The following is a 72,089-nucleotide window of genomic DNA, read 5'->3' on the forward strand; positions in this document are numbered from 1 at the left end:
GCATTGCTATTGGTGGGATATACTGAGTACGATGATGATGATGATGATGATGATGATGATGAATTGTTTGAAAGGCACTTTACATAGGTTAAGTTGTTTATATCCTATTTAGATCAAATTTAACACTTGGAAATAAGCCATAATGATTTAATGAGAAAATCGAAGTTTAAAAGGTTAAAAACAAACTTTGAAAATTAGATTGGCCTGGGTTTTGTCAAATACTAGCCAACATAATTTGATCTATCCAAAAGTGAACTGGTATGACCGCCGTTTGGATGACTGGTCCGATTATGAAAACATTGTTTCAAATAACTCACCATACAAAATTTAAAACAATTATGCAGGTTACCTTGCTCGGGTTAGAGCCACATTGGCTCTTCGACGCATACCAAGAAAACCAATCGATCCATTCCCGACACCAGTCACAGTTGATATGATTATCACGTCTTCTTCACAACCTTGGAATCCATCAACGGTTCCAACCTTCACTGAAAAATTACCTCCTCCAGCTCTAGTTTGATAAGTGTCCCCAAGTCTTTCTTGTATTGTGGTAACTTGAGCTTTGTATGGTGTAATACAACCGACACTAATCTTTTGTTTTTTGTTGATGGATTCTGTATATGTTGTTGCAGACAATATGTTTGTCGAGTTTATCGTAATATTGTCATTTTTAATCTTATAAATAGTTGATCAATAATAAAAACGCGGTACCTTTATGAAGTTTTGCAACCATCTCAGCAACCACAACTACTTCCACCATGTTTCGTTTACTATTCGTTTGGTCAGACTCAACTTTCCCATGGGCTATATGAATAAAAGAGTATGATCCAAACATGTCTCCATCAAGAAACTGTTTTTTGTAACTTTTTTCTTGTACATTTGGACCGTTAAGTAGCTTGTTTCCGTAGAACTTTTTGTTTGGAAACAAGCTTATATCGGGATGCATTCTGTACTGGACATTTAGCAAGTGTGTTGCGTGTTTTATCGACACTAATCTCTCAAATAAACTTCTTCCAAACTCCGCCTTCTCACATATCTACAAAGTCCAGGTTATGATGAAATATTCACAAAATTTTCTAAAAATTGTTTGCGTGTCAATCGAATCTTACTCGTTTCAACCCATAAAAATAATTCATTGTACATAAAAATGTTTTGAACTGCTACCCAACTCGGACCTTGCTTGTAACCGTAGCAGGGAGTTGTTTTTCATCTCCAATGAGTATAACCTCAGAAAGACCAGAGAGTTGCAAAGGGATAATAGATTCACATTCTTTAAGTTGACCTGCTTCATCAACTACCAATAATTCAATATTAGTCTCAAGGGTGCGCAGCCTACTCGAGCTCGAGGCAGTGCAGAAGACCAGGCATGCATTTCTCAAGCAAAAATTTCCAGCTTCTTGATCATCTGTGAATCTAGGGAAAGAAACGGTTTCATGAAGGACTTCCTCGATTGTTTGAAGAAACTCCTTCGTGACCAGAAACTCGGTGAAAGTGAATGTTTTCACCGTTTCTTTAGAAATGCCAAGCAGTTGGATAACTTGAATACCTACTGATTGAACCAAGCTGATAACTCTCATTATTTTCTTTGCCAGTTGTAAACTAACAAAAGAAGTTGGCATGTGTGTGTACAAGTTTCTAAGCATAGTTATAAGTTTTTCTGCAAGAACTTTGAATCTTTTTGTGATAAACTCTCTAATAGATAACTTATTATAATTGGTTTTCATGTTTTCCGCCAGCGTTTCATTCAAAAATATGTTTCTTCCGTACGTGTCAAGCTTCAGATCATCATTTTCTTCATCGTCATCCACCTTTCTTTCACCGCCTACGTGCAAACTGTATTCACTATTTGGGAATTTTAGCAAACGTATCATTGATTCCGCCTTGCTTGTCCAACCGAAAGTAGGGGACAAACATGTAGCAAGAAAAGAGATGCGGTTTTCAAGAAACACTTGACCAAGTTCTTGAAAATCATCAATTTTCATTCTCTTACCATTCCCGAACACGACTATGTCTCCAAAACCGTACTTATCATACTCAAGTGAACCTGTTACAAGACTCAAAAAACGATTTGCAACTTCTAACACAGCGTTGTTTGTAGGAGCACAAGTTAGTGTGCAACATTTCATTTTCCATAGAACGAATAAAAGCCAACCGACTGTCTTTGTTTTTCCGGTCCCTGGAGGACCCCATATCAGGTTTATAGTCTCTTGGTGATCGCATTCTCTAGCGGTAATGCAACTCCATATTGTGGTTTCTTGGGATGAATTCAAATTAAAAGTGTGCATGGCTTTTTGCAAATTCGGTGAAATAGATTTCTTAGTATCTTTAATCGAACATACTGAACATCTTTTGTTACTCTGAAAATTGAAATAAACACTCCATGATATTAGTCTTGTGAAGTCATAATTCAAGTCTCATATGAAATCAAGTATGTGAAAATGGATTCTTTGTTAGGGGAATTTTCTAAAACGAGTATATATCTTGGATTTCTGAGATTCGTGATCACACTTTCAAATCAAAACTAGTTGCGGTTCACAAATGAATTGATCAAATAAAACTCAGAAATTGAGAGCAAGATTCAAATATGATTTTTGGTGAGAATAATGAACCAGAGAACAATTTCGTATGATCAAGATGAATGATATTAGGGTTGGGTCAAACATGCATGTTTTGAATTTCAAAACAACAAATTTCAGAACAACAAATGACGCTCCTGTTGATTTCATTAAAATTAAAACAAATTCAAGTAAATTAAATTTTTGATACGGTTTTAATGAAGCAACATATGTCCAAAATATAACATTTCCAAGCTCGACTCCCGCCAGGGGCTCTGTCCCCTGGAGCCTACTACCAGGGGCGTTTCCCCCCTTGGAACCCCCATGACTTAGGGGTTTTGCTCCTAAGTACCAACAAGATTATAAATTATAATAAGATCAAATAAGTGTGCACCCACACCCGACTTATTTAGATTCATATTACAGTTAACTTGATCAACAAGTTAATCCTCAATTACACTAAAATCACTAGCATTCTTACCATTGGGTCACTTTGAAGCACTTTATTGATCATTTTCATGTTCTTCCCATCCAAACTAGGGTGCAAAGCTTGCCAGATACGTGTATTCGTAGTCAAGTTCATAAGATGAACCGCAAACAACATGGATTCCCTTTCTTGTAATTTCCCGGAAAACGGTATGGGCTTTGTTGATATAACTTGGATTGTGCCATGATCTTCATTCTTGACCCTTTGGACCGAGGCAATGACATACGGGTTAAGATTATTAACGCATCTTGGCTTTACATTTGTCAACACAATGAGATCTCCAACCTCAGGCTCATAGTTATCACTTCTAGTCTTCTTTTCCAACGATACGCTATACGAGTGGTTATTAGGGAACTTAATATCTTTTGTTTCCATTCTAACCCGAATCCCACGAGTAGATGCTCGAGAGATTATGTTCATACCGGACATTAACTGAGCACGGGTTTCTTCGAGTAGTGGTAAACGAGCTGGTGTAATCAGTTGAGGATGAGAATTTTTGTGGGATTTTTGTCACCTGTTAGATAGACTAAATTTTAGATTTACATTTAGACCAAAACTATTACTTCTTGTTTGTTAAACCAAAGTATATATATTTTGATGCATATAAAACAACTAACCTTGTTCCTGTTAAGATCTTTGTTGAGTACATCATTAACCGACCACGTAAACACCACATCGATCAACTCCTGATTCTTCATTTCCAATAACAGATCAAGTTTAGTTTTTGGTATTTAAATAGGCACCAGACTAAGCCTTGTATCTACAAAAGCTCCAAAGAGTAATTAATCATTAAAAGGTACAAAATAAAGTAAGATGAGGCTGCTAAGGAAAGAAGATACCAAGTTGACTCCTAGTCAATAAGAGAAATATAAAGTAATCTAATTTCCAAAAGAACAGGTTCTTCCAAATCAACAGTCTCGTTTATTATTTAAATGTAAACTTACCCGAAACTTCCGCATGTTTGCCACCCACGTAATATGATATCGAGCAAATTTGTTTGATCAAAATTTATGCCGTGCGATCTTAAAGTGAAACTTAAATTTGGTACAAAACATCTGCTAAAAACTTTAGTATAAATCTTTACATTTGTTATCATGCTTTAATTTGAAAATCTAGAACTTATCCTTGATGTTTGTCTTTGATTATTCAATTACAGTTGGAGAAACGACATAGAAACTTGGCTCGGCTTATGTTGAAGTCACTTGGATTAAGCATTAACACTTTAAAATTAGATATATCCACATAAAATATAACACATTAGGTACATCACCGTTGAGTCGTTGGCCATATAAATACAAACATACCAACTTATAATAAGCTCGGTTTAAGTGTTTAACATAATTCTTACAAGTCATGTAATATTTTCATACAAATTTAATTATTATACCATTACCCTTGAAAAGAATAATCACCATTTCTGGTTTTTTTTGGGCCAAGCCTCGATGACGATGAAGAAGAATATCCTACTTCTTTTGTCAAACTCATGATAGTAGCAATTTGAGATATCGACCTTCACATATCATAATTTCGTATTCTTTGAAAAAGAAAATTGTCTTATCTGGTAATTTGGTAATTGATTTCGTGCAAAGTTAACTTTTATCTGAAAGTGATCACACGATTCAGAAAGATATCCACGTCATATATAAAATCTACAATTTCTATGTACGTTAAGCTGTAATCTACGAATTTTATGCCCTTCCTTAATTCGTGAATTTTGTAAATGGAGTCCAGTGATTGGACCAAAGTGAAATCAATCCTTCACCAGCAAGCTATGTGTGTCTTTGGTTTCTTCACCCATCTTTCATTGTTAGGTAGCTAGCGTACGAAACTAACCATGCAAACAAGAAAATAAATATAAATATAAATATAAATATTTGTTCATACTTGAATTTGAACGCATCATAAAATCAAGGATATTCTAAGCTGATTTTATGACGTTTGTAACGATTGCATTCATCCCACCTGAGTAGTAACAACATGCATATTATAAACATGAAAATTTATTCATTTTTGTTTTCTGTGAAAATGGCTACCCATCTATAAGTTCTCTGGACCTAAAGCGTTCACATGTTTGTAAAATTACATCAAAATGAATTCAATGTGTATTGTACAATTGATGTGCGTTTTTATTGGAGCACAACCTTGTAACAATGCATTAAAAGAGTAACATGTAGAGTTGTAGACAATGGTTGTATTTTCTATCTTAGGGGGTGTTTGGGATTCCTTATTTTCATCAACTTATAACTTATAAACTTTTTGAAAAGTTAATAAGGTGTATAAGGTGTTTGGCAAACCATAAGGCCTTATGGATTTTAACTTATGGAGAAGGCAAAATAAAGGGGTTTTGAAAAGTTAGGAATATGTAACTTATTAACTTAATGGGTTTGATTTACCCATTATACCCCTTTAACCCTCAAACCCATTACACTCCTTTTAAAAAAGAGTGTCCTTTATAGTTATTTTGGTTTCCCCCAACATATAAATTAATCCAAACACTTTTTTAAAAACTTCTTTTAAAAAATTCATAACTTTATAAGTCCTTTAAACAAAAAGTCATTTTTCACTAAAATAAGCAATCCCAAACACACCTTTAGCATGTTCAGGTGGCTTGCTCGTTTGTTCTAAAAAAAAACAAAATCAAACATTTTGTACTGTTTACCAAATTTTAGACATGAGCATCTCATTACAACCTTACAGTCAAACCTTCATAAAATCTTTACAATATTATACACAAACTTTGATAATAAACATACAAACACAAACGATGCACATTGAAAAAACAAACTCAAAACACCTTAGATTTTTCAAAGCAGAAAATAAAATTGAAAGGAAGTAAGGAACCCAAGGAGACACACACACTAGCCAATGATATATTTACAATCACAAATTTAATGTTAAAAGCAATCCAATTTTACAAACAGAATATATATAAGAACCATGATAACAACCATTTATACAAATTCCAAGTAAACATCATTATTTACACTTATGAATCCTGAATACACAATTTAAAGTGCCCTCATAGCAAGCTTGCTTGTTGCATGGACTCCTTTTGCAGCAACACGTAACACTGCTCGACTTTGGTACAACCTGTTTAAACAAACACATATTTAAACTGAAAACAGTTCATAATCGTTGGAAAAAACAAAAAAAAAAAACTCACCCTGCTAAAGCAAGTCCCCAAGTAGCCATCAAATAGAAAATCTGGCCACAATGCCATATTTCTAATAACTTCTCAAACTTGCTCATGCCACCTAAGGCCTTAGTCAGCTCTGCAAATTCATAAACTTAAAACTTTAATAAAAAAATATACACCATTTCATGTATTAAACACAAATTCACAAACTTACTTTTTTTGCATCTCCTCTGGTGTCAAATTCTGCATTTCAAGAAAAGATAAACAATCTGAGATCTATGAAAACTTATCATTAAGTAAAACTATAAGCACGAACAAATGTTTGGATGTTTTTTATACCTTAGCTTTTGGGTTTAAAAGAATGCATCTTGCCATAAAATTGGCAATGCCATCCACCACTTGTTCTTGGTTGATAACTATATAATTCTCATTATCAATCCCACTTTTCTCTTCAGTATTACCATGCACCATCTCATCCGAGACCCATATCCACAAGCTTGGTTCTTCAATACCAACATTGATCAAGATTTCATCCACTTGAAGATCAATTCCTAACAGCAGAAGAGTCCACTTAAGAAAACTGAAAGAAGAGTTAAACCACACAAGAAGATGAATTACCAGGTATTCCATCGACTGAATCTTTATGGAGTGTCTTAAGTTGACTCAAGAACTTTGGAGATTCAATAGTATCTATAATACGAGTATGCAGCTGCAATAAAAACTACTGTCAAATTACTTACAAAACCACCAAATTTGCCTAAATGACAAAGCATCGATATCAGTTTGAAATTCAACCAGCACAATTTTGAGCTAAAATGGTAATACAAAGGTTTGGAGATAATCAAGAAATACTAGTTATCACTTTAACAACAATTCCATCTAAACTCGATTATAAGTATGCGCGATTCCAACATAACCCACAAACAAATATCAAAAAATTCAACAGTTCATGTGCAATTGTGTATCTATATGTCAGTAGAGGACTAGAGGTGCAAATACTGGTTACCCGGTTTTTGGAATATTGGTTACTAACTGTAACTGTTATTGGTCAAAACCAGTTATTGCCTATAACCAGCTCCCTAACCTGCGTGACCAATTCGTTTAGTTATTAACCAGCTAACTGATAACAACCTATTGAAATTAACCTTATTAACACTTTAACACATATTTTGGTTAACTGGTTCCTAACCAGTTTCTATGTGAAAATCCCTAGCCAGTTCCTAACCATCTGTTAGTTATCGGTTCAATTATCACAGTTTGACCAAAGACGGTAATACAAAGGTTTTGGAGATAATCAAGTGATACAAGTTATCACTTTAATCACAATTCCATCTAAATTCCATTATAAGCATGCGATTTTAAACAGTTGATGTGCAATTGTGTATCTATATCTAAATAAAGATGCAAATACCGGTTTTTGGGATATCGGTTACTAACCGTGCCTGGTTATTGATCAAAAAGTCAAACCAGTTATTTCCAATAACCAGTTACGATTCCTAAACGGTTAACAGATAATAACCTATTAAAAATAACCTTATTAACACTAACCTAATGAACCTATTTCGGTCAACCAATTTTCTCATACTTGTAATTAACTGTTTACCAACAAGTTCATTCCCTTAACAAATAAACACAAACAAGAAATTTCGTCCAATTAGCTATTAGTAAACCATTTGCTTGTCCAACAAAAACTTAACACAAGACCTTATTCAGTTCGGTTCGTTTACAACCCTATATATAATGATAAATCATCAATACCAAATTAACAATTTTAAAACTTAACCAGCACAATTTGACCTAAACCAGTAATACTAATCATCACTTTAATCATAATTTCATAGATATCAGGTATATATTAAGCAGTTCATGTTCAATTGTGCATCCATAAATAAGCAGATAATAATAATAATAACATACATCAGGAGGACAATCCTCCAATAAGCAAGGCGACTCCGATATGTTCTGAAGAAGTTTTTTTAAATTCTGTTCCAGTAGATCTCGAAGCCGTTGATTCGTCCCATGGGTATGAGTTTGATAACACAATTATTATTGAAGGCTAATTTGGTTGGTTGAATTTGCAGGAAGGAACAACTAGGAACACAATTTGGGGGAATTTGGATAACACGATTGCTTTTCACAAACGGAATATACAATTTTTGTAACTAACCCCTTGGTTTCTTGTAAAGTTGACGTATTCTGTTCAAACTATTTATATTTTACATTATTATGGTTTTGAAATTTTTATATCTTTAGGTAAATAATTGTCATCAATGTTTTAAAAACTGGTATTTTATTCGTACCGGATTATACTAAAAAATGACACAATCGGATTGCATCGGGAGGTTCAACCGGGTTGTCTAGTTTACCCTATAATTTTATATGAATGCAATTTTAACTAAAAAATAAAATTAAAAATATATGATTCCATATAAAAAATACCATCCAAAAATTAATCCATACTCAATAAACAATACAAAAGCATCGACTTTTAAACAAAGTTTTATTAAAATAAAGGCGCACAATAGATTCATGCCATCGGAGTGTTGACTACATCGAGTTCACGATCGCTTAGAAGATGAAATCCACTCTCATCGCCATCCTCGTCAACAAGAGTACAAGCACTTTCATTTTCTGTAATAATAAATAAGAAGTTTTAGTTAAATATAATCATAATATAAAAAATTACATGAAAAACGTAACATATATAAAAGTTACCTTGTGTTTGAGAAACTAGTTCATTCTTTTCCTCACCAAACATGGTATCAATATCATCATTATTAAGTTCTCTTTCCGGCTCTTCTTCAACCACACAAAATTCCGTATGATTAATACTTTCATAATCAACAGGATCATAGGATCTCTTGGCATATTTAAGTCTAGAAAAACATTTACCCACATGTTAACACTTAAAAACTAAATTACGATTTACTAAAAAGAAATTTTAAAAAAATTCAAGATATCGTACCTATTTTCTAAACGCAAGTTGTAATGAAAGGTCATTTAGTCTTTCATGTTCCAGTCTATTTCTTCTTTTCGTATGAATCCTTTCAAAGACACTCCAATTACATTCACAACCCGAGGAAGATGTCGTTTGACTTAATATTCGAACGACAAAAGTTTGCATTTTAGGATAATCTCCACCAAATAACCTCCACCATTTGACTACAAAACAATAAGGTTATCAAAATAATATAAGAGCAAACTAATATGGTAGATAATAACATGAATATATATATCTACTGAGTTGAGTAGCATTACGAAAAGCTACAACACTACTCCTACCAAAACAGTCTTTAGCATCTCGAAACTTGCATAAAGCCATTGTAACATCTAAAACATCATCACCCGAAAAAGCCTCCTCAACCATATTACGAACACCCCTAAAGACTTCGTTACTTTTACAAAAAATTTCTTTATCATACTGAAAAGCTTTAACCAATATGCAGCACAATGAATATCCGAACACAACATCTTTTTCCATCAAGCATCGATTATATCCGTATATAGCTTATACAAATGTTCCTTTTCTTGAAATAATGCCTTAATTCCCTTATTTTCCCGATTCATCCCCTCAAAAACGTATGGCAAAGAAGGTTTTTCATTCGTATCACACAAACACAAAACCCTCAACAAGGGAGTCATCACGGTCATAGTAATCAAATAATTTCTCTAAAAAACTTCATTCATCAAAATTTCTCTACATTCAATAGCATTTTCCTATTTCAACATCTTTTTAAATTCATTAGATATAAAAAAAGCTTGCAAGTCATTTTTTATGATTGACTGTAACATTACGAAAAATATCGAATCAAAATGCCAAGTTTCATAGTACAAGGACTAAAATCGAAAATCTGATTTCTGTCCGATCGCGTATCGCGATCTCCCAAGACCCAACGTCATCGCGTATCACGATGACGTGGTCTGACAACAGACATGTGCCCCGCCACGTGTCCCCATGTGGCACTGCGTAGCTAGCCACGTGGCACACGTGGCAAAGCTATATGGCGATTCATCAAGCCTAGTCGCGATACGCGACGGCTTTCCTTTGGCCCATCTTGTATCGCTACCTATTCAAATAATATTAAATGACCCGTTAACCCATCGCGATACGCGATGGATCCTAAATCAAGACCCCTCGCGTATCGCGACGGGGTCTGCTGATCAGCCCCTATAAATAGGGCATCAGCCCTCATTTCACACTCACACCTTTCATCATCACTTTCTCTCACTAGAATACTCTCTCTACCTCATTTTGCGTGCCACCGACCCTCCTTGTGATTCACGCCCAAAACCGATATTACCTCGAAATCCGTGCCACATACCGACCATGTTGTCAGTACATACCATCAAGAGACGACCCGACGCCCGCCTTGAAGTGCGTGCCAACGAAGCCCGACGACCGACGTGCATTGGTTTGCGTGCCAAAGAGGTGTTGATCAAAAGATTCTCGAGAAACGTGCAAGCGTCGAAGTGCTGCCCAATTGCCTAGAAAATTATAAGCCAAGCAAGGTATGGGTAATGCCCGACTAAAATATTAATATAATATTAAAGGGTTAAACCCTAGTCGAGGGTATACTCGATACCTCAAGAATAAAGAAAAGAAAAAAAAAAGAAAAATAAATAAGAAATATGAATGTTAAATAGTTCCTTGTTAATAATATTATTATTATTTAAGTTGTTATTTTAATAATATGTAAAGAAAATAAAGGATACGTTTCTTCTAGAAGAAGAAACGTAGTGCTAGAAAATATAACCATTAAAACTAAAGGTTTAAACTTCTAAAACAAAGAAAGTATATTTTAAACTAAAGGTTTAAAAAGAAACTATAATCGAGGTAAATATTATACAAAAGAGACTAAAGGTCTTAAGCCAGAATAAAGACCTGATAATAATAATAAAAGGTTATACTCGTACTATAGGTCCGAGATAGCAAAAGAAAGACAAATCGATCAGTGAAGTGAAGCTGACCCTTTCAAAGGTGAATACGCCCAACTTTTATAACTTGTATTACCGAGTCAAATAAATGAATTACATGAGATTACGTATCTCTAATACATTATGAACAAAAGTAATCGCTGGCCCTCAGGCTGTCGTGTGCGTTTGTTTGGATCCTTACATATGTGGTAAAATGGTGGGCACACCGCACCACACCTGGTTATATGCCTCCGCCACGATGGGCCGGACCTAAGTTACGTTCGAGAGAGGGTAATCATGTGTATACTGATGGTAGCTAAGTAATCTAGAACACTGTGGTGTTTGCTGAGCGTTTTCGAGTAGAGCTTAAGTTTGTAATTGTGTTTTATGTTTTTAACTTGATTATTCCTAAGACACGATGGGCCGAGACCTAAGTTATGTCTCGAGGGGTGATTAAATAAATAAAATATTATGCGTCAACTTATTCACCGGCATGTGTTGTTGACGTATTTTCAAACTGTTTTAAAGGTAATGAAGGATAGCCACTTGAAGAATTGAAGTTGACATCTAGGCGATCTGATGGCTCAGATCATTTTTGTTAAATATTAAACTTAAATGGTGGTTTGTTTAAAACAAGTAATATTCTGTAAACATTAACTTAGAACTTTTAAATCCCGTGTTTTGATGATATGTAAATATTATTATTTTTATCCACGCAAATATTTCCGCATTAAACCCGTAACTCTGATAAATTTACAAAAAGGGTACCAACTGTTGGTCGCACGCCCAGACCTGAGATGGGGGTGTGACATCGACCAAACTTTTTAGTGCAATGAAAGTCGTACCAAAACGAGTAGAACCTGGATGAATTCTCTTTTCCTTAACCAATTCAAGGGCATCTTGCGATTATAAATAAAACAGTTACTTTAGATGCAAGTTTGACCAACTTTGCCACATTCTCTAACTCTGAAACATCCTTTAATGCAATATTTAGACAATGAGCTGCACAAGGTTACCAAGTAATTGAACGATATTTCTTACATAACATTTAACCGGCACACTTATAATTAGCAGCATTGTCGGTAACTATTTGAACTACGTTCTTAACCCCAACCATTTCAGCAACCTTAACAAACAAGTTACACAAATTCACAGAATTGCTCTCAATATCAAATGCATCTACAGATTTAAGAAATGAAATCCCTTTTTCATAGTAAACTAAGAAATTAATCAAATGGTGGATTCCTAGTATCCCTCCACCCATCTGCCATAATCGTGCAACCACTTTCAACCCAATCACTTCTATAAGAATCTATTAATAACCCAATTGATGTTTTTGCATCTTTCAATAAATTGATCCTTATAGCATGATAGTTAGGTGCTTTGTAACCATAACCTATAGATGCTATTTTATCTACCACAAGTTGATAATAAGGAGAAATACAAGCATTCATAGGTATACATGCATCATAGAACCACATAGCAAGAGTCAAGTCAACATCGTGTACCTTTTCTTTGCTTTGCATAGCTTTTTTAATAGTATGTTGAGAAGGATCATTTGTAGCTTTTGCAAAGAACGGATGAACATTCAGTGTAGCTTTCCTCTTTCGCTTTTGTGTTTGGTGAATTTGTTCATTTACTTCCTCAACTTCTTCATCGTCATCTAAGATGTCAATAGACTTACCTCTCGCTTTAACTTCAGTTTTTTTCAAAAGTCCTTTCATAGTAAAGCGAAGATATGCCGATACTTTTTTACAAGGTTCTACATCACCCTTAACTCCCGCAAGGTATTTCTTCATCCTAGTTATACCGCCACCACGCACATTTTTTAGCCAAAAATCACACACACAGACACAAACACACACACACACACACACATATATATATACCGATTTACCTTTCTCATCTTTTTGACATGTTACATAATCCCATGCTTTATCTAATTTTGCTCTAAAACTTGATTGAACAGGTGACTCAGTCTGATCATCATACATGTTCTACAAAACAATAAACTTTTTTTAGGAGACATCACCATGTGTAATCAATTAACTACTATATTAAGATAATAAAACCATATATAATCAACTGAGAATCTCAATAGATGCAAGATAATAACCAGTTTTAAAATATTAATAAACATCATACATGCAAAATTATTAAACAAGAAGTTATTTTTAGTTTGGAATTTGGATACTATATCACTCAATAACACAATATGCTTTTGAAAATAAGAACCGGCCTTAGTAGCATATATAGCATATTAGCAGTTTAAATGGTGATGGATGAGTGAAAGGGTGAAGTAGCCCGGTAGGTTATTTTTTAACTTAATTGTGAAAGGGTGATGGACGCTAGGTTAATGTTTAACATAATTGTAATGTAAAACAAAATGGGTCTCACAAAAAAAAATCTGGTGGGCTTTAAACCGGTTTACCGGTATGAAACGGTTTTCTATGAAAACCGGCCGGTTCGATGTCCCGCAAAACCGTTCAAATAACACGAGTATAATATACCGAGGTTGTCCCTGAAATCCGATCAACCGATTGAACCGGCTGGTTCAAACAAGTTTTTAAAACATTGGTTGCCATATCATAACTTCATTAGCATAGCGCATGAGACATTTGGCGCCCCCCATCTTCACCTCCGCTTAATGGTGTTTAGCACCCCTACTTGATGATGTGGTTGGGGGACGTTACTCCACTGGTCCAAGATAAATGGTTTGTATATTCCAAAATTTATTTGGAGGTTATAAAATGCTACTTAAATATTATGCGGAACATTATCTTAGTTACAATGCCAATAATGGGGTGAGGAGTGGCCGACCTGAACGAGAATTGACAAGAACATGCTTTGTTTGTGCATCCTGAAAAAGGTTTTTGATATTCATCCTGATAAAATAAAATAATAGTAATAATAATAACATCGACGATGACGATGACGATGATGGTGATGACGATGATGATAATATTTTTCTTGAACCGCCAACAAAAGAAAATTTATTAAATTTAAAACAAGTACAAAACATTCAGACTACTAGTCAACATAACATCCAAACAACAATTACACTTTAAATTTACGTCAATTCTTCCATGATAAAAGAGGTCTTCCAGATTTATTTTTAACCCAAAGGTAACTTAGTACTTTAATGTCACTCACAACACCACTCATTAATCACCTCTGAACCATTGAACACCATGACATTACGAAACTTTCATAAACACCATAACGAAACAAGACAAACCGCATGGAAATTCTTTGGTTTTTTCTTGAGAATAATAATACGTGCATCTCATATAACAGTGTATGTTAATCGGCGTGTTTATGCCATGAACTAAACTAATGTATGTACTCATTAACAACAAATTAATTTAACAACAATTATACTATATATTAAAGCACAATTAAATGCTATAGTACAATTTTAACTTTTGCATCTTTCATCCCTTTAGATTTGAGCAATGCACTTTTTTTCCTTTTCAAAGCATAGAAAGAGGAATGATTAGTAGAAGTTCAATATTTACACATTAGGTCCTTGCATTTTTAAATAGTTTTTTTTCTTTGCTTTACGATATGTTTGCATTGATATGTTCTATCCAAAACAGTTTTGGGTAGAACATATTTTTTCCCTTTGCTATTAATACTTACTATTTTATTAGTTATAAAATTGAGTTGTGTAATAATCATTAGTACAAACATGGTCTATTTGAGCGGTTCATTAAAGTATTTTGGGCGGTCCACTAAACTTTTGGGCGGTCCTTATATTAAACCGCTTAAAAGATATATGGATTATTTTCTAATACTCACCAAACCGCCTAAAACAAACAATGACCGCTTAAAAATTAGTCTTCCAACTACTTTTACATTTTGGGCGGTGCTTTGAAACACTCCTTTCCTGTTTTTTCTATTTTTTTGTTTATTATTTGCTTCATAATTAACTAATATCCTAAAAGTATGTTACGTCCCTTTAAAAAGTATTATTATAAATACAAAAGAAACCTCATCTTCTTCTTCTAGTGGATGGATGCACTTCAACTGATTCATAATAAGATTTCAAGTAGGTATGTAATATATATAGAGACTTTGATTTTATTTATTGTTCATAATTCGACAAAATATTGTTTAATTTTGTTTATGTATTGATTGATTATGTTTTTGTTATTTGTAGATGAATATTGAATAGCTCTGGTGTTTTCCTATCTCTGTTAAATCTTATCTCTGTTAAATCTTTGTTCTATCTCAAGACGTTAAAGGTGCGTATAATTTTAGTTTATTTCCTTTATTGTTAATATATATATGTGTGTGTGTGTGAACGTATGATATGTGTGTATAAAAGATTGCTTTTTAGAGTACACCCATCCAAAATTTATCTAATAGAGATAAATTTTGGATTGTCCCTGTTGGCACTGTTTTTTGAATATTCTATCTCATTAGGACGTGTATACATTTTAACTTGTTGACTATTTTAGAAAAAAATCGACAATTGATTCTTCTACTCCTTCGAGTGTGTGGCTTATCCGCATACTTGGGGAGTTAAGGGGAAACGCTGCCGGTTTTTTTCTTAAATAGTTAACAAGTTAAAATATATGCATATGAGATAGAATATTCAAAATTTAGGTTAGGACCCACCGCCTTATGTACCTATTAATGACCCGTGCATAAATTGCATATAACTTATTTGATTATTTTTTTCAGATGGAATGTAGAGAATATTGGATGTACAAAAGTGGACGCCCTTCTGAAATATATATGAAAGGCGTTTATACTTTTCTTAAGGCTACTGAATCTAATAAGAAGATTGTTGGCTCTAAAATGATTTGGTGTCCTTGTGTGATTTGTAAAACTTTGCAGAGATTTGAAAGTATTAATGATATAGAGCATCATTTGCTTATGAATGGTTTTATGCCTAATTACACTTGTTGGTATAAGCATGGGGAATCACGAATTGACGGTGCCACAACATCAGTTAATTTAAACGATGACGAATATGAAAATAATTTAAATGATGACAATTTAAACGATGACAATTTACATAATAAAAATTTAGATGACATGTTTAAGGATTTAGAGAATGATATTGGCGATGATGATAAAGTAAAATTACAACATCTTTTTGAAGATGCAGAAAAACCATTATTTAATGGTTCTGATAATTCAAAACTTGAAGATGTTATGAAGTTGTTTAACATGAAAGCGAAAAATAGAGGGAGTAATACAAGTTTCACAGAGTTATTAGTTTCTTTGCATGACATGCTTCCGAAAGGTAACGAGTTATTGATTTCGTTTTACCAAGCAAAAAAAATGATGAATCCGATGGGATTGAAAGCTGAAAGAATACATGCATGCGAGAATGATTGCATGTTGTATAGAAATGAGTATGAGAACAGCCATGAATGTGTTCACTGTGGTAAATCGAGGTACAAGAGAGAAAGTAAAACCGGTGAATATGATAATAATGTTAAGAAAAATGGACCACTGACTAAATTATTATGATATTTTCCTATTATACCGAGATTAAAAGGATTATTTTCAAACGAGAAAAAAGCAAAATTATTATGCTAGCATTCACATGAGCGTATAAATTATGGAAAATTAAAGACATGTGGCAGATTCACCTCAATGGAGAAATATTAATATCAAATATCCAGAATTTGGTAATGAAGTTAGAAACATAAGGTTTGGGCTATGTTATGATGGAATCAATCCTTTTGGACATGGTAATAGTCAACATAGTACGTGGCCAGCTCTTCTTTGTATCTACAATCTTCCACCATGGTTATGCATGAAACGAAAATAAACAATGATATTGTTGTTGATTCAGGGTCCGGCACAACCTGGTAATAACATTGATATTTATTTGTCCCCTTTAATTGATGATTTAAAAACTCTATGGACTTCTGGTAGAGGTGTTCAAAAAAACCGGTTATAGAACCGGTTTGGTCGGTTTAACCGAAAACCGGTTAATAGAAAAACCGGTTATTAAAAAACCGGTTAGACCGGTTATTGAACCGCCGGTTAGTACTTCGGTTACTCATTCGTGGACAAAAACCGGTTATTGAACCGGTTAGTAAAAAAACCGGTTAAATTTAAAAACCGGTTATTAAAAAACCGGTTAACCTAAAAACCGGTTAACCGGTTAACGGTCAAAAACCGGTTAACCTTAACCGGTTTTTGACCGTTATAAAACGGCCATATGACCGTTTGGGTCCTTTTTTGCCCGTTTTTTCTTGATTTCTAGCCGTTTTTTTTTAACATTTTACCCCCACAAACAACTATATATAGTTTAGGTTGGGTAGGTTAGCTCACACTCGATTATACAACTCTACTAGCTCTAAACGTTTATTTCATACGCGATTATTTTGTTATCTCACACTCAATTATACCACATTACCACTCCATACGCTCTTATTTCGTAGTCGTTTATTTCATACTCGATTATACGCTCTTATTATCATGGCCTCCCAAAGTGCTGCTTCATCCGTCAACATGGGTGCCTCGAACACAGACATAACGGTCGTTCGGATCATCCCCACGAAACGAAACCAAGATGTGTGGCAACATTTCGACCTATGCGAACTGTCTAACGGTCGCCAAAAAGCTCGATGCAAGCACTGTTTGAAGTTCTATGCCAAAGATGCAAACTCCACTTTAAAAGCGCATATACAACAGCGCTTTTGCAAGGCCTTGAAGGACGAAGCGGGAAGTAGTTCGCAGCCGGAGATGACGAATCAAAGGAGGGGTGTTTACGTACGACGTTGAAGCGGTACGTCAACAGTTTTCAAACTTTGTGATTCAACGAACACTTCCTTTCAACCACTTCGACAACCCTCAATTCACGGAGATGATGCAAAACTATGTTCAACCACGCTACCAACACGTAAGTCGTTCGACCCTTAGAAGATATTGTCTTAAAGCATGGAAAAACGCTAAATCCGAACTAATTTCATACTTTTCAAACTTACAAACTGGTGTAAACTTAACAACGGATGTTTGGTCGGTACCTCATGGTTCGCCCGACTCATACATTTGTGTGACGGCTCATTGGGTTGACCCCGAGTCGTGGCAAATGATGAAACGAACCGTTGCGTTTCAATTGTTTGATTACCCGCACACGGGTAGAAATATTTTTCAAATCTTGGATAAAGTCATTCGACAATACAAAATTGAAGATAAAATCTTTTCAATTTCGTTTGATAACGCGTCCAACAATACGGCCGCGGTTGGCCATTTAAAATTAAAGTATAAACCTATTTGTGATGGAGCGTTTTTTCATAGCCGATGCATTGCACATATTATCAACTTGGCCGTGCAAGATGGGTTAAACGTGATCGAAACGCAAAGAAACAGTTTTAAAAGAATGTTACGAGATGTTTTTAGCAACAATAAAACATTTTCAAGATACAAAAAATTTTGTGTAGAAGCTAATTGTCAATGGTTGGGGCCAAATTGGGATTGTCCAACAAGATGGAACTCGACTTGTAATATGTTTGAGAAAGCCATCCAACAAAAAGAATCATTAATTGTGTTTCATCAAATTTTGTCAGGTAGGGGTAAATGTGCACCATATGATCCTAGAAACTGGTTATTGATTGAGATCGTTACGGAGGTCCTTCAAATTTTTAAATCTTGCACAACTAGTTTATCCGGGGTTTACTATCCAACAAGCCCCATTGCTTTACCAAAAATTGCTGTCATGTGCACAAAGTTGAGTGAACTTGATTGTAGGGGTGCACCTTATTTTGATATGGGTGTAAAAATGAAAGAAAAATTTAGAAAATATTTTCAACAACTACCCGCTGTTTTGACATGTGCTGCTGCGTTAAACCCTTGCATCAATGTTGGTGGTGTTGAAGCTTTAATAGAAAAAATTTGTGATGAGCTTGGGTTAAACGACGATCAAAACCCCTATTATAGCCAAACTTTAAAGAATGCTTTCAACACCACCTTGTCAAACATGTATGATGTCTACCTTACAAAATACGGGTCGTCTTCCCAAATTCATGACTCGTTAAGAGCTGTTGCCCAATCCCAATCCCAAACCGACCTTGAAATGGGGATGTACTACATGATTTGGGAAGACGCCGGTAAACGTCAAAGGGTAAACACCCCAAGCAGTGAACTTGGAAGGTATGGTGGTACCAACTTTGTGAAACACATGACTCCGGATGAATTTAGAAGTCTTGATTTGCTGGCTTGGTGGAGAGGTAAGGAGGATGAGTTTCCGATCCTCGCCGCCATGGCCAAAGATTTACTAACGGTCCAAGCTTCCACGGTAGCTTCGGAGTCTGCTTTTTCTGTTTCTGGCAGGGTTATATCGATTAGGAGGACTCGACTCACTGCACCAGCTATAGAGATGTCGATTTGCTACAAGGATTACTTGGACTCTTTAGATAGGGCACAACATCAACGCTCACTCGAGGGGGAAATGGAGTATGAAGCGGGCTTGTATGAAGACGAGGTCAATGAAGGACACACTCAACCAATGACCGATGAAGAAGCCGCGTACGACAATTACCTAAGAAATAGCTCGGGATCGGGTAGCGAAGAAAATTAGTTAAAGAAACAGCAAACATGGAGGCAAATCATGAGTAAGAAATAGCAAGTTGTTCATGTAATCGTGTCTAAGCATTGTTTTTCCTAATATGTGCTCTTATTTACTTGTTGATTTGGATTTTTCTAATTTAGTTAAAGAAACAGCAAACATGGAGGCAAATCATGAACAAACTGCGATTGGGAACAACAGGAGCATCTGCTAGTTCACGATTTAATGTTTGTATTTTTGAGTTAAATCATGAACAACAGTTTTTGGCAGAGATTTCTTCAGTGTTAATGATTTAATGTTTGTATTTTTGAGTTACGAATATGCGATAACGATTTAATGTTTGTATTTTTAATGTAAAAACTATAAATGAAAGTTATGTGTTTTAATCTTTGGTTTGTTGAAAACACATTCACCAACACACACTCATACTCATCTTCCAAGCAAAGAACCCTAACAACGAAAGCAAAGAATGGCTTCGGTCAGTCCGTTTTGCCTTGTAGTTACCGGTTTGCCTTGTAGTTACCGGTTTGTTTATACTGTGAAAAAATAATGGTCTTCATTAAGTACAAAATATAAAAAACAAATATTCGTATTTGAAACCGCGAAATTTAAAAAAAAAAAAAACCGGTTAATAAAAAAAACCGGTTAATAAAAAAACCGGTTCTAACCGGTTTCTAAACTGGTCCTAACCGGTTAGACCGGTTAGGGTTTTGACAGAAAAAAACCGGTTATTAACCGGTCCGGTTATTAACCGAACCGATTTTTTTCCGGGCCAAAAAAAACCGGTCCGGTTGATAACCGAACCGGTTTTTTTAAAAAAACCGGTTTGTGCACCTCTAACTTCTGGTGTAAATGTGTATGATGCTTATAAGAGGGAATATTTTGAATTACGTGCCATGATTTTTTGCACTATAAATGTGTAACATCCCAAAATTTTAAATAATAATATTTTATATATTATTTCTTATGATGGACAAGTTTACTTGAGTTGATAAATAAATAATAAAGTAACAAAGATGGAAAGGTAGTAGGCTAATTAGATAAGAATTAATCATGGACTTAAAATGAAAGATGGCCTTAGGTCCATGGGTAAAGGGTGGCAGACCCTAATAATATCTGTGAAGGAGGGTGGCAGACCCTAATAATATCTGTGAGGTTATAGGGCGAGAAGCTCTTTAAAACGTATAAGTATGTATATAAAGAAAGATAAAATATGAAAGAAAGTATGAAAGTAAGAATGATAGTATATATACTTACGTATGTATGAAAGAAAGTAAAGAAGGACAAGTATGTAAAATAAGAACGTATTGTATGTTACTTGTATTAACTAGAACTCACTCAGCGTAGCTGACTTTTAGTATGCACGCATGTGAATTGATTGAGACAGTTAGCTTGAGAGGGACACATGACAGGATTGGACGAAGCTAGCATATGAAGACTTGTCGTGTTGTTTTGAGACTATAATCTAAGTTATGTTTTAAAAGACAAGATTTTGGATGATTGTAACGAATGGTTTAAGTTTTATTATTTCCGTGAAATGTTTTAATTAACTCTGATATAAAGAACTGCGTTTATGAGTAAATCCAACGTCCAAATGTGAGGCACCGGTAACGGGGCCTTACAAGTTGGTATCAGAGCAAAGTCCGAGAGATTTAAGCATCCTACATGCTTAGACTCGAACAGAGAATGAGATTTAAGTAAGAAAATGTCAGTTCAAGAATTCCATGGGTCACTCAAGCAAGCTCAATAAAGGTAAAGTGTATGGTTAAATAATAAATGTTAATGTTAGCTTAATTTCTAGAGGAAGAATACATTAATAATACGGATAGGATTTCTTGATTCTTGATTGATTTACTGTTTAAAATCAGAATCAGCACAAATAGACTCATAAGAAGAAGTGTATAGGACACGGAGAGTAACGTGATCAGCTAATCACAGCCGGCCACTGTTATTACCTGTTAGCCTTACTATCCTTGTACTAAACAGTTCCTTGAGTGACGACGTTTGTGTTTTTCTTTAGAATACAATGGCTGGAGCCGGAGGTAACGTGGCAGATGGAGGAATCGTGAGAGCTGGAGGTCGCACTAGACGTCGTGGCAAGCCTCGTCGTGTCCAACAACCGTCGGTAGAAACAGCTTCCAACACCAGAGATGAAGGAAGCGTAGCTGGAAGAAACCCGAACAACAATGAAGGGGTTCAACGAGATCCCTTAATCCAAGCAACTATTATTCAAGCTATAGCCACTGCTGTGAAGAACTTGATTCCTGAAAGGGCTGGTGGAGAGGGTAGGAAAGATGATGAAAGAGAGAGGGAGGCTTCAAGTGTAGTTAGGTCCGTGAAGGTTGATGATAGGAGAAGGGGTCGTGGTGGGTGAAACTATAATTCCTTCAAGGGATGTGACCCGCCAAACCTGATAGGTTTGGGTGACGCAATCGCTACTCTCCAATGGAAACCACTATGGACAAGATTATCCGCATTAGCGAGTGTCGTCCCGACCAAGCTATCGGTTATGCCACCCAATCGTTTGGTGAGGAGGCAATGTATTAGCGGGAATCGATTGAACAAAGGAAGAGTCCAGAGGAAATTAAGGCAATGAAGTGGGAGGTTCTGAAGGAATTGGTCATGAAGAGGTTTTGTGCTAAAGCAGAGGTTGAGAGGGTTGAAATGAAATTTTTGGGTCTGAAGGCGGGTAAGATGACACACCGTGAGTACACTACTGAATTCAACCGACTGTCTAGGCTGGTGCCAGACATGGTGAATACTGAGGCCAAACGAATCAAGTATTATGTAAGAGGGCTACCGCAGAACGTCCGCACATTGGTCAAGACTAGTAAACCTGCTACTTTTGACTCTGCTGTCGAACTCGCAGAGATGGTTTAAGATGATCCGGTCGTGGACGATGTGGTGGTAGAAGAAAAGAAAGAGAAGAAGTGGGTTGTTCCTGCTAAACGACCTGGTACTCAAATGTGGAACTCCAAGGATAAGAAACAGAAGGTGTGGGAAAGGAAGTCGTGTAAGACTTGTGGTAAGATGTACGGTGGTGAGTGCAAGTGGGGTACTGGTTCGGATGTGTGCCATAAGTGTGGGAAACCTCATGGTGGAGAATGCAGGCTAGGGTCAAATGCCTGTTACAAATGTGGGAAGGTGGGGTATTACGCTCATGAATGCAACGCCGAACCCACATGCTAAAAATGCGGGAAGAAGGGTCATATGGCCAGAGAATGTACTGAAGCTGGGGGCGGTGGAAAGAAAGAATTTACCGCCAGCAAGATGAGTTAATGGAAAACACTCATGGTGTTAAGACTAGGTTTGACCGCATGTGGATCCCACGCCATGGTGATCTTAGAGGTCGAATCTTAGATGAAGCTCATAAGTCTAGATACTCGATTCATTCTAGAGCTACAAAGATGTATCAAGATTTGAAGATGGACTACTGGTGGCCAGGAATGAAAATGATGTGGTGGATTATGTTAGTAAGTGCTTGACTTGTTTACAAGTCAAGGCCAAACATCAAAAACCTTATGGAATGATGCAAGCGCTTGAGATACCTGAATGGTAATGAGAACACATCACTATGGATTTCATAATTAAGCTACTCCGTACAGCTAAGCATCATGATACCATGTGGGTGATTGTGGACCGTTTGACCAAGGGTGCTCACTTTCTGCCTATACGAGAGGCTATCTCGTCAGAAACGTTAGCAAGCTTGTTCATTAAAGAGGTTGTATCTAAGCATGGAGTGCCGCTATCGATCGTGTCTGATAGAGATACTCGATTCACTTCGAGATTCTGGAAGAAGTTCCATGAAGCTATGGGAACGAGATTGAACATTAGTACTGCGTATCATCCTCAAACCGATGGACAGTCTAAAGGACGATCTAAACCCTTGAGGATATGCTACGTGCTTGTGTTTTAGACTTTGGAGGAAGTTGGGATGATCATCTGCATTTAGCAAAGTTCTCCTATAACAACAGCTATCACTCAAGTATTAGTATGCTACCGTTTGAGATGCTTTACAGAAGACGATGTAGAACCCCGGTATGTTGGGGAGAGATTGGTCAGAAGGAGATGGGATGTTTAGAAGTTATGCAAGAAACGACTTCAAAGTTCGATCAGATTAAAGCAAGAATGAAAGCTGCTCAAGACAGACAGAAGTCCTATGCTGATAAGCGACGACGACCGATTGAGTTTAACGTTGGTGACAGTGTGATGCTCAAGGTCTCGCCTTGGAAAGGAATCATTCGTTTTAGAAAGAGGGGAAAGTTGAGTCCGAGGTACATTTGACCATTTAAGATTTCGAATCGTGTGGGTGAAGTAGCTTATAAGCTGGATTTGCCCGAGGAGTTATAAGGAATCCAATCAACCTTCCATGTTTCCCATCTGAGAAAATGTTTAGCTGATGACACGTCTCATGTGCCATTGATAGATATTGAGGTTGATGAACAGTTGAACTATATCGAGCAACCTGTAGAAATCGTTGACCGCAAGGGAAAGCAACTTCATCATAAGGTTATACCCTTAGTAAAGGTGATATGGAAGCACTGCAAGGGATCGGATGCTACTTGGGAAGCCGAGGATGAGATGCACAAGTTTTACCCTAGCCTGTTTAGGTAGGAGATAGGTTTCAGGGACGAAACCTTTTTAAGGAGGGAAGACTTGTAACATCCCAAAATTTCAAATAATAATATTTTATATATTATTTCTTATGATGGACAAGTTTACTTGAGTTGATAAATAAATAATAAAGTAATAAAGATGGAAAGGTAGTAGGCTAATTAGATGGGAATTAATCTTGGACTAAAAAGGAAAGATACCCTTAGGTCCATGGGCATAAGGGGTATAAATACCCCCCTTAAACCCTAACACTTTCCATTTTCATCCATCTTATCCATAATATTCCCCTACACACCTTAAAACACACACTTAAGCCAAATACACCTCCCTAGCCGTCGGCCTTCATCTGAACTCAAAACCAAGCGTATAATATAGAATCTTCGATCGTACAAGCGAGCTAACGAGTCCAAGATCACGTATCAAGCTAGCCGTGACCTGACAAACGTCTAAAGGTATGTTCTTACGTTTAAAGGTTACGTTTTTATGAACGGTTTATCATGAAACTTAACCCTAGAATAGATCGGGTCTAGATGTTTCATAAAAATGCAAACCTGATGATTAAAATGGACAAAATGGACTCATGGGTATATACGGTTCATAAAGGAAACCCTAGATCTAGCCTAGAACGTTTTAAAACTATAAAGGTCTAAGCTTTATGCCTAAATCGTGTTAGATCTAGATGATGTAATAATAACGGGTGCAAGACAGTTAAAGATTAGTAGGTAAGGTTGTTAAAATTAGCAAAATGGGTACTTGAGCTAAGTTATGTCAAACATGGGTTTTCAGTCAGCCTGAGTTTTTGGTTGAGTTCTCGGTCAAATACGGGTTCTCGGTCAACCCATGTTCTCGATCAAATATGGGTTCTCGGTCACATGTGGGATTTCGGTCAAAAGGGGTTCTATGCCTGGAGTTCTCGGCCACCCAGTTTGGATTAGGCCTGAACCCAGTTGGGCCCAGATACTTTAATGGACAGTTGGGCCTGAATTAACTAAGTCCACAAGCTTAAGCCCATTTAGAACAAACTAGCCCATTATTTTAAGTTAAATAACAAGCCCAACTTAGAAATACATTAGTTAACTAAAATACCGACTAGACTAATTATACGGTTAATTAACGAATATATATGTAACAGTTAGTCGTTCACAATTAAGGAAGGGGATAACGACTAACGGTGAACGCAACAGGATCCATGTGAGTTTCTAGCCCCATTTCTTTGTTTTGTTTTCGGGGCTGTGTGCATACTCAATGTGTTTAGTTAATACACTTACCTTAAGTGGTAAGTGTATGCCTATTATGATATATATATGAAGTTAACGAATGCCTGGAGGTACATGAACGATCTTCGGATATTGCACATACTGTCAGGGAATAGTGTGGAGAGGTGATTGTTCATGTACGTGTATGTATGATGTATGTATGTTATATATTAGGAGTATGTAAGGAAGTATATATATAAATGTACAAAGAAAAGAAAAGTATGCAACGAAGGAATTGACGGTAAAGGGTGGCAGACCCTAATAATATCTGTGAAGGAGGGTGGCAGACCCTAATAATATCTGTGAAGGAGGGTGGCAGACCCTAATAATATCTGTGAGGTTATAGGGCGAAAGGCTTTTTAAAACGTACAAGTATGTATATAAAGAAAGATAAAATATGAAAGAAAGTATGAAAGTAAGAATGATAGTATATATACTTACGTTTGTATGAAAGAAAGTAAAGAAGGACAAGTATGTAAAATAAGAACGTATTGTATGTTACTTGTATTAACTAGAACTCAATCAGCGTAGTTGACTTTCAGTATGCACGCAGGTGAATAGATTGAGACAGTTAGCTTGAGAGGGACACATGGCAGGATTGGACGAAGCAGGCATCTGAAGACTTGTCGTGTTGTTTTGATACTATAATCTAAGTTATGTTTTACAAGACAAGATTTTGGATTATTGTAACGAATGGTTTAAGTTTTATTATTTCCGCGAAATGTTTTAATTAACTCTGATATAAAGAACTGTGTTTATGAGTAAATCCAACGTTCAAATGTGAGACACCGGTAACGGGGCCTTACAAAATGATTTTCCAGCTTACGGTAATTTTTCTGGATACACTACGAAAGGTAAGAAAGCTTGTCCTGCTTGTGAAGATAAGACAAGTTCAATGTATTTAAAACATTCTCAAAAAACGGTATACATGGGACACCAAAGATTCCTTCCAACTGATCACAGTTATCGCAATAACAAGAAAGACTTTAATGGAAATACCGAGACTGGAAGAAGCCCGAAGAAAGTTGATGCATTTTCAAGAGTTAAAAATCTAAATACCGTTTTGGGAAAACGAAAACGAACTAGTTTTAAGAAAGGAACCATTTGGAAAAAATGGTCGATCTTTTGGGACTTACCATACTGGAGAGATTTAGAGGTTAGACATTGCCTAGATGTTATGCATATCGAAAAAAATGTATGTGATAGCTTGCTCGGGTTATTGTTAAACATTCCAGGAAAAACAAAAGATGGTATCTATGCCCGTAAAGACATGAAAGAAATGGGAATACGTAAAGAGCTTGCCCATGTTGATGAAGGTAATCGCATTTTGCTGCCACCAGCAAGTATACAATGTCAAAGGCAGAGAAAACAAAGTTTTGTAAATGTTTACACGATATTAAAGTTCCATCCTGCTATTCTGCAAACATTAAAAGGTTGGTGTCCATGAAAGACAATAAACTGTTTGACATGAAGTCCCATGATTGTCATGTTTTGATGACACATATGATTCCTATTGCAATCTGTGGATTGCTACCATAGAGCACATGACATACCATCACAAAATTTTGTTGGTTTTTTAACATGATTCACTCAAAATGTATTGACCTCGAGGAATTGAATGCATGGCAAAATGAAATTATCATCACGCTTTGTGAACTAGAGAAGTACTTCCCGCCGTCCTTTTTTGATGTGATGGTTCACATGGTGATTCATATTGTTGGAGAAATAAATGCTTGTGGTCCTGTATTTTTGCGTTACATGTACCCTTTTGAAAGATACATCGGTGTCTTGAAGTCCTATGTAAGAAATCGTAATCGACCTGAGGGTAGTATTGTTATAGGGTATTGATGTAGCGTGGTGATAAAATTGGAATTCAAACACGTTGATTATGCAAATACCCGTGTGATTCTTCCCCGAACTTCCATAAAAGACGTAGATTGTAAATAAGATAAATAATTGAACCTGTTGATTCACACGAATACCAGGAAAAATTCTTCCAACTATCGTTGATTCCCAAAGAATACCGATAATTAGGTCTTTCACACACTAACACACACTGTGATAGAGAAGAAATGATTTTTTTTCATATATTCCAAAACCTCCTTTTTTTTACATTAAAAAATCTCAAGTATTTAAAAGAAACAGAATACCATTGGGCTTCCAATGATTAAACCAAAAGACATAAAATATTAATTTTAAACTCTTGTAATTCCACAACTCATGTCGTCATTATTTGGTAAATGTTTGATCTCCCCACATCATTCTCTCCACCTTTGAAAAAACTCGCCCTCGAGTTTTGTCTTTGAACCGTAGCCACCTGGGTCAAAAGGACCATCAATCCGATTCATGTTAAATACTATCACAACCCACATAATCAGTTGACTAAAGCTACCTGAATTAATGAAAACCTCCATTATCGGTTTGACCAGCTTAAAATGATCAGCTCCAACTAGACAGAAATCAAGTTGCAAACCACTCATGTCATTGTGTTTTCTAATATTAAATAACGCAAGCTTTTCTTTATCTTGAGTACTTTGAGGTGAATAACGTACCAACTTGCATAATATTTCTTTCGGTGATGCTGGAGGAGTTTTGTATACCTTAAAATCAAGTGGTATGGAACAACACTGTTTACGGGCTTTAGATGTCGAACCAAAATTATTTTCTTGAATGGATTCCATAGACCCATTAATTAGTAGATTATCATTCAAATCAAATTGGCCATCAAACTCCATGATTCTCACATGAACGGAAGCATTTGATCCAACTAATATCACCACACCTTCACCTTTAGGAGATACGTGTATGGGCCCATCACAAGTAATTACCACTTCATGCAATTCTTTTATATTCATGTAATCATCATTCACTTTGGGGCCCACCATATTAAGCTCAAACATAAAATATATTTCTTTGACCTTCGAATGTGGGAAATAGTTGATAATTATAGTAGGCAATTTCTTAAAATTTGCATCTTCATTTAACTCATTAATATGAAACTTCAAAATAGTAGGAGATACCATGTATATGGAAGACAAATTCGAATCACCATTAACCACAATATCACCACCATTTTCTGCCGTACCCGGATCTGATACCACCTGATGTAGCGTGGTTATAAAATTGGAAGTCAAACACGTTGATTCTGCAAATATCCGTGTGATTCTTCCCCGAACTTCCAGAAAAGACGTAGATCGTAAATAAGATAAATAATTGAACCTGTTGGTTCACCCGAATACCAGGAACAATGCTTCCACCTATCGTTGATTTCCAAAGAATACCGATAATTAAGTCTTTCACACGCTAACACACACTGTGATAGAGAGGAAATGATTTTTTTCATGTATTCCAAAACCTCCTTTTTTTACATTACAAAATCTCAAGTATTTAAAAGAAACAGAATATCATTTGGCTTCCAATGATTAAACCAAAAGACATAAAATATTATATTTAAACTCTTGTAATTCCACAACTCATGTCGTCATTATTTGGTAAACGTTTGATCTCCCCACATCAGGTATGCTTCTGATGAGGTGATTGAGTTCTGTACAGACTATTTGGAAGGCGTCAAAAGTATTAGTCTGCCACAATCTCGTCACTATGGTAAACTTCAAGGGGAAGGAGGCGTTGGTGTGATATTGTTCAATCCTCGTAAGGAAAGTCTAGAACTTGCACATTTTTATGTCCTAAAAAATATGACTTGCCTTGCTCCGTATGTCAATGAACACTTAAAGTTATTAGATTCAACACACCCAAATAAGAACAAAATGTGGCTTGAAATTCAGCATAACAAAGAGTTTTCTTCATGGATGAAAAAAAAGGCAAATGATGGTCAGTTAGATGTTGATACAATTGTGAAAACATTGGGGCGCGGTTCTGAATATAGAGTAAAATCTTACCATGGTTATAAAATTAATGGGTATACATTTTACACAAAAGATCAAGATGAGAAAAGTACAATGCAGAATAGTGGAGTTACAGTAATATCATCCACAACCAAATTCGATAGGATGAATCGTGATACAAGGTTAGAAATCGCCAAAGACTCTTATTATGGTGTCATCCAAGAAATATGGGAGCTGAATTACAGAACTTTCATTGTCCCTATGTTCAAATGTTAGTGGGTGAATAACAACTCAAGTGTTCAAGTTGATAAATATGGCTTTACACTTGTCAATCTTACAACAAATGGCTACGCATCTGAACCATTTATTCTCGCTTCACATTGCACACAAGTGTTCTTTGTAAATGACCCGAGCAAACCAAAATACCACATCGTACTGCAAGGTAAACGGCGTATCCTTGGTGTTGATAATGTTGTCAACGAGGAAGAATACGACCATTTTGACGACCTGCCACCATTTTCAATTGGTGTTCAACCGTTAGATAATCCAATTGATGGCGCTACATAGTTACAATCTGACCACACTGATGGGAAATATGTTGATCCTCTGTCAAGTTAGATGACCAAGGTTTGATATGTATATAATTTTGTTGGTATTATAAAATTTTAAATTGTTGTCATTAACTCAAATTAATTTTTAAATAAATATAGGAATTTGTAATCAAGGCGCAGATTAAGACCCACTAATCGAGGTAATTTTATTTATATTATTTATGTTAATATGTTATATATATATAATCAGGATCATGAGAGAACCTTTTGAAATTGAGAACTATGAGAACCATTTTGAAACACAAAAAACCTAAAAATAAAAAAAAAATCATAAAATAAAAAATAACACAAAAATCAAAAAAGTAAAAAAACCAAAATTCTTATTTTATCATCCCGGATTCATAAAAAAAACTCGGTTTAGCTAAATTATATACATATATGTACATTTACATGTTTTTTTGTACACATGTGTATAATTTAAGATAAATGATACTGTACATATGTGTATATTACGTAACTAAAGATCATATAAAATTATCCATATGTGTATAATACGACGTTTTTTTATTTTTTTTAATTTTTTTTTATTTTTTTATTGAAATCGGAATGAAATATAAGAATTTTGGTGTTTTTACTTTTTTAAAATTATTATTATTTTTTGTTTTATGATTTTTTTAAATATTTTTTTTAAATGTGTTTTTAGTGATCCAAAATGGTTCTCAAAGTTCTCAATTTGCAAAGGGTTCTCTTAGGATCCTTACCCTATATATATATATATATATATATATATATATATATATATATATATATATATATATATATATATATATATATATATATATATATCATTTGCTACTAAAAATTTTATATCATTTTGTAGGAGTGTACTTCTTGTGAGTTGTTATTCCCATACCCTTCCTGTGAAGACAAAATAGTCGGTACATAGCCTGTGTATCCTACTGTGGATAGGACTTTAAATGGGGAAAGAATGGACGAGGGCTATGTGAAAGTCAAAGTCGATAGCATCGATCTAAATTTCGAGAGCACACCTCTCCCTAAAGTTTCATGCTACAACGAGCTTACAAACTTAGGTAACGCCCGTGGATCTTTTGTCCAGTGGCCATGTTTTGCCATTAAGGTAATTAATATACGAATTACATATTTTTTATGGGATATTGGTTTTAAATACTCTAAACTTTGACCCATTGGTAGATAGCACTCCCAACTTACGAAATGTTCCCCAACACTCTCAACTTTTAACATATTTTCTTCTGGCACTCCCAGAGTAACGAGACACTAACTTCGTTAGTGTTGGGGGTAAAAAATGTCATTTTTTCAAAGTTCAAGTGATAAAATCAAAATATTTTGATTTAATATATATTTTACATTGTAACATCTCGAAATTTCCAAGAATAGTATTTAATGTATTATTCGTTAATGATGGTACTTGAAATTAGTAGAGAAATAATAAAATAATAAAGATGGTTTAAGTAGGCTAATTAGATGGAATTAAATATGGATCAAAAAGGGAAGATGGGCCTTAGGTCAATGGGCTTAAGGGAGTATAAATACCCCTTAAACACTAATCCTTTCCATTTTATCCATCTCTACACCATAGCCTACACCATCAAAAACACACACAAACACTATCCTATAACCCGAGCCAAGATCCGGAGGTGAAAACCCGAACCCGTTGGTGTTGGAACGTCGTAACGAGCCAAACCTACACTAAGACCAGCTCGTGTTCGTAAACCGACTCGTTTAAGGTACGTTTATAACGAGAAATCGTTCATCTAGGTTCGGATTCATTTAGGTAGTCTTAGATCTGTTTGGGTATGGTAAAAACGAAGCTAATGCAACAAATCTTACTGACATTCGTTAACATATGTTAGGTTAATTAATCAACTAAGAGCCGTATGCCTATATCAATCAATCGCACCTTAAAAACCCGATGTTTGTATGAATAAATGGTTAGGGTTTGTAGGCGCTAGCATTACGAGCTCAATGATACCAAATTCGTGATATTTTGTTGAGATTTGAAAGTTTATTGCAAATATGATACATGTTGACTAATCTGTGTTCTTATTGATTTTGACTTTGACCCTTGAGTCAAAGATTCAGGTAAGATTGATGTGGATTCGTTATTATTGAACGAATCGTTGGTAATTCGTTATATTAAAATAACTAATCAGGTGATTCGTTACTCACCCAATTCGTTATGATTAAGACAACGAATCAGGTGATTCATTACTCGCCAATTCGCTAAGAAGAGATAACGAATAAGGCCATGTTCCGATGACGAACCATACCATGTTAGGATAACGAATTAGGCGATTCGTTACCCACCATTCGTTATGTTAAGATAACGAACCAAAATAACGAATCAGCTAGCGAATCAGGCATGATAAAATAACGAATCAGATGGTGAATCAGGCCTAAATCGTTATGAATAATGAGTTAACGAATTAGATAATAATTTTAAATCCTAATGAAAATTGTGTTAAAACAGTTAATGGAAATAAAATTTTTCCAAGCTGGCCTGGCAGCTCGACCCCAGCCAGGGGCTCTGCCCCTTAGACCCCGCTAGGGCTGCCGCCTCTAGAACCCCGCTGCCCCCGGACCCCCGTTCGTTGAGGGTTATAATTAGACTAGAAATGCGATATGGGTAGTGATAGTTAATTGATACGTGTAAATTGTTATACAGTTAGACGCGCACATCTAAAGAAATGAGTAACCATTAACGGTGAACGTAACCGAGTTCAAGTGAGTTCTAGCCCCATTCCTTGTTATGTTTTCGGGGCTGTGTGCATACTCGATGTGATTATTTAATACACTTATCCTAAGAGATAAGTGTATGCCATATATGTGTTATGTGAAGGATATGAATGATTGTTTGTCGGTACGTGAACGATCTTCGGATATTGCATGTACTGTTAGGTTATAATTGCATATATAAATGTTATATATAATGTATGAATGATATATGTATGATATGAATAAATAATGGCTAGTTATAGAAGAAAGGGACTGGGCCCTAATAATACTCGAGGCAGTAGAGCGTAATGCTCTTTAAAACGTAGGAGTATGTAAAGTGAGATTAAATATAAAATTAGAAAGAAAAAAAGTATATAAGTACGTATGTATGAAAGAAATATAAGCAGATTAAAGAATATAATATGTAACTTCGGATGCATATGCATATGAATATAAATGTATTGTATGTTAACTGTTTTAACTAGAACCCACTCAGCGTAGCTGACTTTTAGTATGCACACAGGTATATATGTTTATTGAGCTGGCATGAGGATGGCACATGGCATGAATCGAACGGCTGGCATCTAAAGATGGAAGAAATGAAGTTTTAAATATGATGTTTTATGTTATGGTTTTAAAGAAAAGATTAGATGTTTTGTAACCAATGATTGAAGTTAAGTTTCGGCGAAAACTTTTAATTAACTCTGATTTGTAAGAACTGTGTTAATGAGTAAATCCAACGTCGAAATGTGAGGCACCGGTAACGGGGCCTTGCACACATCCTTCTCCACCCAACCACCACCCCCTCTTCCATGCCACCACCGCCACCCCACCTCCCTGTCAACAATCACCAACCACCGCGCCATCGAAGACCACGGTGAACGAATCTGTCACCACCACCGTCATACTTACCCTCCGTCTTACCCTACCACCGCCCCTGCTATCATCACCATCTCCGGCCGACCCCGTTTTTCTCTTTGCTTTTACGGTTAGTGCACCACCATCATCATCTCCGCGACACACACACACACAAACACATCATAATCATCTATGTTTTTTGGATTTTGAAATTGAGGCTTTTGTTGGATATTAGGTACAATGGTGGTTGTTTGTGGCTGCAGTGGCGGTGGTTGCCGGTGGTGGTGGTTTGTGGCTGCAATGGCGGTGGTTGGTGGCTGCTGCTAGTGGTGGTTGGTGGCTGCAGTGGCGGTGGTGGCAGGGAAGAGGGGGTGGTGGGTGGGTAGGTAGGTGGAGAAAAATGTAAAATATATAATAAATACAATTTTGATTTTATCACTTAGAATTTTGAAAAATGACATTTTTACCCCAAACACTAACGGAGTTAATGTTTCGTTACTCCGGGAGTGCCATAAGAAAATATGTTCAAAGTTAGGAGTGTTGGGGAACATTTCGTAAGTTGGGATTGTTATCTACCAATGAGTCAAAGTTGGGAGTATTTGAAACCAATATCCTTTTTTATTTATCTTTTTAATAAGCTTCTAATATATATGTTTCTTTAATTGTAGCTTCCGAGCACATATGCAACTTCCCAGAACGAACCCTTGACACGATCATCAGACGGCGTCCCATGCTATATACCACAGGTTGTGTCGAATAACTTGAGGCCAGGTAATATATAATAATATTACTTTTTTATATAATAAAAATTTCATTTGTTTTTGTAGTTTGGTCTAGTCAATGAACAAAACATAACTTATCATCAAATTGATTCGACTACCTTTGAAAATTTTGAGGATGTGGTAATCAACAACTCAAAGTCTTATTCCCTCTCTATATATATTTAAGAACCAATGCACTAATAATCTGTTTTTTTAATTAATGTAGTTTGTTTCGGGTGCATATTTTTCCACCCAACATGATGCTGATGTTTTAAAAGAACTCAATATTATGGTAATCAACTCAAATATGTTATATGTTATGTATATTTTAGTACCATATTTATGAAAATCGTTTGTTAATAATGTAGTTTTTATTTGTTAATAATGTAGTTTTCCAATGAAGTTCTCATCAAACAACCTCCTACACCAAAGTTGTCAAAGCTCCAAAAAAACATACAAACTGCCATAAGGAATATTTTGATAGAGCGACCTGATAGAATTAAATCATTGACTTCACGATTAACACATCACTTTGCTGACGAGATGAGCGTTCAGGTTAATGTGCCTAAGGGGATGTACCCCCGAGACCAAGACCGAGTTCGGTACACTAAATGACCATGTTGAATAAGAGGCGATGTTGCAGTTTTTAGCGAACGGGTGGCTTGATGCTAGCATGTTACATTTGTGCCAAATTTTAGTTTTGATTATTAATTTTACCTTCTACAATTATATAATTTTTTAAATACAGGTCGATCTTTAACCTTGTACTATTTATTTTTCTTGATATTAGGTATTTGCATACTTTTCAAAAACAAGATACTCGAGGAACTCATGTCACCTTTTTCAATGCCCAAAAGATAACCGAGGAAGAGTGCAACAAAAATTTTGCAAGTGTTAAAGAGCACTTAGTTCAGGTCTACAAACTTCATCCCAACCAAAAGTATTTTCTTGCACCGTTTTTCCATAGGTATTTTATGTATTTTCATGCAATCTATTTATTTTTTTTATTTTATTATTAAATTTTATACTGATTTTTATACTGACTTTATCTTACATTTTTTAGCATGCACTGGGTGTTGTTCATCATTTCTCCCGTGGAACATAAATGTTGGATTTTAGATTCAGGTTCGGTTAGGGGCAAAAAGAACAAAAGTGATTATCCTCTTTCAAAAGTAGTCGAAGCTTCTTTTGGAGGTGCATTCACTTGGAATATGGTTAAGGTATGTTATTCATATTATATGGATTAATTATCTTGTATTTTATATAATTGAGTGATTATTATATTAATTGACTTTTCCTTTTGACCCTATGTAGTGTAAGCAACAAGAAGAATCTTAAGAGTGCGGATACTTGGTAATAAGAAATATGTTTGAGTTTGTTATCGGCTTGCAATTTAGCTTTCACAACAAGGTAAGTACTTTATTTAAACTTATATACTCTGATTTAAGCATTGTTTTGGTTAATCGGGTTTACGGTTGTATTGTTCGAGTTTTGTTTATTATTTGGCTTTGGGGTTGTTACGATGATTTAATGATATTTTAAATTTTCGAGTTATTTGGGTTCGGATGATATAGGGTATGTGTTTAACTAATCTTTTGACTTTGTTACGATACTTACATCTTACCTTTTTTGTATTCTTATAGATTTGGAACGATACAACCAATATCAAACAGGAGGAAATTGACAAGTTGGTCGAAAATATCATGAAGCGGTTTTTTATTTCAGTTTTTGATGATAAAATGAGCGAGATAGAGCATAATTTAGCCTGTGTTTGAACAATTAGGTTTTAAAAATATGTATGTTATGTTGAAATACAGAAGTTTTGTTGACTTTGTTTGGAGTTGTATTCTTTTTTGCTGGATTTATATATGCTTTTTTGAATCTACACATATTTAAATTTAAAAATGGCTTTCTGAATTTATACTCGATTGTATTTCTTTTTTGTCATTTAATATTTTAGGTATTTAGGTAGTGGTCCTTATTTCTTGGAAGTAGATTGACATTTTGAGCGGTTCTAATATTGATTTGAGTGGATAATTTGTTCTTTGTTTGTGTCTTTTCTTTTGGGCGGTCTTACTCTAATTTAGGGCGTTTCTCAAATCTATCCGGCGACATCTGTTTGGGTGGTTCCTAAACCGCTGAAAACAAGCAATTTACCGTTGAAATAACTCCATTTTTGTACTAGTGAATATACAATGAACAAAGCATTATCTACAACTCATAATATAGACATTATAATATCGGAACTATAATATATATATAATTATCGGAAGCCGGTGTCGTAAGTGATTTTTTAGAATACTTTCTTTGATTTTTTAAAAATGTGTTTTTAATATATTTATTTTTTGGATTCAGTTCTGATACCATCACGATCCTTATCGATGCCGACCAAATTCATGTCAACTAGGCGCGCAATGCCGGTGTTTTACTGATTATTGTTGTTTTAAATACGTTCATTTACGAATTTAACTTTTGAGGTTAGCTATACTACCATAACGAACCTAATCGATACCTACATCAACTAACCACCGCAACGCACAGGTTTCACCAACGTCTGTTAACCTATGACGACCAAACTCGTGTCGCTTCAGCACGACGGGTTTTACCTAGTTATATGGATTAAACATAGATAAACCACTATGGACTTCATTGTTATATTCTAACCATTAACTTGAATTCAAAATAAAAAGAAACTAAAAAAAGGATGGCACTAGCACTCTGGCAGTATGGCGTTCTCAAGTCTTTAAGGCGTTCTCGTGGGCTACATTGGAGTTAAATTAAAGTGGACTAAAAATAACTAACTTGGGTTAACTAAGCTAGTTGGGCCGAAGTAATTATTTAGCCGGTTTAAATTACAACAAGGCCCACAACAAATGGGGAAATGTATTATTAAAGAGATTTTCAATAATTTTTCAAGAGGCCGTGTTCTAGGAAGCAGTTAAGCTCTAGGGAGTAGGGAGTAGGGACTATAACAATTCGGGTTTTCTTATTTAATTTTGTAACCGTTACCCGACCCATTTACATGTTCGGGCTATCCTATCAATAAATATACCGCAATTGTCGAGTTATTTAATTATTATAATATTATTGTTGAAATATTTATTTAATACATATAATAACTTTCAAGATATTACAATTTTAATTCTAAACTAAACTATTACCCAATTGTGTTTCCCTCTTCATACTCCAAGGACTAGGTTGTAATTTCTGTATATTATAACCATCTAACTCGTTTACCCGTTATTCAACCCATGCCCGTGACCCGTTTTTCGAACCCGTATACCCAATCTCGTAACTTGGACCTCAATTCCTTAATCGGCATGCCGACACCTCTAATTATGTTATATCTATTAAACGGATTCGCATTTCTTGTTATATTTGGCCGCCACTACCTCGTTCATAATATACATGCTAACAAGTATTATAATTCAATTACACATACATTCATAATCCTCTAACCTTCGTCGTCCTAACCCATATACTTAATTACAATTTTTTCACTGTCGGATAGTGTTCTTGAGAGCGACTTGGCCGGCTATCGTTCTTCGTAATTAACCCTCTTATAACTTCATAACAGGTAAATTGATTATTGTTTTGTGTTCGTCCTTGATAAGTTAACATAAACCCTAACATTAATTTGATTAACGACAACTGATTAACTCAATTGATAATCATAGGGTTTATGTATTTGGGGATTTTTAAACTGTTTATATAATAATTAACGTTTCTGGATATTAAACTAGTTAGCCACCAGCCCAGTTGGCTGGTGCACCCTCGCTTAAACCTTTGGAGATGGTTGGGTGCGGATTCGAGTCACCAGCCCGTCTTTTTTGCTATTGTTTTTGTTATTTTTGTATTTTAATCAATTATTAATTAATAATAATAATCAGTGTTAAACAAACAATATTTTATAAAAACCGACAAGATTAACATGTTGTTTACCGCATCTTTGTTAAATACCCTATGCATGTATATATATATATGTGTGTATATGTATGTACATATATATGTATATATATATAAATATAATATAATTTGATTTTAACGTATATGAAAAAAATGTATTACAATTGTCATTGTATCTATACTATGTGTGCATCAATTGATTTTATTTATATCACAAAATGAATTTTTTTTTAAATTAACTTAATAAAAAAATGCACGTGCAAAAACGTATCCGAGAATTCTTCTTTCTATTGAAAATTTCATTGTTAGTGTCATATATGTATAATTGAAAGAACTTTGGTTATGAATCAATTTCATATTTAAGACTTCTCATATGATAGTAGTTCTAACCACTCAGCCTAAGTATAGAATGAGTGTTACCGTTTTTTATATATTTATCAATTTACCACCCATAGAAGGAAATGAGAACATTAAATTGTAACACGTATGTTTTTCAAGAACTATGTTTTTCTGAGCTACACTGTGACATTTGTCAAATTCGGGTCTCGAATGTATTCGTATTCGTGTTGTTTTATGTTGTAAACCGACCCACTTTGTAAACCGAAACTTATGATATATAAAATATTGGATTTTTATGTTACCAATACATTTCCATTTGTTCAATTTGAAAAACCTCTCTTACGGATTCGAAAACGGACTTAAAACGAGCATATTACATCAAAAACGAGCTTTCGGACGAACAAACGAACCACAAAAGACGAGCTGGGCCAGCCCCCGCCCCCCCCCCCCCCCCGGGGCACGCCGCTCCTCGCGACCAGAGGCCAGGGGGAGGCCGCACGACTCCTATGGAAGTCTGCACACCATTTCGTTTTTTGTTTGTTGTTTTGTGCTTTGCTTGTTTGTTTAACCAACCTATTTTCATTTAAACATAAAAGAGAACCTTGCAAAGGAGCTTTGACCCTTAACCTATATATACTGTAAGGCACCGAACCCGGTAGCCTTACTTTAGCGTCGGATTTACTCATAAACACAGTTCTTACAAATCAGAGTTCATTAAAACTTTTCGCGAAATATAAAACATCAATCATTTGTTACAAAACATTAAATCTTTTCTTTGATACCATAACACAGAACTTTATATTTAAGACATCTTTTCTTCTTTCTTCAGATGCCAGCCGTTCAATCCAGGCCATGTGCCATCCTCATGCTAACTCTATAATCAGCTCACCTGCGTGCATACTAAAAGTCAGCTACGCTGAGTAAGTTCTAGTTAATCAAGCAACTTATCATACAACCACTACATGCCTCATATACGTGTCCGAAGACACTTAACCCACTGTCTAACCCGCTATTTCTCAACCACTTAATTATCCCTACATCTTAGCCAATTAATTACCCCTACAGCTTAACCATTGATGCCACTTATGCCACTTGATGCCACTTGTGCCACTTTATGCCACTTGTGCCACTTTATGCCACTTGTGCCACTTTATGCCACTTGTGCCACTTTATGCCACTTGTGCCACTTTATGCCACTTGTGCCACTTTATGCCACTTGTGCCACTTGTGCCACTTATGCCACTTGTGCCACTTGTGCCACTTTATGCCACTTGTGCCACTTGTGCCACTTGTGCCACTTTAATAACGAAGACACGCATAGACTCACTCTACCACGTGCTCACGTTATGCCCCTAACTCTATTACTAGACCCCTATCCACTTCTATCACACTATACTTCTACTTGTCTATAACCCACTTCCTATCAGCACATTATTTACATACTAAGCAAGTAACATCAACAATCATACACACATAATAACGATGGCACGTACAGGCTTTCCCTATCACGCGCTCACGTTATGCCACTAACACCCTTACTAGACTCTTGCCCCTTCTAACACACTCTACCTCTACCTGCCTATATCACACTTCATATCAGTTCAGTATTTACGTAATAAACAAGTCACATCATAACATTCATACACACTATCAACCACTTGGAATTTACTATCCTTGGCGATACGTGCAATATCCGAAGATCGTTCACGTACCGACAAGCATTATAAAATATATACCTCATATAACATCTATAGCATACACTTACCACTTAAGGTAAGTGTATTCACACTTCACATCGAGTATGCACACAGCCCCGAAAACATAGCAAGGAAATGGGGCTAGAAACTCACCTGAACTCTGCTTCTTCCTCTGATAGTTGTAAATCCCTTCTTTAACTGTGCTCGGCTGACTGTATAAGTTACACGTATCAATACTCGCCTGATCTAATCTGGTGGCCTAGTATTAGCTTACTTTTACTTATCGTTTTAATCTATTCTCTAATCGAACTTGACTTTAGGCGAAGTTAAACCCTAGGCGAACTTAGCTTTAGGCGAAGTTAAACCCTAGGCGAACTTAGCTTTAGGCGAAGTTGTCATCAGGCGAACTTGGCTTTAGGCGAAGTTGTCATCAGGCGAACTTAGCTTTTGGCGAAGTTGTCATCAGGCGAACTTAGCTTTAGGCGAAGTTGTCATCAGGCGAACTTAGCTTTAGGCGAAGTTAAACCTTAGGCGAACTTAGCTTTAGGCGAAGTTGTCATCAGGCGAACTTGGCTTTAGGCGAAGTTGTCATCAGGCGAACTTAGCTTGCAGGCGAACTTAGCTTGCAGGCGAAGTTGTCGTCTGCAGCTACTGTTCGTTCTTAAATCCTTCTTTTCTTAACCAAATAACTCGATTTAGGTATCCACGGAATCGTCTGACCAGCGCCTACAAACCCCAACCATCAAATCGACCTAACATCGATGTTTAAAGGGTGCGATTTAGGCATATAGGTTACGGGTTCTGTTTATCAAATGATCAACCCATCAAATCATAACCATTTTCAGTAAGATTAGCTTTGTTGGATTCGTTTTTACCATACAAACTCAGATCTATCATTTCTCAAATCAAACCGAACCTATACGAACGATTTCTAACTATAAACGTTCCTTGAACGAGTCGAACTACGAACACGGTTAAACCTTGATGTTGTTTTGGTCCGTCACAACGTTCCAGCACCAACAAGCTCGGGTTTTCGCCTTCGGATCTTGGTTCGGGTTATAAGATGGTGTGTAGAGATTAGGATGGATAAATGGATGGAAAATGAAAGGATTGGGGTTTAAGGGGGGTATTTATACTCCCTCAAGCCCATGGACCGAAGGCCCATATTTCCTTTTGGTCCATATCAAAACCCATCTAATTATCCTACTAAGTCTTCATATTATGTTGTTCCACTAACTCGTTTATTTCACCCGACAAAATAAAATATTAAATATTACTTTAGAAATTTCGGGATGTTACATATACACACCCATCTCCTTCATTTTTACACTTGCTACATCTCCAAAAACTCTCTCATTTCTCCATAGATCCAAGGTTGTTTTATTTATGAGTTCTTGAAGGTTTGACTTCCAAGAGTCAAACCAAGATTCATCTTTCATTCTAATTTACTTATATAGTCTTACTAATACTTGAATATAGTGGTACAACATATATATAATACACACCCCTTGTTACCTTTGGTAGTTGCTTCATCGACTCCGGTTGGTTAAGCTTCGGACTTCGTAAGGCAAGGCTTCATGTAGGACTTTCGTAGTCCTTGATATATATACACTTATATAACTTGTTGCACATATTAATCTTGATTAACTTATGCTCTTTTAGTTTGTTTGTCATATTTATGAAGTTCTATGGTGGAGGTTTGTAGAGACTAACCTCGGTTTAACCGTAAATTGTCCAAACCGTGAACCGAACTTTTGCTTATTAGTTTTGTTAAAATAGTTGTTTAAACATGTTTAATGTTAGATTGAGTTTCAAAAATCATTTTTACAAGTTCTTTGATATTAAGCATATGGAATCCATCTATGAACTCGTTGGGAGATGGAAACTGAACCAAACCGAAACTTTTGCTTAAAAGACTTGTTGTTAACTTTTTAGTTGTAAAACTTAAATATTTTTCATTTATAAATTATTATACAAGATCTATGATATTTGGGCATGTGGAAACCATCAAGGAACATATTGTGAGATGGAAAACGAACCAATCCGATTTTTACTCGCTTAAGACACACAAGTGTGTTTTTAGCTATCAAGACTTGTATATTTCTTTAAAAATAGTTTACAAACTGATTTTTATTATTTTCTTATGTACTTGGAAATGTTGGATCCAACTTGATCTCATAACATAGTTTGGACCGACAAAACCGAATACTCGCTTAACGTACGTTGTTAGATCTAAAACAATAGATCTACATACTTGGTTAAGTCTTATAAAGTTTTATTAAGTTATCTCATAACATTCATTATTTTGGAAAGTTGACTTTGGGTTTGACCAATTATCAAGACCCGAACACTCGTTAAGGACCTGTTTTAGTATCTTTATCCCAAAGGAACTTGCATTTAGCATTTTCTCACCTTATTACTTAACATAGGTTAAGTAAATATTAAGGTTAGATACTTTAACCCGGTTTCGAGCAAACTTACATTTTTAAAGGGTTATTATTATAAATTCTTAAATAGTTACAGTATAACCTTGAACTTTATTTGTTTACTTTTTGCAACAATTATTTTATCTTCAAGACAACCTTTCTAAATCCAATACTTTCTTTTATTTAGGCTTCATACGTTAAACTCGTCGTTCCGGCAAATCTCCAAATAATCAATCTTTCAAGTTTATTACTTTAACGTGAGTAACTTCGTACCCCGTTTTCTATCTTTTATTTTAGGGGTGACATTTCATCTTATCTAAACTAAATGTTTTATATTTGGGTCTTAAACCACAAACGTTGTTGTATACTTTACTTGAATAATTGCTCGATTTGGTGTTCTATGCTTATTTGCCTATGTGTTTATCGCTTTTGGATGGTGAAACTATAAATCCTAGACCATTTGGCAACCCCTCATGGCAAGGTGTCGTTAACGTAATGCAATTAACGATAACAATAAAATCCTAAACTATTTTGCATCCCCTTATAGTTGGGTGTCGCTAACTTGTTAGCGATAACTATTTTATCCAAGTTTATAGCTCTTATTTATTGTTTTGTATACTAGTTTTGTGGTTTTTCTTACTATATACTATTGTTGCTCAAACTTATGAATTGCTCACCAACCTTTGTGTTAATAAACTTTATTTTATGAAATGTTACAGGTTTACATCTCGGTTGATTCGATGCTTGTGGAGAAAACGAATGTCAAGACCTTTAAGTTATTAGCAAAAATGAACAATATTTGATTTGCTAAATTTTGTTATATTTTGTATTGACTATCTCTTGAATATTGTTATGTGACATTTTCGATGTTGTGAAATGAAATATTTGTTAAATATTGTCGTTTTAATTAGTGCCATGCACTTATGGGCAATTGTTACACCTCGGCATGTTCCGCCACCTTTGGTCGGGGTGTGACATACATCATGAAAAAGATTCAGATATGTTTTAGGGGCTTCTGGACTATGTCATAATGACAACATAAAAAATAGCATGTTAACCCAATCAAATTATGTGAATATTTTGTTTCATTTTAGCATAATTTTGCATGACATGTTTCCCATACAACGTTCTGATCACCATTTGAGGAAAAGTTAATGCTGACATATATATTTCAAATTTGATAAAGGTTAGAAGCATTGATAAGCATGTGGGTAATATGTCGAAGTGTTCACAATCTTTTCTTATATTTTAATAGTCGAGAGAATAATAGTCAATTTGACAAATCACGAACCTTTTGATTCTTTCCAAAAACGCATTTGAAAATAACTTTGAAACCTGAATCATGTTTAAAATTCTAACTTTCATTTATTTGACATTTTCAAGTCAACACTTTAAACCCATAAATTTGACGATAAATCTATTTGCAAATGTCAAATTTTTAAAAATACTCAAATTTCTCATTTTTGACCCATAACAAATTTTGATCTTAATGTAGTTAACTTGTATCAAACAATTTATTTACAACTTTTGACTCATAAAAATCAAATTTAAGTCCACAAAAAACCAGAAACAATCATTGATAAAAAAAAGTAAGAAATTAAATATGATAAACTTTGTTATGTCTAAAATTGATTTGTATATAATATCCTTACATTTTAACATTTATATAGTGTAATAAATTAACCGAAAAAATAAATGGATAAATCTAAAACATATATTTATAATTTATAAATTTATATGAAAAATTACAATAATAATTATAATAGTTGATAAATGGAATGATTTAAAAAAAATGGATCAAATTTTAACAAATGTATATAATTTAATGACTAAAAAAATACTTTGTAAAATAAAAGCATATTCGAGTTTTGTTTTTCTTTACAGTCTTCTACAATATACATAGTACAATATGTTAATGATAACATTTGAAATTATATTCATTTCAATCTTTGAAAAAAACATGGTTTCTTGTTGATTTTTGGATTTCACAAAGTATTTTGGAACATAGTAAAATAATATGTTAATATTTGTGTTTGTAAAACGTATAAATATAATATAAATTGAGTGTAAAAGGAAAATGAATAAGTATTGATCAATTGCATATATATATATGTGTGTGTGTGTGTGTGTGTGTGTGTGTGTGGCTAATTAAGATCTTAATTTTGGAGGAGAAAAAATGTGAGAATTAACTAAAAAGATGACAAGTGTCCAAAATAATATACTCGAACCTATTTTGATTAATCTATGTAGGGTTATGTTCATTGTTGAATGAATTATCTACTTAATTTTTATATTTATTCGTTTATGTTCATTTGTTATAATTTGGATATTATTTTGTGAAACTTTTCAATTAATTTAGACTTAAAAGAAAAAAGAATCACTAATATAACTAAATCCATATTGAGAAATTAAATTATGGTTTGATTACGGGGTTTGTTTTATATTTTACGTTTCTAATATATATATAATTTTTGTATATTAATTTTATTTATTGTAAGGAAGTTAATAATATACTAAGGGTTTGATGATGAAATGGTTTTATAAATAAATAAGATATCTGGGTTTGATGAGACCCATGACTTGCTAATTTTTTTTTACTACAAAATTGTTTCATAATCATAAATAATATCTTTTTTTGAAAAAAAAAAGATCGGATATTAATTTTGAGTATATCCCTATTTTATAGGATTTTCATATCAAATATGTTGTGAGATTAATTTTTAATTTAATGAGATGTTATAACCCGTTTGATGGCTATCTGGGTTTGGTGTGATCCAAACCCTTGAATTCGGATCAAATGCATGAGAAACCATCATTTACAAATAAAGCAATCTGGTGGTTGAGAGAAATTAAATATGGATATTTCGTTTATATATATTTAAGATTAAGATGTAGATATGATATAATTATCTATATAGATTAAATTCCAAAGGTCGGTGCAACAACTATTTTTCAGATATTATATTTGCCTTTTATGCAATAAACTTTGAAACTTAAACAATATGTTAACTTAGTCCAATGGTTGGAGGTGTCCTAAAATAGTCTATGAAGTCTCATCCATGCAAGTTCAATGCTTCACCCAAGCAAAAGTGTGATCTTTTTTACTCTTCAGTTATGTGTTGCTTAATTGCTTTATTAGTTTTCTCTTTTTTTTCCAGTTTTTTAAGCATGCTGTATATTTTTTAAATATGATAAGTTGACGAAATTACTTTTTAGTTAATGTTTTAAAAACAAGTATTTTACTTGTACCAGATAAGGCTAAAAAATGGCACAACCGGTTAAATAGTTTACCTTATAATTTTCTATAAATTTAACTTCAATCCAAAATTAACTCAAAAGTAAATGATTACATAACAAAAAATAATTCAAAAGTTAATCCATATTTTAAAAAAATAATACAAAAGCACTCTATTTTTTTTAAATAGTTCTAAAGTTTACACGTTTGATTGTTAATTGTTGGGCTAAAAGTAATTTTGAAAAAATATTGGCCGTAAATATCAAAAATATTTCAGACATAAAACCGGTTTGCTGGTAAAACCGGTATTTTTAGACAAAAACCGCTGGTACGATGTTCTAGTAAACCGGCCAAAAGTACCGGACTCAAATTACAGGGCTGCTGTGCGAAATCCGGTTAAACCGGTTCAACCGGTCGCAATGACGACCGTGTTTTAAACATGCTAATTTGACGAAATTTTTGTTGGTTTAGTTTCGGTACCGTAACAAACGTAGCTGAAATTTTTGTTTTTAAACATCTTAATATTTTGTATAATTAGATATGCGAGTATCACTACTTATATGGGTGTTTGCGTGTTTACTAATTTATTTTTTAGGTTTAATGCATATATGAACCTGATCATAGCGACCACATTCGTGCCACTTTGATTTAAGTTCTATGTGCACCGATACTGTTTTAGGTGTTTATAAAGTAATAGCTTTTGATTCAGTGTTGGCCGGTGATGTAACGAACTTGACCATTACCAACCGAATTTGTGTTCCGCCGCCGCAACGCGGCAAGTTCCACCTAGTTTGATTTAAAATCTAAACATTAAAGGTTTTATATAAATAAAAATAGTTATAAATATACTAATAATACTTAAACCAACCTTTTTATATAAACATATATTTTACATAAGTATTTTATTTATGATATGAATATAATGTAATTTAAAGGTATAAAATGTTATAAAAGATTTATAATTAAAGAAAAGTAATAAAATTTGTAATAAATCTAAGTAATATTTGTTGGCCATAATAATAATAACCGATCATCAATGTTCTCAACTCTCTTTCAAGCAGTCATCTATTTGTATATATTTTTCCGCAACTACTCTTTATTATGCTATCTTATTAGAGCTTGATTTACCATTATCTTTCTTATTAAATCATTATCTTAGTGCTCATTTGTTAAGGTAAGTATTTCACTCCCCTATTTTACTCATTTTAACCTTTTGGGGACATATGCGTAACTTAGATATTTTCATATTATACCGTATTCAATTGTAACTGTTAATCCATGTGTGTATATCAGTTTATGCCAAACTTGTTATTTGCTTACTGGCTCTGTGTCATCGCATTCAGAGAGGTCCATCATAATCTCAGTAATAGTATGATCATACGACCGTCGTAGTAGCCAATGCTCACTTCGCAAGGCAACGGTTTTACCGACAATTTATTATTTGCTCATTGGTTAAATTGCTTATCTCACATGAACAATTTGTATTTTCTTTATATATTATATTATAACTCACTTAACTGGTATTTTACTCACTCAACCTCGTGTTGACAAAATTATTTGTATTTTATACGCATATGCAGGTTATCGTGTGGACTGATTTATCAAGAAGTATTGAAGGACTTAAGATTTGCTATGCCAGTGAAAGAATATCAAGACTTAAATTTAATTTGAACTATTTATTTTCTTGCTTGCTTTATTTATGAATGATGCACTTGTCTTATTTGGATTTTGTTGAATATTTTTATCAAATAAATAGATATTACCATTTTAATTATTGCATGATAGTACCTTGAGAGATGTGAACAATCAGCTCATGCCCCGACATTTTCGTCTTATGTTGGAGTGTGACAGGGACCACTTGCATTGAGATTTTTAGCGGTGATGTTTCTACTTTTGTTTTATGTGATCGCAATTTGGTTATTCATATGTTTTCAATTCATTTTGCGATCTTTATTGTTAGAGAAAAAGGTGTTTTGATTGTAATTGTTAGATAGTGAAGAAACATAGACTAAACCCAAGGATTAAGGCTAAGACTCGACTGGGTTGGGGTTCAATATGATCTTCACAAGTTCTATCCTATTGCAACCTCCGACACTAGAACAATGTGAGTCTCGTTAGGAGAATAGGAGATACCAAGTACTTCTCGTAACTACCATATGGCGTAGTAATAATGCTAATTGTAGAGAATAATGAGTGACCATGGAGGAAAGGATCATTACACCGTTGGTCCATGTATCATATTTATAGCTGGAGAGGTCGAGAGGTAGTTGGTCGGGCTGCTACAATCCAGAAGAACATTCTATTTTCATGGGAGAGCATGTACGAGGCCTCTGATTTGTTGTGACAGCTGGCTGGTATGAATAGCCATTAGCGGGAGGTATAGTGACGGCGTCTTGTTGTTGGTCCATCACGCAATCATGGTTCTTTATTATCCTGGTCGTCAACATTGGTGAATCTTGGACTGTGATTGGCTTATGGACCTGTCGTTGTGTAATATTTGTCTCCTTCATGAGTGAATGGTCTTTTGCCCGCAGGTTTCTTGTAATGCGATAAAGTCAGACCTGTGGACGCGATTCAAGGCCATCTTGTGGCTTACTTGAGCTCATGCATGAGGTTTGGGACCCTATCTCGTCAGATGGTAAATGAAGATTGATGAAAGTCTCTTATAATATAAGCTATTCGGCCTTGAATTGTTGGAAAAGTTATTGTTAGGTTGAAGCATCCATAGTTTATCCATTATTTGAATACGTTAAACAAGGTTATGTCTATGTAGCTTACTAGTGTAGTTAATCAAGTTATACTATACATGGTACTATCAAACTCGAACGTGGACGTGATTGCTTGTTTCTTGTCTCGTTTCTTAGTATGTTCTATTTGTTACTTTAATTACAAATTAGGTTAGCATTAATTTAATTCAAATCAATGAGATCTTTGGGTTTTGCATTTCATAATCAAATAAAACGTGTAACACTGTCTATATGTTTCTTGTGGATAAAATATTGTGCTTCCTTTAGTTATCCAATTTAATAGAGTTTTTAAATGAATTGATATATCATATGCACATAAAAAATGATTAATAGCGTATAGTTATATAAAAATGGATCGTTTATTTGTCATCTTAAGTGCTCACGGGTGGAACTTTATAACTTATAAGTCAACATAAACATGGTTAAAATAACAAACATGGCGGATCAATAGTCAATATGGGTAAGATGTTTTGGAATATGAGTTTAAAAAACACACACCGACCTTATAAACATGACGGATCAGTAATTTCTCGTTATATGGGCCCATCAGAAAAACCAAAATTTTATTGGGACGATCGATCAAGACTTTTAGGTACAAATGACACAAGTTATTTTTGTTCTTTTTATCAAGGGCAACCGCCCTTATTTGTTTACAACTAGGGTTGTAAACGAGTCGAGTTGCTCGCAAGCTACTCGAGATCGGCTCGTTAAAAAGCTCGATCGAGCCAAGCTTAATCAAGCCTTAGCCCAAGCTCGAGTCTAAAAATAAGTTCATTTAATAATCGAGCTTGAGCCGACTTGCGATCCTAAACGAGCCTACCATTTATATAATTTTTTAAAATATATATTTAATAATTTTTAATTAACATATAGATAATGTTATGAAAAGATAAATAAAAATAACTAAATAATATATGTTTTTTACATAAAATTATAATATAAAAAAATATATAAAAATAATTATAATTATATAAAAGTTAATTGATAAATTGTAAACGAGCCAAGTACGAGCTTGAATCTACTCACGAGCCGAGCTCGAGCTTTCAAAATAGAGCTCGAAATAAGCTGGGCCCATACCTAGTTGAGCTCGAATCAACTCAACTCAACTTATTTGCACCTCTATTTACAACCGGAGGCCCGTCCGAAATATTTCACCCTTCTATAAACACGGAATAAGCAACTACTTTTTTGAGTATATTTGCGATGCCTTTCCAATTACTTTGTAGATGATAAACCGATCTAAGCAAAGCAATACATGTGGTACCCTCACTCCAATTATTTATGACAAATTCTATACTTGTATGGATATCATTTATAGACAAATGAGACGTTATCCTTCCATATCCATTGGCTATGCTGTCTGCTCGATCTACATGCAAAGAAGTCAAATACAATTTTATTATTATCTTTTAGTCTTAAATATTCTAAACTCCTTTGTCTTTTCTTTTATTTTAAAAGTGACCTCTTAGCTATTTTAACCTAATCTCTCACCACTCACATGCACACCGGAAAACCACTCATGGATCAATTCCACCCACGACCAGCCAATTCCACCCCTCTTACTCCTCTCACCTTCCTCGACCGATGCGCCACCGTCTACGGCGACTGCCCATCGATCATCTACGGCAACACCGTTTACACTTGGAATCAAACCCGAGAAAGATGTCTTCGGGTAGCATCATCCATCACCGACATGGGTATCAAGAGACAAGATGTCGTATCCGTCATCGCACCAAATATACCCGCCATGTATGAGCTCTACTTCGCTATACCCTTCGCGGGAGCCGTTATTAATTCCATTAATACCCGTCTCGATGCCCGTACCGTTTCCGTCATACTCTCCCACAGCGAGTCCAAGCTCGTGTTTGTAGATTACCAATCGGTTTCAATCGTGTTGGAAGCAATTTCCTTGTTTTCTCCGAACACGCCAAAACCGAAGCTGGTTTTAGTTACCGACAACAACGGGCGTCATCAGAAGCCCGTTGTCGGGTTTGAATGTAGTTATGAAACTATGGTGGAAAACGGTGACCCGGGGTTTAATTGGGTTAGACCGGTATCCGAATGGGATCCGATCACGTTGAATTATACCTCCGGTACGACGTCGTCTCCGAAAGGAGTTGTTCACTGCCACCGTGGCATGTTTGTTATAGCCGTTGACTCGCTTATTGAATGGTCTGTTCCGAAACAGCCCGTGTACTTATGGACTCTGCCGATGTTTCACGCGAACGGGTGGAGTTACACATGGGGCATGGCCGCGGTGGGGGGCGTTAATATCTGCCTACGCAAATTCGACGCGGGCGTTATATATGATTCAATTAATAAACACGGTGTTACGCACATGTGCGGGGCTCCGGTCGTGCTTAACATGCTATCTAACGCCCCGGGTGTGAAGGCGTTAAAGAGTCCGGTTAAGATCATGACGGCTGGAGCTCCGCCGCCCGCGGCCGTGCTGGCCCGGGCGGAGTCGATTGGGTTTATTATAAGTCATGGGTATGGGTTGACTGAAACGGGTGGGTTTGTAGTGACGTGTGCTTGGAAGCGGGAGTGGGACCGGTTCCCGGCTAGCGAGAGAGCTAGGTTAAAAGCGAGGCAAGGGGTGAGGACGGTTGTGTTTACCGAGATGGATGTTGTGGACCCTGAGTCAGGAGTTAGTGTGACTCGGGACGGGTCAACTCTTGGGGAGGTGGTGTTAAGGGGCGGGTGTGTTATGTTAGGTTATTTTAAAGATCCTGTTGAGACTGCGAAAAGTATGAGAAAGAATGGATGGTTTTATACGGGTGACGTGGCGGTGATGCACCCGGACGGGTATTTGGAAATCAAGGACCGGTTGAAAGATGTTATTATTAGTGGGGGCGAGAATTTGAGTAGTGTGGAGGTGGAGTCGGTTTTGTACACGCATCCTGCAGTGAATGAGGCGGCGGTGGTGGCGAGGGCGGATGAATTTTGGGGGGAAACGCCGTGTGCGTTTGTGAGTTTGAAGGCTGAGATGGTGGGGAAAGTGACCGAAAAAGAGGTGATGGATTATTGTAGAGGTAAGTTGCCGGGTTATATGGTGCCGAAAACGGTGGTGTTTAAAGAAGAATTGCCGAAAACATCAACGGGTAAAATTCAAAAGTTTGTGCTTTCTGAAATGGCCAAGAAAATGAGTCCATTGGGTAAAAGTCGAATGTGAAGTCTTGGTTGTTAAGAATATTAATAATATCTTCTTGTTTTGTAGTTTGGTTTCTAAACTCTTATCAACATAACAAAAACTTGATAGAAATATATGAAAACGATGCACCTTATAATAACGATTAAAGAATTGGCATCAACTTGCTTCGATAATAGCGAATTTAGTTGTATGGTCATAGGAAATTAAAATTTGGAAAATAATGAAATTCGTTATTTATCGAATGTATTCTAGTTACACTAAAACATATATCTTTTGATCCATAAGACATGTGCCTTCACTTTTTTATATCATACGTTAAATGGGTTCGCTAGGATGAAGCTTCATATCTCCACGGAAACTAAAAAGATGAAACCATCACATTTTGTCTTTATCCCGTGCCAAATCTGCCAAACCACAAGTTCACAATCACATTTTGTCTTTATCTCGTGTCAAATCTACCAAATCACAAAGAACTTGTTAGAAATGGTCAAATAAAGGAGTCTCTTGACAACCCTCCGACTCTCAAATTAGTAGTAATACCATCATCATCATCGATATACAAATATATATACGTCTCTAGCACATATATTTATTAAATGTATCACTTATCAGGGAAGGAGATAACAAAACATGACGTTCATGGGGCTCTAAGTGTTAGGCCCAAAATTATTAGGACAGGCCCAACTTAAGGATCAAGTTAAGAGGTGGGAATAGAATCCGGTTTCAAAACCGGACTCTGTATACCGAACTGGAACCAATTTCTCCTATACCCGGTCAAAATATGGAACTAACCCAGCCAAAACCAGATAAAAATCCGCAAAACTAGTCAAAAACCCAACAATACCTGAAACATGTTCCCGATCTAGTTATTGTCTTTGCTCACCAAACCTTAAACAAGTTCCTACTTACTTCCTGGTTCATGAAAAAACCTATTTACCCACCTCTATATTTGGTTATGCAAGATTGTCTTTTTTTTTTTATCAACTACACTACTAGTAAGGGTTGAACATGAGACATCTCATCGTAATGCGCGAGCATCTACCAACTACCCAAATGATGGTTTTGTAAAATCTATGTTTTACCAGCTCAGTAGACTTTTTCCCTTACATGAAGTAAATGTTGTGAGGCAATATATCATGTATAATATTCACAAGATGCCTCGTTATCACATCCTCTTCCTATCTTTAAGTTAAAACCATTATTTTAGTTGAGTTTTTAATTGAAAATCAAAGTTGTTTATTTCGAAGCATCTTTCTAAAATGTGCGGACGACTTCAAAGAAATATATAATAAGAAATTTGTTTTAACATCCTATATTACAAAATTAGTGATTTTCAAGTATAATTATATCATATTTACTCGATATAAGTTTCTTCACGAAAGTATGCTGCAACATCATTTCAAATGATTCACGATGTTTGTTAGATGCAAAGCAAAACCAGAGAAAGAGTTAAGAGATATACATTGTAACAAACAATTAGATAAAACCCACAATTGAAGTTGTATTATAATTAAAAGAGTAAAGTGTTATTTTCGTCCTCGAGGTTTAGTCATTTATGTGAATTTCATCCAAAAACTTTGTTTTTGCAACCAGAACCTTGAGGTTTCATGTTCTTGCCAGTTTCGTCCAAATCGTTAACTCCATCTATTCTTTATTGTTAAGTTGGGGGCATTAATGTCTTTTACTTTTGTTTATTTTAATGTTTTTTTTCTAAATAAGACAAATAAATTAAATAAAAACAAAATTAATAAACTAAATAATACGTGGGACCCATCAACATACTCTAAACCCTTCCCCTTCTCACTCCTCGCCGGCCACTCATTCCACACCAATGCAACTCCGGCTCCGGGGAATCCATTAACGTCGGCCATCCACCTTCGTCTTCCTCTCTTCTGTTAAGTGACTCATCACCACAAGTGCCTTCTCTACCATCCAAGCAACCCCGTTTTCCTTTGCCATCATCAATTCAAGGTTTTCATATTTGAATCCGGGTTTGGAGCGGCTGACGAACTGACGTAGTAAGGGTTTGGTGGCTGCCGGTGGCGACCACTCATAGCGGCCTCCGATCTGCAACCCATTAAGCACCACTGCCGGTGACCACGGATCTGGTAGGTGGCAGGGACGGTGGTGACCAAACTCTTTCGTGGTAGTGGTGGTATTCTACGGTGACCGGAAGATGGTAAGGGTTATTGGTCTTCGATATTGGCCGGAGATGGTAATGGTGGAAGGAGAATGGAGAGAGAGTTATGTTTTTGTTTTTAGTTTTTATTGGTTTCATAAATATTTTAATTTTGTTAAACAATAATTTTAAATACAATAAGGGTAGTTTGGTCTTTTTAAAGGAATTTAACAGAAATTTTGGATGGAGGTAATGATTTGGACGAAATTGGAAAAAACCGTGAAACATCAAGGTTCTGGTTGCAAAAAATAAAGTTTTTGGACGAAACTCGCATAAATGACCAAACCTAAAGGACAAAAATAGCACTTTACTCTAATTTAATTAAAAGGTTGTCCTAGCTATTGCATACACCCCTTTATTTATAGGCTACTAGCTTTTAGCCCGCGTGTCACGCGGGTTACTTTTATTTGTCTTTATATATTATTGTGAATATATAATGTTCTTGTACGATGGGTTTAGATATTAAAATAAAAGGTTACATGAATCAATAATTAAATTATGTTATGTTTATAGTTGAAGTTGAGTTCCTATAATTAGTTCTTCTATGTTTGTATGGGCATTGTTATAATCTAAGAATTATATAGTATGTAATACTTTTAACATGTTTAATGTTTGTTGCTTTTTTTAGTCTTGTGTGGTTTCATTTCATTTTGTCTAGAATTATAATTATTTTATTAAGATCAAATTGCGGGTTTTCATAATTTTTGTATGTGTTTGTTGTTGTTGGGTTAGAGTTTAAGTATAGTTTTTTGATGATCCTTTTGATTCAATGTGGTAGACCATGTTCATATACAATTTCTAAAGCTAAAAGTCAATATATAATAAAAAGCGCCAAATTTAAACCTATGTTTCCATCATGTCGTTAATATATGATGGAAAACCGAGTTGTTGCTAAAGTAAGAATAACGTAAAATGGATGCTTGGTGTGGCAAGTACATAGTAACAGTTGGCTGCATATCACACTCATTGATGAAGCAAATGTTGCACCTTTGCATTCTCTACTTGCTATGCATACATATCAGTGAATGGTTTATGTTGTAGTAGTGATTGGCTGATGTTGTAGTTGCTAGGACAATATTATTTTTCTCTTTTCAGACACTTTTCATGAAACTGCATCTAATTGAAGTGCTCATTTTTTGCTACCCATTTTAAAAATTAATTTTGACAGGTCCTTATGATAAGCAACAACAATTATAAAATCCATATTCTTCATTTAACTTCTTTTCATTCTTTCCTTTTAAACACTTGGGTATTAATCTTGATAAATATTCTCTTGATGAGATAGCTACAAATGTATAAAGCTGATGTTATAAGACAACCGATCCCAGATTGTTTTTACTTCATTTTTTCTTGAACATTCTCTACAAAAGAGTTGACCTTTTAAAAATATGAGCAACTCCATTATGCCATAATACCTAAACAAAGAAAAACCAAATGACCGATCATCAAATTAATAATGACTGTAGAATAAAGTTGCAGCCAAATAATGATGATAGCCAAACATGAAGAAATCAAAAGTTACCAGGGTAAGAAAATGATTATTATCATTAGCATCAGTTTGACATCCAAATAACATGTACCGATTACACTTCTTTGCAGCATTTAATTGAACGTTCATATTAATAGTTGACAAAATGCATACAATATGAGTAAGACCTTAAAACAACTCCTGGATAGAAAACATGAACTCTATCGGGCTACATATTAACAATCGAACTGCATACTTAATGCATTTTGAAATTTTTGAGCATAAATTCTATTCACCTTCACCATACCACCATCAAAATCCTGAATAAAATGAATTTTATAGCGGCATATTGTGGATTATGAGATTTTGGTTCTTATTCTAGGTGGAGATACTACCATTGGAAATTTGGAATTGGAGCCAAAGATCAATTTAAAAAACTAAACACACAACCCTGTTTGAATAATTGTTGCATCTATCAATCCGCATGTGTGTTTTTTTTATATAAACTTTGTTCATTTATGTTAGTGAACTTTAGTTCTTGTTCCTTCATCTAAATCGTTTATGATCGTTCGTACGTTCATTTGTGTTCGCTAGTTTACGCTTGTTTTAAATGTTTGTTTACGTTTTGTTAATAAATTCATTTAAATTTTTTAGGCCCATTACAACCTAGTCTATTTTTAGTAGCTTTTTATGTCCAACAAATTATTGTTCACATTTATTTTTAAATGGTTTGTGATCATTTATGTTCGTTCATTTATGTATGTGCATTTAAATTAATGAAAAATTCGCTCACACTGTTAATAAACGAATATACACGAAGACGAACAAAAGAGTATGTTTGTTTAATCATTCATGTTCGGTTATTTGTTCAGTTAAAACTAAGCGAACGAACACGAACATGCTCTGATCTTGTTCGCTAGGTTGGTTTACAGGCTACCGGCCCGTACTAAAAATGAAATATTTAACTTGAACCTATTTCAACCCGTTAAGCCAACCGCAGCCCGCCTATCTTGCTGACTCTACTTTTCTAAGTTAAATTTTATATATCCACCAAAAAGAAAAAAATAGCACAAATTTATTAAAAGCTATTAATCATATATGTTTAGATTACACTATTACATGTCATATTAGATCTACCTACATTGATGATTTGATATATGTAGCAAAACCCGAACTAACTTCTTTACGAGGGCCTTTTTCTGAACGGTACAAATTTCAATCCACTCAAAGTTAACAATCCAACCACCACACCCGCACACGTAATCTTCATGACCGCATCTTTAATCCAATAAGTGATCAATTCTCGTTCTTGATTCCCGTTTAATTCTCCTCAGAAACTAACTCACCGTCTCAATTGCTATGTTTATATTTTCCCATTATAAAAGCGTCATTACATGACAGATATATGCTATGCTTGTCGTAGATTTAATGGTAATCCAGAAATTTGTCCTCTTGTTTTGCAAGAAAACTTTAGCCTTGTATGCTTATAAAACCTGTATTAAAAATATATGTGTGTAACAAACATTATGAATGGTGAATTACCACTTACCAGCATAAATTCGTGCAATAATACAACACAAATACTTGCATTAGAGTTTGTAGTACAAAATATGCACAAAAAATGTTATCGAATATAATAAAGTACCTTGTTAGCATCTGAATTAAACTTCTTGTTTTGATCTGCATTACAAAAATTGAACAAATTAGAAGTTAAAAACAATACATACATACAATGCATAAAATTTGTGATCCTTAAACCAAGTTAGTTTACACCTAAGTTTATTGGTTTGGAAACTGAACTGACCCTAGTCAAAACATTATCTTATGTCAAAAGTTTAGGTTTAGCGGTTAACCGACCAAAGTGAACTAACATGCAATAAGCGAATAATCGAATCAAAATTAACCGAAATCAATCGGGAATGGTTTTTCAATGACCGAAGTGTTTAGTTATGGTTCCAGTTAAGATAGTGCTAAGCGAAAAGAGGATAAAAATCTTGAAGTCATACAGCGGGCCTCCAAGAATCTCAGGCCATCTTCACAGTTCTGTTTCAAAATTCATCATTACATGTAACATGATTATTATTTAGGATTCATTAGTAACCTCCGTTCCTAGTAGATAAGCCTGCACAGCTGAATGGCCAAAGGGTCAATTTGCCAACCAATTAACCCGTTTGACAATCTTGAATCTTTCGCATATGGCTCGTTTGGTCATGTTTTTCCATAAAGCCCGTTTGACCATCTTTCACCTTGCCCACTCTGACCCCTCTACAGCTCCACCAATGCTAAAAAAACGCATGCATTGTTCATAACATGACAACATGTTGATTTGAAATCTACGTGATAGGGGCAAACACGTAATCATATTAACCCAACATAAACCAAATTAACCGACAACTTAACAATTTAAATCATATTAAAATACCATCACTGATGCCTAAATTTTCGGAAGCGTTACCAATTGTCGATGAACAGATTCAAATTGTCTTCATAATCCGAAGGCGGTGAGTGCGGTCGTTATGATCACCGTTTTCAATTGTCCCTATTTTTGGAATCACAAACGACTAATGTATTCAAGATAAGGGCTTATTTCAGATTCATTGTTTAATGTCAGAATATAACCAATAAACTGAACAAACAGATAGCACATACCTTCTGAGTCGTAATGTTGATTCATATCAATTCCGGTAAATAATGGATTCCTTAGATATAATAATATTTTTAAAAATGTGACTTAATCGGTTCCGGTAAATAATGGATTCCGGTAAATAATGAATTCACTTTGGAGTTTTGACAGTGTTCGACCTGACCCATCCTAAAAATACCCCTGAAACCTAACAGCAACAAATTACACCCTTGACCTAGACTAAAATACATAAGAGACTGAGAAAAAAGCTTCCATTGATTCCACTGTTTTGGAGGATTGGAGAAGAAAGTGCATGTAAAAGATTGATAAAACTACTTAGCATTATCAGCATTCTATTATGTAACAATGTATCCAAGATAACATATTTAATTTCTTTTTATGAATTATATATGACCTTACATATCAATACCATGTAAAAAGGTATAACTTTCTGCATCTGTATCAGCTATATTGCTGCATGACTTATTAACATCCAACATAAGAGTGAATACACTCTCATCAGAAATTTAAGTCTGTCCATCGAGTGTAATTACTTATAACGTGCCACTAACGAATCACTAACAGTGTCTAGCTTATCGACAATGCCTAAGACAAAATCTTATATGAATCTAATCTTTAAAATCCGTCCACAATCACAAACAACCAGAAAGATGAGTTTATAAAATCTGTTTTTTTTTATATTTTCTTTAGTGTTTGACCTTGATTGCTCATGACCGTCGACATAACAACGCCTTTTACATAAACTACTTTCTTTATGGATTTTGACATGTCCGTAAATGATTGTTGACACGACACACCAGTTGACGATTTTCTCACCGGTGAAAGTCAGTTTTCTAGCAGTGTACGTAACAAATACATATTCTTAACACCAACGAACATGACAACGGATGATAACAAAAAACCAACATACCGATGGGTTGCAGTGGCATCAGGGGCGCGATCCATGGACACGACATCATCACGTTTCTGAATATGACCAACTTTCCTGAGGACCGATCTAGTAAGGAACTTGTCTCCGGAAGCTAAACATACATCCGGGGTATCAACCTCGAGCATCATGCTTCTATTGCTCTTGTGAAGAGGTAGGTCCCAGCAGAGCCCAGTTGGACCCGCAAGACTCACCTTGAAGAGGGACGTCTGCGCAGAAACCAACTGGATTAGCAGGACCAACCATGCTCAGAGACGTGACGTCCTTACGCGCAGTACGTAAGCTGTTCCCGCAGGAAATGCCTCCCAATGGTGAAGGACTCTGCATGTTCCCGCAACTGCGGATACAAGCCATCAGGGAAGGCCACCCGCGCAGCAAGGCTACACGCACAAGGCACTTAGCTCTCAATCACTCAGTGTCACCTGAAGGAATGAGCAAAGCCGGGGTCAATCCCGCACAAGGGCGGGAGGGGGAATACTCCCGCCCAAATAAGCCAGTCCGTACGATACGGGAAGATCTTCTGTACTGTACCTGACGAGGTATGGGCAAAAGATCTGACTAAAGATACGACAGCTTATTGACAACAGTATGGCGAGCAGCATGCTCCTGTACTGTATGTCACTATTAGCCGCTGCCTACTCACCAACTCCTGTCATACCACGTGCATAGCCGGCAGTTGGTGGAAAAGGAATAGTACACAGCAGGCCTGGTCACTATCAGCCGCTGCCTACCCACCAACTACCAGCAGGGCACGTGCGTAGGACACTGTTGGTGGAACAGGAATACTATTGCAGCCGGCCACACCTCCTTGGAAACCTACCTTCGGCTATAAATACCACAAATGGTATGACCATCATATATCATCACAACATATCTCATCATATTATACCTGATATCTGCTCTAGCAATCTCTTAATATACATTTATATTTAAAGAGCAATCTAGTCTGATTCTCACGCCGGAGGGTGGTCACAAGGAGGAACCCCCCCCCCCCCCTTCTCAGTGACAAGCTCACGGTGTCTGTTTTGCAGGTTATCAGAAGAACCATCTTTACCGGGTCTAACCCCTCGTGGGAAACATCTATCTAACCCCCAGGTTACCCGTAATCTGCCCGGGGTCCGGTTAGTGTTTCTTCATTGGCGCCATCCGTGCATAAAGCTAGAACATTTTTCTCCAGTTTTTTCAAACTTCTGGAAATATGGTTAAAGAAACTCCGGTAACCACAACCCCAGCTACTGGGGGGAATACCGGCTACACAGTTTTTACAAACACTACCCCGGTTACCCAAGCCGGGGCAAGTGAAGTAAATTTTACGAACACTACCCCAGCTGGGGCAAGTGCAGTAAATAATCGCTCACTGGGATTCACCGATACCCAGTTAGAGAAACGAACAAGACTCCCCCGCCAAACACTCGATGAAGTTAAGGCATGGGCGGAGGCACGTCAGAAGGAATTCCAAGCTGAGTTGGACGAACGCTTGCGTTCCGCCCAACAGGCTGACGAATTCGAAGAATACTTGGACGATGACTCGGAGGAATCCGACTCCGACGCGAACCCTCGCCATAGGGCAAAAGGGAAGCGTAAGGAAACGGACTCCCAACTGAGAAGGCATTTTGGAGAAGCCTTCAAACCAAAAAACACAGGTGGAAGTCCACGTGACTTCTCCAAAACATTCAGACCAAACGTTACAAATGCGGGAACGTCCAAATTTGCAAGGGACATTGCGGAAGCAATTGCCCCAAAAAGTGCCAAACAAATGTCCAGCATAGGCACATATGATGGTATATCTGACCCAGATGATCATTTGAACAGATTCATAGCGGGGGCAACCGTCAGTAGTTGGACGGAACCTACGTGGTGTTACATGTTCCAAATGACGCTTGTGGGGGCTGCTAGAGCGTGGTTCGATCGTCTACCGGTCAACCACATCTACGACTGGGCAGACTTCCAACAGAAGTTTAGCCAACACTTCAGCCAGCAAAGAAAGTATACCGAGGAGCAATGGACAATCCTCAAATGCATTCGAGAGGAAGATGAATCTGTTGAAATTAAGTATGCCCGAGACACATACTTATACTAATGTGGCTAACTGTGTTTGATCCAAGTCGGGTCATACCCAATAACAAGCTAGACAACACCAAATGTATTCTTTTAATGATTTGATCATTTAAACGAATACCGAACACTAAGTGTTTAGAGAATTGGTTTTCTAAACAAACACACTTGATAATTTAAATAAATTATCTGGATAATTTATTTATATAAATTAATTATTTAATTGGTTAAATAATTAATATAGCATGTATGTTTTATAAAATTAGTTTTATAAAATAAGAGATGGAGATGTTTTAAATGTTAAAACACAAAACAAAAAAAAAAAAAAAAATAATAATAATAATAAGCATAACCGGCCACCCATGTGGGTGGGGGTTTTTGGTCCAATTAAATTGCATGCTTCCTTTGCATGTGAGGTGTTTTTGTTTCAAAATCTCTCCATACAAATTACATGCATTTTGGTCCTACTTTTGGTATCTTTTTCAAGTGTGTTCAAGCTTCAAAAACCTCTCTCTCCCTCTCAAAAAGCTCACGGCAGCAGCAGCAGAAAATAGGGGAGCCTTGTGAGCTTGTTTTGTGTTCATAAATCCTAGCAACTAGTTGGTGTTGTTGCTCAAAGCTTGGGGTATCAAAAGCTTGAGGGTTTCTCCTTTGCAACCTAGCCATTCAAAGTCATCATCTTCTTCATCCACCTACATCTTCTTCTAAAGGTAGAAGAGGTACCATTTACATTTTGTAAGCATATTGTTCTTGTAATATTGATCCTTGGCTTTGGGTTTTAGTTTTAACATAATGGTATGTTTATAACTAGATTTAAAATCTAAGCTTCCGTTGCGTTTTCTAGTTAAATATGGTTAACTTGAACTTTGATAATCTTGTATAAAACCCAACAATGGCATCAAGAGCCGGTTACAAGGACTTATGTTTCTTACATGTTCATAGATTTCGGGTTTTTCATGGGTGAAAAAGGGGTCCGAAATTTTGGTGGATTTTACCCCTCATGGATTTGTAAGATCTTGACATGCATGAAAGATCTTAGGAAACCATTATTAACATTTGGATGTTGAAAATAAAAAAAAAATAATAAAAATATTTGGGCCGTAGCCTCTTGGGGGGGGGGGGGGCCGATTTTATTTGGTGATTTTGGGCATTGGTTGCTTAGGTTGCATGCTTAGAACATTTGGTATGTTTGGATGTGTCATAACCGAAACCTAGACCTTGGATGTGTTGATTGTTGTTTGTGTATGTTGATTATGTTTATTATTCAATATGGTTGTAATAATTCATAATCTTAGGCTTGTGTAATTTATTTATTCATAAGTTGGTTTGTAATAAATAGATTAGTTGCATTTTCTTTTTTTAGAAAAATATGTATTAGGATACATTTTGTAAAAATTGAAGATGCAAGAATTGGTGGATTTGGGCCTTGGACCGAAATTTTGGGCTTGTTGGGCCTCACCGGCCCATCATGGGATTCAAGCCCATTAGGCCCATAAATTTCACTCTTGGGCCCAAGAAGACTTTTGGAAGTTTGGAGCCCATTAACAAGCCCAACAAGAACACAACAACTTGGAAAGGATACTTGAAGCATTTGGATGCAAGGTCAAGTGGGTGTCAACATTCCATCCTTGTGTCATGTTTTGTCCCTTAGGTGTGACTTATGACCTATACTTGTTTCGGCTAACAAGTATGGTCAAACTTAGCGGTTCTCGGTTATGACTATATTTTGCATGTGTTTGCTTGGTTGTTTGTTTTACTTATTGTAATGTGTGGTTGATAGATATTAGGATATCCAAACCGTCACATAGGAACGACAACAAGCATAAAACGGGTTCTAATATATATTTGGTAATATCGCGTCAATTAGTTTAATTAAATGGGTTTATTAAAACTAAGCGATTACTCACATATAATAAAATTGGTTTTATTATAACTTGAACCTTGAAAATTGGTTTTCAAAATCGCCATATTACTAAATGCATGTTAGGATATGGCATAATGTTTTTCAAACTAGAATATTGGAAAACTTAAAATCCCTTTTTCATAATTACCAAGGAAACAAGTCTTACACCATCCTTTTGTATGACACTTAACGTATTAGGGAACTTTAAATGGGATAAAGGTCACCTAACCATTTTGAGCAAACTAATATACTTAGGGTAATATTAACATATTTGTGGGATAAAGGTCACCTAACCACTTGTATGTTAATCTTACATGTTTATACAAGTAGGACGACTTGAATTGGAAACCATGTGATAAAGGTCACCTAAGCATGGGGATCTAATGGTGTTGATGGGATAAACATGCCAACACGAAATAAGGATTTCGAATGGTCCCATACCTCTAGAAGTTGCAAAAGGTTGCAATTGTCAAGATTGACTACCTTGTTAAATCAAATAACGGGATAAAGGTCACCTAACCGAAATTTGATTTATCGTTGGATTCTAGAATTTAATTATTATTTTAAAATTTGGAATAAAAGGGTATTAATAATTAAATTGTTTATAATACTAAAATAAAACTTTGTTAAATTTTGTAGATGGCCGCTAACAATGCAAACACCTCTACCCATAACACCCGTAACCTATCCTTAAGAACCATCCTTGAAAAGGATCGTCTAAACCATAATAACTTTATGGATTGGTATCGCAACTTGAGAATAGTTCTCAAACAAGAAGAGATATCATATGTCTTAGACGATCCCATTCCCGATGAGCCTAACGTGGAAGATGAGGAGGCGTATAACGATTGGGTCAAGTACACCAAAGATTCGGTGCAAGCCTCTTGCCTCATGTTGGGGACTATGATTCCCGAAATCCAAAAGGATTTCGAGCATCATGGGGCATACGACATGATAACTCAATTGAAGGAAATGTTCCTTCAACAAGCTAGAGCGGAACGTTTCGAAACGGTTCGAGCGTTTCATGCATGTCGTATGGAGGAAACCCAAAGCGTCTCATCTTATGTCCTAAAGATGAAAAGCTACATTGAAAAGCTTCGTAGGTTGAATTGTCCCGTCTCTAATGAGTTGGCTACGGATTTGATCCTCAACTCTTTGACCAAAAGGTTTGAAACCTTTGTCATGAACTATAACATGAACGGGTGGGACAAAAGCATTGGTGAGCTTCACGCAATGCTAAGAACGGCCGAAGCGGGAATGGGTAAAAGGGTTTTACCCGTTCTAACAATCAATGAAGGGAAAAGGGGACATAACTCCAACCCCAAAGCAAGTGTTGCTAAGGGCAAGGGCCACGTCCAAGGAAAGGGAAAGAGGAAAGCTATCACGCCCATCAAACCGAAGGAAAAAAAGCAAAAGGTTGCGGCGCAAGATCCATGCTTTGAGTGTGGAGAGATAGGTCATTGGAAAAGGAATTGTCCGACCTATCTCAATGCGTTAAAAGATAAGAGGGATGCGGGGCATACCTCAGGTATTATCTTTACTATACATATTGAACTAAATGTTATTTCTTCAAATACATGGGTACTTGATACCGGATGTGGAACTCACATTTGCAATTTGTTGCAGGGGTTCAAAAGAAGTAAACAACTCAACAAAGGGGACATTAGTCTCTTTATGGGCAATGGAGCAAGAGTTGAAGTCCAAGCCCAAGGAGACTACTTGTTAAAGCTTCCAAGTGGTTTGGAAGTAATTTTGAAGAATGTTTTGTATGCTCCTAAGTTAAGGAGAAACATTATTTCCGTGTCCCTTTTAAAACAATGTGGCTTTGATTTTAAATTTATGGATTATGATATTCATGTTTTGATGAATGGCATATTTTATTTTAAAGCTATACCCATGAATGGTATATATGAAATAGATCAAAGTGGTATATCACATAGTAGTTCAATGTATAATGTCAACACCAAGAAACTCAAGAAGGACTTGGGTGATCCCTATCTTTGGCATTGTCGCCTTGGACATATAAGCAAGAATCGCATGCAAACTCTTCGCAAGAGTGGTATTCTAGAAACAAATGAGTATGATTCATTTGATGTATGTGAATCTTGTTTACAAGGCAAAATGACAAAGCAACCCTTTAATAAAACTTTTGAAAGGTCAAAAGAATTATTGGGTATCATACATTCGGATGTATGTGGTCCTTTTAGACCAATGACTAGGAATGGTGAAAGATACTTCATTACCTTTATTGACGATTATAGTCGATATGGTTATGTGTACTTAATGAAACACAAAGATGAAGCTTTTGAAATGTTCAAAGACTTCAAAACTGAAGTAGAAAGACAACTCAAGACCACAATCAAAGTACTTCGTAGTGATAGAGGAGGTGAATACCTAAGTGGTGTTTTTCAAGATCATCTTAAGAGTTGTGGAATTATTTCACAACTTACTCCACCTGGAACACCACAACATAATGGTGTGTCTGAAAGGAGAAATCGTACCCTATTAGATATGGTTCGATCGATGATGGCTAGAAGCACTTTACCTCTATCATTTTGGGGCTATGCTTTACTTTCCGCTGTTCGCATATTGAATATGGCTCCAACCAAGAAAGTGGAGAAGACACCTTTTGAAGTATGGCATGGAAAAGCTCCATCGCTATCATTCTTAAGAGTTTGGGGTTGTGAAGCTTATGTAAAGCAATACACCCCAAACAAATTAGAAGTCCGATCCACTAAGTGTATCTTTATAGGTTATCCTAAAGATGATTTAGGATATTACTTTTACGATCCTAGTGAGCAAAATGTTATTATTGCTCGAAAGGGTAAGTTCTTGGAAACTAAGTTCCTTGAGGAAGGAACTAATAGTAGAACAGTGAAATTTGATGAGGATCAAGAATCACAAGATGATACACAATTGGTTGATACTAGCACTCAACAAGAGGTTGTTGAAAGTGATCAAGTGGTTGATCAAAACACACAAAACGTTCGCAGATCTGGTAGAGTTAGCAATCCACCTGAAAGATATGGATTTTTTGTAGAAGGTTGCTACGTGGTAGATTCGGATGAACCAACCACATACCGTGATGCAATGTCCAAGAATGATTGTGACAAATGGCTTGAAGCCATGAACGTTGAGATGCAATCCATGTATGACAACCAAGTTTGGGAATTGATTGAACTACCACTCAACTCCAAAGCTGTTGGAAGTAAGTGGGTTTTCAAAAGAAAAACTGATATGCATGGAAACTTGGATACTTATAAAGCAAGACTTGTAGCTAAAGGTTTCACTCAAACTCAAGGGGTTGATTATGATGAAACTTTTTCGCCTGTGGCAATGCTGAAGTCTATTAGGATATTATTTGCCATAGCTGCACATTATGATTATGAAATTTGGCAAATGGATGTCAAGACCGCTTTCCTAAATGGATATCTTGAGGAAGATGTCTATATGGTTCAGCCTGAAGGTTTTGTCGATCCAAAACATCCTAATAAAGTATGCAAGTTAAAGAAATCAATCTATGGATTGAAACAAGCATCTAGAACTTGGAATCATCGTTTTGATGAAGAAATCAAAAGTTTTGGATTCATCAAGAACGCTGATGAGGCTTGTGTGTATAAGAAAGCTAGTGGGAGTATAATTACCTTCTTAGTATTGTATGTCGATGACATTCTACTATTTGGAAATGACATTCCAACCATGGAAAGCGTTAAGGCTTGGCTTGGAAGTAGATTTTCCATCAAGGATCTTGGTGAAGCTGCCTATATTTTGGGAATAAAGATCTATAGGGATAGGTCAAGGCGCTTGATAGGTTTGAACCAAAGTACATACATTGATAAGATCTTGAAAAGGTTCAAGATGGAAAACTCCAAGAAAGGTTTTGTACCTATTCAAAGAGGGACCATATTGAGTTCAGCTCAATGTCCAAGCTCAAAGGGTGAGCAAGAGACGATGAAACAAATCCCATATGCTTCTGCTATAGGATCCATCATGTATGCGATGATATGTACTAGACCGGATGTGTCATGCGCTTTGAGCATGACAAGCAGATACCAACAGAATCCAGGAAACAGTCATTGGATGGCTGTTAAGAGCATATTGAAATACCTTAGGAGAACTAAGGATATGTTTCTGATATATGGATCTGGTGAGGAGGAACTCGCTATAAAAGGTTACACGGATGCGAGCTTCCAAACTGATCGAGATGATTCTCGATCACAATCTGGGTATGTGTTCACTCTTAATGGAGGAGCTGTCTCTTGGAAGAGCTCAAAACAGGAAGTGGTAGCATTGTCCACTACAGAATCAGAATACATCGCCGCTTCATTGGCAGCTCAGGAAGCTGCATGGTTGAAGAAATTCATTACTGATCTAGGGGTGGTCTCTTCCATTCAAGACCCCCTAGAAATCTTTTGTGACAACGAGGGTGCGATTGCACAAATCAAGGAACCTCGTTCACACCAAAAGACAAGGCACATAGAGCGGAGATTCAACTACATAAGGGATGAAGTTGAAAAAGGAAAGATATGTATTCGCAAAGTTGGAACTGATCAAAATCTTGCGGATCCATTCACGAAGCTCCTAGAAAGACCGAAACATGAGCGTCATGCGAGTGGCTTAGGACTTCGATATTCTAGTAATTGGATTTGATCTATTTTGTATTAAAGTTTAAAAGACTTTTGTAATTTAACTCTTTTATATGATTATGGAATCTTGAGTTAAATTCTAATTTTGCATGTTTAATCCATGAATAAGTTATCTTATTCTAAAAGTCCGTAGTCGACCACATTTGTGGGAACAAATATGAAGCAAGACTATTATGAACTAGGTTTGGTGGATATTCATAAGAAATGAATATGGAGCATAGGTTTGCTGCCAAAGTTCATAGATATTTGTGGGATACAAATATTGGACTGACCCGCTCTCAATATTACTACATGGAGTCGATTGACTTGATCATTAGTAATCTTGAGTAAAGGAGAATTTCATATTATCCTTAGACCTGAGATGTATATTGGGTCTTGATTTTCACCAAGTATTACACTTTGACTCTCCCCTTCGCTATTCGTAAAAGATGGTACATAAGGATGAGCTCAGGTGGAGTATAAAAGTGATAGTGAGAGGCGTATACAGTCAAGATGGAATTTGTTCCTCTTATGTGTTGAGAGTTTAGATGTCTAAGGCCTGATAAAGTTGAATTGTAAAGAGAATGATCGCCTATGTCTCTTAGATCCAACATGACATCTAGTAACAAAGGGATATAATGATAGATTCACCTAAATCATATCAAGTAAGGGACTTGAAGGGATGATGTTATTGAATGGCACTTCGTCAAACACATTAGGGGTGGTGAACTGTTGTTAGGCAGTATTCACCACTTGCATTAATTTTCTATGTATCTCGTGCAAGTGGGAGATTGTTGAAATTAAGTATGCCCGAGACACATACTTATACTAATGTGGCTAACTGTGTTTGATCCAAGTCGGGTCATACCCAATAACAAGCTAGACAACACCAAATGTATTCTTTTAATGATTTGATCATTTAAACGAATACCGAACACTAAGTGTTTAGAGAATTGGTTTTCTAAACAAACACACTTGATAATTTAAATAAATTATCTGGATAATTTATTTATATAAATTAATTATTTAATTGGTTAAATAATTAATATAGCATGTATGTTTTATAAAATTAGTTTTATAAAATAAGAGATGGAGATGTTTTAAATGTTAAAACACAAAACAAAAAAAAAAAAATAATAATAATAATAAGCATAACCGGCCACCCATGTGGGTGGGGGTTTTTGGTCCAATTAAATTGCATGCTTCCTTTGCATGTGAGGTGTTTTTGTTTCAAAATCTCTCCATACAAATTACATGCATTTTGGTCCTACTTTTGGTATCTTTTTCAAGTGTGTTCAAGCTTCAAAAACCTCTCTCTCCCTCTCAAAAAGCTCACGGCAGCAGCAGCAGAAAATAGGGGAGCCTTGTGAGCTTGTTTTGTGTTCATAAATCCTAGCAACTAGTTGGTGTTGTTGCTCAAAGCTTGGGGTATCAAAAGCTTGAGGGTTTCTCCTTTGCAACCTAGCCATTCAAAGTCATCATCTTCTTCATCCACCTACATCTTCTTCTAAAGGTAGAAGAGGTACCATTTACATTTTGTAAGCATATTGTTCTTGTAATATTGATCCTTGGCTTTGGGTTTTAGTTTTAACATAATGGTATGTTTATAACTAGATTTAAAATCTAAGCTTCCGTTGCGTTTTCTAGTTAAATATGGTTAACTTGAACTTTGATAATCTTGTATAAAACCCAACAGAATCTTTGCTAGACTTCATCACTCGCTTCAACTCGAAGAAGCTAAGTCTGGGTAACATTAGCGAAGATCTTGTTCGCGCTGCTTTTATTCAGGGCGCGAACGACCCAGAGCTCATCCGCACCTTAACGGGTAAAGATGGCATGCCATCCACATGGGATGCCATCATGACAGCAGCTAAACGCTTTGCGGAAACGGAGAAGCAACTGGGTAGAGATCTCCCACAGAGCACAAACCTCTACACCCAGAAAACAAGAGAAGACAACGTCCTTACCGCCCGATTAAACAAAAAGCGGAAGCTAGGCATTTGGCAGTCAAGGGTAAACTTTGACACCTCATCCGACTTGCAACATCGGTTAGGCGGAAGGGATAATGTACAGTCAAACCAGAACTCTAGATGGACGCCGCTCACCAAAAGCGTCACCGAGATATTCGCCACTGAGGAGCTCCCATGGCCAAAGCCTCCAATAATCCGACATCATCACAATGCCGATCGGAGCAAATACTGTGACTTTCACAGGACAAAAGGCCACAACACTGAAGAATGCATAGACGTAAAAGACATGGTCGAAGCATTTGTCAGAGATGGGACGCTCGCACACCTCGTGGCGCAATGAACGCTGAGCAGGCTGATGCGTGTAGAACCCCAGCTGGGGAAAACACGAATAAAAATTCCAGCTTCAATGTGGAGACTACATGCTGCGTAAAGAACGAGATCCCGAACCAGGTGCGTATCGGCTCGATGGCACTCCCATCCCAACAACATGGAAGGGAGCTCAATTACACAGTTTGCATGTAAATCAATTCCAAATTTGTAAAGAAAAGGCCAAGAGCCACTTCTAATGGAAATGATTCTCCTTAGAACATCGACGCTGATGATTTTACATTTATACTTTATGAACTATCAACACTGATGCCGGTTTTCACCGCATACATAAGTGTGAGTCGTTGCATGGGGAAGGCGGCAAAACCCGCATAAACCCAAAAAAACGGCAAACCTTCACGCATGTCAGTTGAAGGGGAAAAGTTCAGTCATCCCAATAAATGAAAGTGCCGGTCTATCCGCATGAATCATAGAGGAAACTGAACACTAACCCATTAACAACCGCGCGTCGAACGGTTAATTTATTCAACACGGATATGCCGGTTTTCACCGCATAATTACGTGGAAAGTCGTTGCATGGGGAAGGCGGCAAAACCCGCATAAACCCAAAAAACGGCAAACCTTCACGCAGGTCAGTTGAAGGGGAAAAGTTCAGTCATCCCAATAAATGAAAGTGCCGGTCTATCCGCATGAATCATAGAGGAAACTGAACACTAACCCATTAACAACCGCGCGTCGAACGGTTAATTTATTCAACACGGATATGCCGGTTTTCACCGCATAATTACGTGGAAAGTCGTTGCGTGGGGAAGGCGGCAAAACCCGCATAAACCCAAAAAACGACAAACCTTCACGCAGGTCAGTTGAAGGGGAAAAGTTCATTCCCACTAAATGAAAGTGCCGGTCTATCCGCATGAATCATGAGAGGAAACTGAACACTAACCTATTAACAACCGCGCGTCGAACGGTTACTCAAAATAGAAATTTCAAAAAAGGATGAGGAAAACCTACACGCAGGTCAGATATAGGTAAAGTTTAGCCATCCTACTAAGTGCAAGTGACGGTCCTACCCGCACAACCACGAAAGAGGAAGCAAAACTTCAACCTATTATCTACCACGTTCAAAGGTTAACTTATCCTAAACACTTAGAAATTTCAAAAAAGGATGAGGAAAACCTACACGCAGGTCAGATATAGGTAAAGTTTAGCCATCCTACTAATTGCAAGTGACGGTCCTACCCGCACAATCACGAAAGAGGAAGCAAAACTTCAACCTATTATCTACCACGTTCAAAGGTTAACTTATTCTAAACACTTGGAAAATTGCTAATTTAAACTAAAGTATGCAAGTCATATAACGTTTACAAAGCAAGGAATCCAATGAAAGTAGCGGTCTTACCCGCAAAAAGATTTATATTTCACAATGATTCATTACAAGAATGGCCGGGTAACTACCCGCCTACAAGAAAATAAATCTATACAAGATAAATCTATCCTAGCAGTGGGAAGGGATCTTCAGGATCAAGCTTCAGGGCCACTTCCACTTGGACCAGCACCATCAGTAGATCGTGGCAGTTCAAGGAAAGCTTTAAGGATAGCTAACCCATCATCAGCAGCAGCAACTTGATTCACCTTCTCCACCACCGGATGCGGGAAGACGGCGTACTGATTCACTGCTTGGTCGTAAACAGCTTCAGTATCAACATTGTACAAAGGGAAGTTGGAAGGCGGGATGCCTTTCTCAACGAACCCTAGACCAAGCAGGAAGCCGGCCTTTTCCCCATCCTCGTGAGAAGCGTTGAGGGCTGCGCTCATAGCATCATCATAAGAGGTCTCTGAGAAGACCCGATGCACAACCTACAAGAAAATATACAAGTATCAAAACCTTTTCTATTTACAAAGAAAAGCGTAAAGAAATAAAAAGCATACCTGAGACAACGCTTCTCGTAGAAGCCATTCTTTGGCAACCAGAGCTTCTTGGAGGGCAGCTTGAGCTTCGTCACGGGCGCGTTCGGCTTCACTCTTGTTGAGGTTGGCAAGCAACACTTCTTTAGCCGCAGCCTCTTCGACGCCCTTTAGCTTCCGCTCAGTATGGTCAAGCACCCCCCTCTGGTCCAAGATCTCCTGGAGCTTTTTGGCGTCTTCCATCGCCAAGGCATCATGAGCCTGCTGGAGAGCCTCTAATTTGGCTTTAAGCTCTTCATTCTCCACGCGTAGAGGCT

At 36.0% G+C, this 72,089-nt stretch overlaps 2 protein-coding genes and 1 pseudogene across 4 annotated transcripts in view; 1 reads left to right on the forward strand and 2 right to left on the reverse strand.

Moving 5' to 3' along the window:
- Positions 1–3,917, reverse strand: part of LOC143546855 (uncharacterized) — a 5,531-nt gene extending 1,614 nt beyond the window's left edge. Inside the window, exons 1-5 of one of the 2 annotated variants that reach the window (XM_077038420.1) lie at positions 3,660–3,917; positions 3,037–3,556; positions 1,176–2,357; positions 712–1,036; positions 350–614 (exon numbers count right to left, since the gene is read on the reverse strand). In XM_077038420.1, the coding sequence (XP_076894535.1) occupies positions 350–614; positions 712–1,036; positions 1,176–2,357; positions 3,037–3,471 (2,207 nt within the window). In that variant the 5' untranslated portion in view covers positions 3,472–3,556; positions 3,660–3,917. Of the gene's footprint in view, positions 1–349; positions 615–711; positions 1,037–1,175; positions 2,358–3,036 lie in introns of both variants that reach the window. The other variant, XM_077038421.1, reaches the window with a different exon arrangement.
- Positions 3,918–5,895: 1,978 nt separating this feature from the next.
- On the reverse strand, positions 5,896–9,545 carry LOC143546846 (uncharacterized; annotated as a pseudogene). The gene is made up of 10 exons (XR_013137663.1): positions 9,437–9,545; positions 9,328–9,340; positions 8,894–9,054; positions 8,712–8,809; positions 8,096–8,200; positions 6,797–6,887; positions 6,518–6,729; positions 6,389–6,421; positions 6,206–6,312; positions 5,896–6,132 (listed from the first exon to the last, which is right to left on the reverse strand). The product of XR_013137663.1 is annotated as an uncharacterized LOC143546846 (transcript).
- Positions 9,546–50,086: 40,541 nt separating this feature from the next.
- Positions 50,087–51,871, forward strand: LOC143546856 (2-methylpropanoate--CoA ligase CCL4-like). The gene has a single exon (XM_077038422.1). It carries the CDS (start codon positions 50,116–50,118, stop codon positions 51,787–51,789), a length of 1,674 nt encoding a protein of 557 aa, XP_076894537.1. The 5' UTR covers positions 50,087–50,115; the 3' UTR covers positions 51,790–51,871.
- Positions 51,872–72,089: the final 20,218 nt, after the last annotated feature.

Source organism: Bidens hawaiensis, unplaced genomic scaffold (assembly GCF_021521415.1).
Source record: "Bidens hawaiensis isolate Kalapana, Puna unplaced genomic scaffold, B.hawaiensis_p1.1 tig00014471_1, whole genome shotgun sequence".
NCBI classification, from domain to species: domain Eukaryota; kingdom Viridiplantae; phylum Streptophyta; class Magnoliopsida; order Asterales; family Asteraceae; genus Bidens; species Bidens hawaiensis.

Bases quoted from the DNA above. Each gene is read 5' to 3' on its own strand.
- LOC143546856 (XM_077038422.1), top strand. From the start codon at position 50,116: ATGCACACCGGAAAACCACTCATGGATCAATTCCACCCACGACCAGCC.